Source organism: Lagopus leucura, unplaced genomic scaffold (genome assembly GCF_019238085.1).
Source record: "Lagopus leucura isolate 7727_CA_CO unplaced genomic scaffold, USGS_WTPT01 Super-Scaffold_100043, whole genome shotgun sequence".
NCBI classification, from domain to species: domain Eukaryota; kingdom Metazoa; phylum Chordata; class Aves; order Galliformes; family Phasianidae; genus Lagopus; species Lagopus leucura.
In genome coordinates, this window is record NW_024962290.1 from 1 (window position 1) to 70,523 (window position 70,523).

General features: G+C 48.2%; 4 protein-coding genes and 1 long non-coding RNA gene across 5 annotated transcripts; 3 read left to right on the forward strand and 2 right to left on the reverse strand.

The window, feature by feature from the left end:
* Window positions 1-4,994: 4,994 nt before the first annotated feature.
* On the forward strand, window positions 4,995-5,898 carry LOC122187085 (olfactory receptor 4M1-like; the record flags this gene model as incomplete). Its single annotated transcript, XM_042884327.1, is given in 3 exon segments — window positions 4,995-5,478; window positions 5,481-5,776; window positions 5,779-5,898. Coding segments are annotated over 3 exon segments (900 nt in total), but the record flags the coding sequence as incomplete, so codon positions are not given.
* A 7,548-nt stretch (window positions 5,899-13,446) lies between these two features.
* LOC122186962 (olfactory receptor 6-like) lies at window positions 13,447-14,385 on the reverse strand. Its single transcript, XM_042884037.1, has one exon. It carries the CDS (start codon window positions 14,383-14,385, stop codon window positions 13,447-13,449), a length of 939 nt encoding a protein of 312 aa, XP_042739971.1.
* Window positions 14,386-27,626: 13,241 nt separating this feature from the next.
* LOC122186963 lies at window positions 27,627-31,138 on the forward strand. Its single transcript, XM_042884038.1, has 6 exons — window positions 27,627-27,880; window positions 28,769-28,889; window positions 29,443-29,580; window positions 29,860-30,002; window positions 30,213-30,338; window positions 30,450-31,138. The coding sequence occupies exons 1-6, from the start codon at window positions 27,627-27,629 to the stop codon at window positions 30,568-30,570; spliced, it is 903 nt and encodes a 300-aa protein (XP_042739972.1). The 3' UTR covers window positions 30,571-31,138.
* A 3,366-nt stretch (window positions 31,139-34,504) lies between these two features.
* On the reverse strand, window positions 34,505-37,241 carry LOC122187176. The gene is made up of 4 exons (XR_006181252.1): window positions 36,997-37,241; window positions 35,688-35,800; window positions 34,675-34,713; window positions 34,505-34,587 (listed from the first exon to the last, which is right to left on the reverse strand). It is a non-coding gene; the product is annotated as an uncharacterized LOC122187176 (long non-coding RNA).
* Window positions 37,242-50,653: 13,412 nt separating this feature from the next.
* Window positions 50,654-54,500, forward strand: LOC122186964. The gene is made up of 8 exons (XM_042884039.1): window positions 50,654-50,774; window positions 50,931-50,992; window positions 51,416-51,569; window positions 51,770-52,026; window positions 52,210-52,295; window positions 52,803-52,927; window positions 53,445-53,556; window positions 53,870-54,500. Exons 1-8 carry the CDS (start codon window positions 50,654-50,656, stop codon window positions 54,498-54,500), a joined length of 1,548 nt encoding a protein of 515 aa, XP_042739973.1.
* Window positions 54,501-70,523: the final 16,023 nt, after the last annotated feature.

Below are 70,523 nucleotides of genomic sequence, written 5' to 3' on the forward strand. Positions count from 1 at the left end.
TTTCTTGGTAGATGAAGAAATAGAAGCTAGTAAAATCATGGCAAACATAGAATCATAGAACCATAGAATGGTTTGGGTTGGAAGGGATCTTAAAAACCTTGTAGTTCCAATGCACTGCTGTGGGCAGGGACTCTTCCCAGCAGACCAGGTTGCTCACAGCCCATCCAGTCTGGCCCTGAATGCCTCTGGGGATGGGGCATCCACAGCTTCACTGGGCAGCCTGTTCCAGTGCATCACCACCCTCACAGTAAAGAATTTCATCCTAAAATTGTGTTTAAATCTACCCTCTTCCAGTTTCAAGTCGTTTCCCCTCATCATGTCATTATGTGCTGTAACTTCTAAATGAAGGAGGTTTGCAGCATAAATGAATGACATTCAGCAGATTCTGGAGTCAATCTTCCTCCCTCCCTGTCTTCAGCAAAGATGCTGAAAAGAGCATCTTTGAGTAGCAGAGATTTGTACAAATTGGTCCTAAAAGTTCTGTGAGCTCACCACTTAACTTTTTCATAGCCACTCTCCTCATGCTTTGATGTTAGATGCTGCTATTATCCAGTGATCCATCTTCTGTTGTGTCTTCTAATAAATGCCCAAAAATTGCTGATAGTTTTGGGGGTTTTTTTGTATGTGTGTGTGTGTTTATGTGTGTGTGACAGCATTTAAAGCCACTGCCTTGTAACTTGGAGTTATTTTCCCTTCCTTTGGCCAATCACTGTAAACATCTCCTTCTCCCCCTTATATTGTTGAATTTGACATGATATGGTATGGAATATTTCCCTGGTTAGTTTGAGTCGTCTTACTGTGTGCCTCCCAGACCCTTGCACAGCCCACAGTTTATTCACTTTGAGGACAGTGACAAGCAGATGCTGTGCTTATCTCTTTAAATGAGGATGTTACAGGTATACACACACCTATTTTTGATGTCAGCATACAGCAGCAGGGTAATCAAAACCTGAAAAATCTAACTGCTCTGGCATAGTTAGAACATTAGCATGATATCAGCATTATTTTGGTCGCCAATCACAGCTGTTATGAAGAAAAACAACTCTAACCCAGCCAGACTGAGTACAACTGTGTACATAATAAATTAAGTAAAGGATCTCAATGATCTTTTTCCTCTGTTGATGATCATTTGGGAGAGAATGGCCTACAATGAAGAACTATCAACTAGACATGCAAATTATGGCTTGCACATATGCTGAAGGGGGTCTAAAAGTTATATCTTCATGTTTTCATCACTGTCTTACTCACAGCATGTGAGGCAAGTACACTGTAATCTAATTCCTGTGTGATGTGCAGAGCTCCCTCAAAATTTTTACATTTACAGGCAAAGGTTGAAGTAAATAATCTCCTAACTACATGTCACAGCAAAACTTTCTCCTCAGGCACCACGGAGTTTACTATGTATTCTGGTTCTGCAGTGGGTGTATGTAACCATGATTTTCACCCACGATGAAAAATAAAGAAATTGCAGTTCTTAAATCCCAGTGTTTGGTGAAAGCTATTTAGTTACGTGGGAAGAAAGAAAATAAAAATACTGAGTCAGTGAAATGTATGTTCAGCCTTTCTACCTCGAGTTCTTTACAGCGTGTTAGGTATTTTCATTCAAAAGCAATGAAGAAGTCACCCATAGCCTTTGCCAGCCTAACTGTAGCCATGTAGGTGTTGGATCATTAAGTCTGAGCCAGGCACTCAGATTATGAAGAGAAGTACGAATCTCCCAGTCCTGATTCATCCGACTACTGATACGCCACCGGTGCAAATTAAAAGAAGTTTTTTTCTAGGAAAGAGAGGAAACAAAACAACAATACAACCAATAACAACACATTGAGTTTATCTCTTTTACACTTTCTTGAAGCATGTCAGTGGACTATGAGAGCTCCCATTTAAAAATTAAGCTTGTAAAATATAGGAAATTAATGATACAAAGAATTCTAGAAAACAGCTTTCCATCCTGTGCATTTCCAGATCAGAATGCACAGAATATGAAAGTCAGAGATTGGTGGTTCATTTGCACATCAGAAGCATAATTTATCAGTCATTTAAGCAAAATTAAACATAGAATCTTAAAGAAGTTGTAGGGGACCTCTACACAGCGCCTGGTACAGAGTAATTATCGAAGGTGACTTATTGAGATGTGCCCCTCTGAAGAGAAGATGCAGCACGAAGGGTGGAGCAAGGTTGGAACATCGCAGTGAGATGCTGTGATAACACTGCAGAGATGGGAACTTAGTGCTGTGGAACGTTCGTGGTACTCACACATGCTCTGCAGACAGTGCATTATTAGCAGCAATCCAAAAGAATCTACAATTCACTGCTTCATTAATTAGTGCTAGTCATTAACTTTGCGGTGAATGTTCTCATTGAATATGACCAAATTTCTTAAGGAGGGGCTGTTCTGGTTCATTTGAGTGCAACTCGGTTGATGTGTTATTTGGATCTGTGATCAGTCTATATATTCCCTGTACTTATGGTGCCAGATTAGACATCACTGGGAATCCAAGCTCAGTTGCTCTCAGCCCCTCTGATATCTAAGGAGAAGCTGGAATGCAAGGGGGTTTATTTTCTAACAAACTTTTTTACCTATTAATGAAACACCTGGCCCAGGAATAATATATGTTCAAATAAATAATTAAGAAATAGTAATAAATAACTGTAAACAGTCACACACATTACGACTTTAATTGGGACCCATGGGTATCTGAGTTAGCACAGCTGTTTGCCATAATTATATGACCTTCAGCTTTGGAACCAAAAAACACCCGCAGTCCCAGCTGTCTCTTAAAGAGACAAAGAATATATAGAGTACAACAGAATCTCTGTCCTCTGGCACACAGTGCTCCTCTCCTGTCAGCAGGTGGCACGGACCGCGGCACAGACACCAGCTGCAGGCTTGGTGTTAGCGCTGACGTGCAGACAGGGCAACAAACAGCCGCGTGGTGGGTCCAGAACGGGGGGGACCTTTGGTCTGCGCACAGCAGTATTAAACACGGGTGTGTGGAATAGGAGGAAGACTTCAGAACACGATGATGGACCACCAGCAAAGGTCCTGAAATGGAGGTGTACATTTAAGCTGATGGCATGTTTTTGTAGGAGGTTAAAGCTGGGGTTGGTTTCAGAGATAAAGTTATGGTATGGAGTAAAGTGGGGAGTTTGAACAGCTGGGAGCTGTTGATACTTGGGGGGCACTGAGGAAGACAGTCAGTAAGCAGTGCAAGGACTGGGAGAGTTCAGGCCTCAGTTCTATTGTATTCACACATGAATGTTGATATCTATGAGCATGAGTGAACTCTGAATAACTAAGGAGAAAAAGTGCCTCAGGCCATGCTGTTCTCCTCCCTCCACCGGACATGAAGATGTGGATGGCTCACCTTGCCTGCGGAGGAGGAATACTGCTTTGAACAGATGACAAGAAGGGTGATAATTAAGAAAAGAGACACATACTTATTTCTTCTTAAACAGAAGATAAGTGAGGGTTAGTATTATTGAGATTGGACAAGAAATGAGTGATCATTAAATTCTGGTTAGACTACCAACACATTAATGAGACTGATAATGAATTTTCTTTGGTCAAAGCATGTACTTTGCAATTCTGTGACTCTGTGTAATAAGTCATTCTTCCTTTTGTTTAACAGTTCCCATTAAATACTGGAAGGAAATTAGGTATTGGACAACATGAACTAATTTATACACACATTAATTACAATGAGCCCTTCAACTGTCCGTGTAAGAAAGGATGAGATATGGGGACCTGGTTTAGTGGGCATGGAGGTGATGGGCTGATGGTAGGATTAGATGATCTAAGTGGTCTTTCCCAACCTTAACGATTCTATGATTAAATAAAAAATAGTAAGATTTTTTTCTTATTTCAAAGCATAATATAAAATTTATAGTTTCCAGTGTCAAAACCAGTTTCATTTCTCACTGGTCTCAGTAAGGGAAGTAAACTGAACCTGTTTTAAATCAGTGGCATTTATATGTCTGAGTATCTACTCCTATCACATTTTCAGTATGTTTTCTTCTCTAGCTCAACACTGCCAGCCATGCTACTAATGCAGTAGAAGTCATTCATATAAACACACCATCTTTGCAGCAAGACGTAAGATGTAAAGAAAGATGTAAAAGAAGGGATGCAAAAATCAACGTAACTTTCTCGTGACTCAAAAGCAGAAAAAGAATTGAGATGAATGAGTGGATAAATAGACTTCTAAACCAATTTTGACTTTTTTATGGTCAAATGAATCACTGTTTCATTCAAAATGTATGAAAATGAAATTATTTGATAAATTCCATGGAGAATACTGATTTATTTTCTATGTTTGTCTTATTGCCAACTCTTGGCATATTAGTTTCATAGAGATATTTGGATAACTGACTTTTCTCCATATTTCCAATATTCTGATGACTTCATTGGAAAATTGACATTGTTGTGGGGTCTCTTTGAGGAAAAGTGGAAGTCTGCATATGATCTGAGCACCCTTAGGTCCCTTGAAAGACAGCTGGGAATGTGATTCTAGGTTTGAGCAATTTTAGACTGCAATTCATCTATCTTTGACTGCATTAGAATGAAATGTACAGTACCTTGGAAAGGTCTGCTTTGCTCATTTGGAGAGGTTGTATCCATCGCTAGCTCAGATCAAGATAGCTACAGTGTAAACCACAAAGATCAGCCTACTATAGGAGACTGGACTGATGATTTAATCCGGGTATCAGTTCCTACTGCGTGGAGAAAACATGAAACATCTGATGATGTTTACTTTCAGTTCACAATTCCAATGCAATGCCCAAGATAGTGGGAATCTAGATGACTAGCTTTCAAGTACTTTTGAATAAGGAGTTCCGTAAAACTAGCCAATGGTCAGAGTATGCATTTTCAGTAGTCTCAGTATACCCCAAGGTGCTTAAATATTGCAATATATTTGTACTGGTGTATTCATTACTGCCTGTTTGTCACGGTTCGGCAAAGTCAAAATGGGTGTCAATTATACTGTAGTTAGTTTGTTTTGTTAGGATTGTCCCAGACTCACAAAGTCCAATCAGTTCTCTTCTTCTTCTTCCTGCTGTTCTACATGATAATTCTCCCAAGCAACATCCTTATCATTCTCACAATTCAGGGCAATTCCCAACTGGGATCACCCATGTATTTTTTCCTGGCCAATTTGGCGTTCTTGGACATCTGCTACTGTTCTGTGACCCCACCCAAAATGCTGGCTGACTTTTTCTCAAATCCCAAGACCATCTCCTACAATGCCTGCATGACCCAGCTTTTGTTTCTTGACTTCCTGGGAGCAGCAGAAGCTTTTCTGCTCTTGGCCATGGCCCATGACCGTTACATTGCTGTTTGCAAACCACTACACCAGGCTTTGAACAGGACTGCATGCTGTGCCCTGGTTGGAGCTTCATGGGGCAGTGGCTTTGTTCATGGCATCATTCTGTTTGCTCTCACCATCAAGCTCCCCTTTTGTGGCCCCAACATCCTGGACATCTTTGTGATGTGCGTCAGCTGGCTAACTTGGCCTGTGCTAACACTTACACAGTAGAACTGCTGGCATTCCTCAACAATGGAGTTATCATTGTCATGTGCTTTGCACTTCTCCTCATCTCCTACACAATCCTCTTGCTGAAGCTCCGGACACAGTCCACCAAGGCAAAGAACAGAATAACCTCCAGCTGTATTTCCCACATCATTGTGGTTTTTGTCATGTGTGGCCCAGCTATCTACATCTATGTCTTACCCTTTCAGACCGTCCCAATTGTTGTTGCTGATGTTGCTGATGACAAGGGGTCATCTTCCCCTTGACTAATTCCATGATCTACACCCTGTGTAACAAGGAGATCAGAAGTTTGATGTGGAAGTTGGTCTGCAAACACATACTTTGGTGTAGACTTAAAAAAAAATAATAATTAAAAATAATTGTTTCTTGATTTCTTAATGCAGTTTCGCATTTTTCTTAGGAAAAAATTTGGACTGTGCACTATGTAACAGCATAATGTACCTTCAGTAACCTTCAAGAAGTCCTCTTCTGTCAGTCATGTAGTTTAGCTGCATGGTTTAAGATCAATGCTTAGCATTAGAGGGTCGATATTTTATGCATAATTGCTTGACAATATTTTGGGATAATTATAGTATGTAGATTTTCATTTAAATTGATGATTGTTTATGGACCTCTGCAGATCATTTTTCCTTAACCTAACAAGGGATTTTCATGAATTTGGTCAACTCTTCTCTCCCCTTATAGGCAGGACGTGACAGTTGTTGCTATGAAGTTGTTGTTAAAAATCTTCTAATTTTATTAGAAATAATTTGGTAGATGTTGAGACTTCATAAAACCATTGGTGGACTACTGGCTCAGGTACAGGCATGTTAGTTCAAGATTTCAGCTCATAGTTGAATTTTCACTATTGATGCTGCCTTCTTGTTAGACTCTTTCATGATTCTGCCATTTAATGAGTTGATTACTTTTCCACAAAGGGAGAATGTGCGGGCTGCTGGATGATCTAGCTTGTAGGCAGGCTTTGTTTTTCATGGAGAAACATTGCAATCTGAAATCAGAACACAACTATTAAGTAAAAATCAAAGACAATATAGTCATAGACTTAGAGGAAATACTGATCATAAGCTTTATCTATACAGTTACAGACATCTGCAACACAGATGCAAATGTCTGAATTAGTCACTAAGGATTCCTGCAAAATTAGTAGGCATTTCTAGGGAGAAATTCAGCTAACTCTTTTTAAATTTCTACTTTGAGAAGTAGTAAAGCCGTGCCTTAGACATTTTTGTCTTGCCCCTTGTACTTGCCCTGTAATCCACTTCTTAGTCTTGCTTTGAGTTGGAGTCAACCAAATAATTTATTTTTGTTAGGAAACTATGATTTTCTTACGGCAGTGTAACTTCTTTAGGCAGTGTAGATGCTGAGTGAAATATGGCTTCATCCACTAAGTTCTCCAGTAATATTCCAGAAGGCATTGCACCCTACAGGTCATGGTATTTTCAGTTCTCATATAATACTGTTCATGGCATGCTGTAGATATCCAAATATATTTGCCTCTGAAGTATGGTTTTTTTGTTATTGTTGTTCCTTAACAGATCTTCTACACATCATTTGACAAAAGACAATGTCACAAAGTCAAGAGTGCTTTTCTCCTAATGTCAGATGCCACAAGCACCCATCCTTCCCATCCTGGGAGACTTCATCACCATTTGATCAAGTGTAACCTCTTAGCTATCACTCCTCCATTGCAGCATGAAACTAAGGCTGCTGCGTCTCCTCTTGCAGTCCTGTTCTGATTCCCTGAAAGTGCACAGACTGCTCACTTCATCCAATAGTTCCTTCACTTGTAAGACAGTGCCATGACATAGCATGTCTCCCACAGGTGAAGCCACAATCTCCTGTATTCCCAGGAGGAGGCTTCGACTTTATTTACTGTATTTATTATATTTATTTATACATTTATTATATTTATTTACTATATTTATTATGCAGCATCCTCCCTCTGGAATTGCATTCATGAACAGATCTCTGATATTCTGGAGGACTTTCTTCAGTAAGGACTGGCAACTGAATTTAATGGAACATGATCACAACAATTCCAAGCAGTCCCATATTTTTTGGAGCATGATTGCTGTCCCTTTGGATCAGTAGTTTTGCAAGGCTTCTCTCAGTTAGTTTTCAATGGTCTTTGGAATCTGGAGAAAGTCTCCATTGACTGGAAGCTGGCAAACATCCCATTTTTCAAGAAGGGCAAGAAAAAAGACAGTGTTAATTACAGGTCCATGAGTCTTGGTGCCTGATAAAATTATAGAGATTATTTTGGGAGTTATTGAAGAACAGTTGAAAGACAGAGCAGTCATTGGTCACAGCTAACATGGATTCACAAAGTAAAAGGCCTATTTAATGAGCTTCATCTCCTTTTAAGGCAAGGTTACCTACCTAGCTGATCAAATAGATGTAATCTTTTTGGCTTTCTACAAAGCTTTTGATAATGTTTTTCACTGTGTCCTTAAGGACAAAATGTCCAGCATACAGCTAGGCAAGTACCTAATAAAATGGATGAACAATTGGCTGATGGATTGGGCTCCAAGGATTATAATAAATGGGTTTAAATCAGGCTGGTGGCCAGTCACTAGTGGGTTCCAAAGAGCTCAGTTTTATGGACAGTTCTCTTTAATATTTATATAAATAATCTGGATGCAGAAGTCAAATGCACACCCGGTTTGTAGATGATACAGAAGGAATGATGATCTCAGCATTGAATGTGGTTTTCTCATGGAAATGTCAGATCTCATCTCTTCGGATCTGCTGTGTGGTTTCTGTATCCTTCCTGAGAGAGAAAGATTTTTCCCAGTGTTTTCCTGATGACATTTTTCATCTTAGTGTTTGAGTGCATCAATCAACAGATTAGCATTGGTGTGATCACAGTACAAATAACACGCAGTACCTGTCTATAGGGAATTTCTCATAAAGTCAAGCGTAGAAGACGATGAAGGGGGTGAATATTAGGCTCACAATGGTTATCTGAGTTCCTCAGGTAGACAAGGGTTTCCATTTTCCTTCTGTGATGCATGTCCTTAATTTCAAGATGACACTGTAGGAAATTGTCAAGATCACAGAAAGAACCATGAGAATCACTCCATTGTGAAACACCATCTGTAGTCCAGCCATGTGGGTGTCAGCACAAGCCAGTTTGATGACTTGAGGAACATCACAGCAAAACTGCCCAGTATGTTGGGCCCACAAAATGATAGATGGAGAAGAAAAACAATCTGTATAGCAGAGTGAAAAATTCCACTAAACCATGCTGTTATCACCAATCCTGTGCACTCCAGTTTGTAACAGACAAGTAACGTGGTGGCTCATGGACGGCCACATACCTATCAACTGACATTCATACAAGGAAAAAAAAAACATTGCAGCGGCAATGAAGTAGAAGAACATTTGGTGGAAATGTTCACTGAATTATGCTATGCAGAATAAAAAGATCTGACAGCAGTTTGGGAATGTTGACTGAAGAGAACTTGACACTGAGAAAAGCCAAGTTGCCCAATAGGAAGTAAGTGGGTTTATGGGGCTGGTGATCAACAACTACAATTGCAATGATGGTGAAGTTCCCCAGCCAGGTTACTATACAGATAACAAAGCTGATTACAAACAGACTGTACTGTAGTTTGCAACTCTTTGTCAGTCCAAGCAAGACAAATTCTGTCACAGTAGTGGTGATATTGTTCAACTCTGTTCCTGCACAGTGAATATAGCAACAAACATGTATAGAATCATAAAGTCACAGAATCACAAATAATTTAGTTTAGAAGTAACCTCTGACTGGAGTCAAGTCTGATGCTCTCTTCAATTCAGGGTCAGCTGGAGCACACCTAGGGAATTTTTGATCTCACAGCCTGTTGGCAACCTGTTCAATTATATGACCAGTCTCAAGGAAAATAAATAAATATCCATAAAATTTAGCACATTCCCACAAGTATCTGTTGCCTTTCATCCTGTTGGTATATAGCTCCAGAAGAGTTGGCCTCCATTTGCTCTGCATCATTCTCTCATCTGTTAGTTATAAATAGCAAGAAGGTCTCCTCTTAACCTTCTGTACTTAAGAGTGAACAAATCTTGTTTGGCTTGTTGTTCCTGGCCAATTTCTCGATGTTCTTCCAGGGAATTCACTGCCACTGTCCTTCTTGTCCTGGAGAGCCTCAGATTGGACACAGTATTGCAGATAGAATCTCTCAAGCACTAAATAGAGGGGTAGGATCATTTCCCAGATCAGCTGGCTAGACCCTTGCTAACAGAGCCCAGGATGTGTTTTGCTTTCTTTACTGCATAAATACTTCCCTGTCTCATGTTCAGCAAATTCCCTAAGAATAGCAGCCTTCCCATCCAGCATACTGACCACTTTCCTGAGCTTGATGTCCCCCGGAAACTCACTGTGATTGCATTGCATCTCAGCACTTATCTCATTAACAAAGACATTAAACAGTACTGGCCTGAATACTGATCCCTGAGGGACACCACTAGTTAGTTCTCATCTGCTTAAATTTTACACCTTCTTAAAATCAGCAGCCCAGGCAATTTTCCATTCGTGCTATCACTCCTTTACTAGGAGTGATACACTAGGACCCCAGCTCCACTAAGCAATGAGAACAGACTCTCCTTACTCTTCCTTTTGCTTCAAATGCACTGTAAGAAACCTTTATTTTTGCATTTCACCTCCTTTGCAAGTTTCAGCTCCAGATGATCGTGGGCTGCATGTAATGCAAGAGCACCAGGGCTTCTGGGCAAGGTTTAGTGATCCCAAAGAAAATATGTAGAGGCAAATTAACATTCATCAGTTTAACAGAGAAGTACTCAAGTTACCGGGGGTGGCTGGCTGGTAGAATTTCATCAAGTCCTCTGTACTGGAAGAGGCCAGCCGGTAGAGTGTCAGCACTGGGGCTTCCCAGCAGATACAGGTGTCAGCCAGTCAGCCAACCTGCAAGATGTCCACGCCACCCCTTAGTACTGTGGCCATATACTTAACAGCAGGAGACAAAGCATAAGCTATGAGACAAAGTGTTGCTGATCAACACAAACTGGTGGTGACCATCCCTGCTTTACGCCATTCTTGCTTCTTCCCTATCTTTTCTATCGCCCTCCTTCCCTTCCCCGTCTCCCTGATCAGGATTTATAATAAACTGGTCGGACCAACGTTTGAACCATTGTTTCTTAATCTCACACTGGGTATACAGATATTAAAAAACCTCCTCTCCCTCTTACAAATTGGAGCGAGACAGTGGTTTACTGCAAATTTGAATGAACTATTTTTCTACTCTAAAGAGGCTGCCCCTAAGATTAACAAGTTTTCCTGCGTCTCTTTATCCTCAAAGAGCAGTTTTCCATGGGGTCCTACCAAGCAGACACCTGAACAAGCCAAAACTTGCTCTTCAGAAGGCCGAGGATGTGATTATATTGTTTTGCTTCCTTACTCTTTTCAGGATTTTAAGCTTTGTTGTCTGTCGTTGCAGATACCAAGACCTTCACATCTTCATCTAGCTGTTTCCTTATTTCCCATCAAGATAGTAATAATAATGCAGTGGTAAATATTGCTGTAAATCACCCATTACCTTTCACCAGAGGGGGAATGCTCTCCTTGGCCTGTCTCCTCCTGCCTATGTACCTGTAGAACCCCTTCTTGTTATCTTTCACATCCCTCGCCAAGTTCAGCTCTATTTGCGCCTTGGCTTTCCTAATCCTATCTCTACACACATGCACAACAGCCCTGTATTCCTCCCAGGATACACAACCCTGCTTCCATTCTCTGTGCGTTTCCCTCTTTTCCCGCAGTTTCAGCTGCAGGTCCTTGCACAGCCACCACGGTCCCCTGCCTCCCCTGCTAGATTTCTTCTGCTGGGGAATGGAGAGCTGTTGCACTCTCAGAAGGGTGTCCTTAAAGAGCTGCCAGATCTGCTCTCTGCCCATGCCCTTAATAAGGACACATTTCCCAGGGGATCCCACTCAGCAGTTCCTTGAGCAGTCAGAATTTGCTCTCCTAAAGCATAGAGTCCTAACCCTGCTTTTTGCCAGGCCTGCATTCAATATCACAACCTCCACCAAGACATGGTCACTACAGCCCAGACTACTTCCAGTCTTAACCTCTCTGATGCTCTCCTCTGCATTAGTGAGCACCAGGTCCAGTAAGGCTTCACCTCAGGTTGGTCCATCCACTACCTGGACCAGGAAGTTGTCCTCAACAGATTCCAGGAATCTCCTGCATTGTCTGCCACCCGCTGTGCTGCTGTACCAGCAGGTATCCAGGTGGACACCAGTGATAAGTGGTATCCCTCAAAGGTCTGTATTGGCACTGATGCTATTTAACATGCTTGTCATTGACATGGATAGTGGCATTGAGTACACCCTCAGAAAGTGTGCTGACAACACCAAGCTGTGTGGTGCAACCAATATGCTGGAGGGAAGGTATCCATCTAGAGGGACTTTGACAGGCTTGAGAGGTTGAGCTGTACAAATGTCATGAAGTTCATTAAGGCCAACTGCAAGGTCCTGTGGCTGGACCATGGCAATCTCAAACGAGAATATAGAGTGGGCAACAAGTGGATAGAAAGCAGCTCTGTGAACTTGGGGGTTCTGGTGGATGTAAAGCTTGACATGAAGGCCCAGAAGGCCAACTGTATACTGAGCTTCATAAAAAGAAGCTTGGCTAGCAGGTTGAGGGAGATGATTATCCTCCTGAGGCTCCACCTGCAGATCTGGGACCCCAGATCTGTCTAGAGAAGAGAGAGCTCTGGGGAGAGTTGCTAGGGTTCTCCAAGACAGATGAGGAGGGATTCTTTATCACGGAGTGCAGTGATGGCATGAAGGATAATAGTTTTAAATAAAAGAGGGTAGATTTGGATTAGATACTAGGAAAAATTGTCACTGTGAGGGTGAAAAGGCACAGGAACAGGTTGCCCAGACAAGTTATAGGTGCTTCATCCCTGCAGACGTTGAAGGCAAGGTTGAATGGATCTTTGAGCAACTTGACTACCTTGACTTCAGCAAGGTTTTTGACACTGTGTCCCATGCTGTCCTCATAGAAAAAATCACGAACTGTGGATTACGTAAGCAAACAATTGAGTGAATAGAAAATAGGCTAAAGTGTCAGACTTAGAAGGATTGTCGGCAGGGGCACAAAATCCAGCTGGAGGCCAATCTCTAGTGGTGTGCCCCAGAGGTTCATGAAGACAATCAGAGGGCTGCAGTTTTTCTTCTACTAAGAAAGGCTGAGGTAGCTGGGCTTGTTCATCCTGGAGAAGAGAAGGCTTTGCTGTGGCACATCACAGCCTTCCAGTACTTAAAGGGAGCTTATTAACAGGAGGGAGACCGACATTTTACCTGTGCAATAGTGATTAGACAAGGAGGAACAATTTTAAATTAAAACAGGAGAGATTTATATTAGATTCTTTATTCAGAAAATGGTAAGGTACTGGAACAGGTTGCCCAGAAGATTTGAATACCTCAAACCTAGAGGTGTTCAAGGCTATTAGGTTATGTGATTCTATGATTCTATAAATAGCAGATCTTTAGGGGAAATGTAGAGAAAAAGTTATGGTCAGCTTAGAGATCTTAGCTCTGTATAATATTCTGAGACTAACAAACATTCATACAGGCCTAGGTAGCAAAGACACTGGGAGCAGATTTTGAGACCCATAGCTGAGCTCCCTTCTCAGTTTTGCTCAGTTGTTAGGTTCTGTTCCCCTTGCCACTTGCTTTCCTCATGTGAGATGATGGGCTTTCCTCCGTGTTCTCTCTGCTTTTTCTTCAGGATCTGTCACATTTTTTAGATTTCAGAGGTAAACATCAGTAAATTTATCACAACCTGTTACATATTACTGTTGCACAGTGGAATGAGCGCCATGGTGGAATTTTATAGTGAATGAAGAAAATTTTTGCAAATCTCCACCTGAAATTTCTAGGAGAAGATGTCCCTCCAGCATGTTGTTTTCCTAAGAGCAATCTTGAATTCCTGATTCCTCAGACAGTAGATGATCGGGTTGATGAGCGGTGTTAAGACTGTGTATATCACAGAAACCAGTTTGTTGGAGCTGAAGGAATCAATAGGCTGGGGCCTGGCGTAGATGAACAAGGAGGCTGTGTAGAACACCGTGACCACTAGAAGATGAGATGCACAGGTGGAAAAGGCCTTGTGGCGGCCCTGGGCCGTGGGAATGGCCAGGACAGCAGAGATGATGCACACGTATGAGGCCACAATCACAGTGAGCGGTGCCAGGAGGATGAGCAGGGCTAGTAAGAAATCCATGAGCTCAGCTAGTGATGCGTTGGTGCAGGCGAGCTTCAGCAAGGGGGACACATCACAGAAGAAGTGGTTGATGATATTGGGCCCGCAGTAGGTCTGATGTGAAATGAAGTAAACCTTCCCTGCAGAAATCAGGAAGCCGCTTACCCAGGAGCCAATAGACAGGTGGGCACAAAGAGTGCAGTTCATGATTATTGGGTAATGCAAGGGCTTGCAGACAGCCACGTAGCGATTATAGGCGATGGCAGCCAAGAGAGTGCACTCTGTGCAGGCCAGTGCCAGGAAGAAGAACAGCTGGGCCATGCAGCCTGTGAAGGAGATGCCTTGGCTCTTAACCACCAAGCTCACAAGCACCTTGGGCACTGTGACAGAGACATACCAGATCTCCAGAAAGGAAAGGTTGCCCAGAAAAACATACATTGGCTTGTGAAGCTGGATATTTGTCCAGACAAGCACAACAATCATTACATTTTCTGTTACCGTCAGCACATAAGCCAGGAAGAATACCAAAAAGATCAGAAGCTGGATCACTGGTCTACCTGGAAAACCAACCAAAATGAATCCAGTCACGTAGGTCTGGTTAGTTGAGGACATGCTGGTAATCCCACAGAAGTTGCTGTGAACTTTGCAGAAGAAGCAGATGTAGCAGCAATTTGAACATTCACTCAGGCTGGCTTATAAGCACAGACTGGGAGCAGAAAATCTTTGTTTATAGCAAGAGCTGACTGGATTAAAAAAAAATTGAAAAACCAAAGAATATGTTAGTTGCAATTAGATTTTCATAATGAAAACCAAACAAAAGTGAGACAAAAAATCCCAGCCACCAATGGTAACAGTACAGCAGCTTTGCAAACTAACACTGGGAATTACAAGAATCTTGACCGGTCGGTAATGCGTACTTACATAGAGGTACTAGAGGAATTTTCCAAAGTAGATAACAGGACCCTTTCTGGAAATACAATTAGGTTCATGGTCAAACGAGTGCCAGTTATATTACTGATCTAGGCCTCAAGTATCTCACGATATGAACACAGCACAGTGTCCTACATGCTACATGCAGGAACGAGTGCAGTGGTCAGGATGTATGTGTGTGTTTTGTGTTCTTTGGTTTTACATGAGTTTTTTGGCCAATCTCCTCATTTCTCCTCATCCAGAGCTCCACCAGCTATTGTTGTATCACTGTTCAGGACATTGAACTTCAGTGCGTCTGAGCTTTTAGGGACAAATTTAATTGAGCCATGTCATTAAATGTTAAGGTTAGTCACCCTCATGTGAATTATCAGGGCATCTTCACAGAGTGGTTCATGTAAATGGCTTTAATGTAATTTTTAAATGTACTTGCATATCTTCTATTGCTAGTCTTTAAGATCGAGACAGGACCTGTCTCTGCTTGAGTTAGGGCAGTTAGATCTCCTCATGAGTAACAATTAATACAATCCTTGGCCTCATCTGGCCCTGGCTACAGTTCTGGTTAGGAATGAATTAAATATTTCAGGATGATGATGTATATGTGGCTTACACTTACGCTGCTTTGTATGTAATTAAACAACTGTAATTGAAACATAGACACCTGGCATTACATAATAGTTATTGCACTGTGGGGACTCACGGCAACATTGAGGCATCTGTGCAGAGTGAGAGCAGTTTTACCTGACAAAGTTATCTTAGTCACTTGCTTGGAATTAACAGATACGACACAAATCCTGCAGAAGCTCTGTGGCTTTCCAGAGCAGAGCTGAAGGCCTTTCAGTGTACCTCAAGAGATCTAAAATAGCACTTGATGACTGTGTTTAAGGACTTGAATTCTTAGTCCGTTGTCATACACAATTAATAAGTAGGTGAGAAAACAGAGATTGCCTTAAACTATGCTGTTCTTTCTGCTTGGGGATCTGATGATTATGCCACCCAGCTTTCAGAGGGTGCAGATTTCTTAAAGGCGCTTGTTTAAATCTTGCATGCACACATTGCATTCAATTTGTAGTGAACTGTGAGGTGAATTTGTTTTACAAACATGCTATGAGATTATAGGCACATGTACTTATGTGTTTACCTATTCATTCATCTGTGCTTATACCAACATATTAACACAGTACAGCTGATGGTAATCTTCTGTTCTATTTGTGTATTAGATATGTGTTTCTTATGTCAGATTTGGCCAGATAGAAAGGGGCATGCTGTAACAGAAATGCAAAAAAGTATACCTACATTATTTCCCTGGTGGGAATTTTATTTTTTTCACATGATTTCTTAATCGCTAATTTTAATATTCTGCTGTTCCTCCATAGCTCTATCCCTCTATCTGTATCTTCACCTCTAAGGGGAAGAAAAAAATAGCAAAAAAGCTTTATAATAATTTATAGGTGAATATAGAAATATGTATGTGTAGGCGAATCTGTTTTATAATTAAATATCTCTGCACAAAATGTTTGTAACAGCGACATTGCTTTGCTTCTCCATTAAATACAGTGGCAGAGTTTGCCATGGCTAGCTGCCTAGTGCCCACCAAGATTGTCCTCACTCCTCTTCAGCAAGGTGGGATAAAATATGATGGAAAAGCTCATGTGTCAAGATGATGACCAGCAGATCTCTTAGTTACTGTCATCAGTTACTGGCAGAAGAGATTTGGTTTGGGTAGAATCATTTATTGCCAGTTAACAAAAAAAGAGGAGAATAATGAGGAACTGAAATAAAAACACCTTCTTGCCACATCTTACCTCTGTCCAGGCTCAACCTTACACATTTGTTTCCAACTCTTCTTGAGCTCAGAAGTTAGTATGTGGAATGGGGGTTTGCCACCAGTTGATAACACATTCTCTCTGCTATTCCTTGCTCACACTCCTCCCCTGCTCTGATGTGGAGTTCCTCCCATGGGATGCCGTCTTTCACAAACTGCTCCAGCATGGGACTTTTCCAAAGCTTTCAGTCCTTCAGGAGCTGACTGCTCCAACTCGAGTCACCCACGGTGCCACAGTTCTGCTGGATGTTCCTCCCTCCGGTGGGGGACATCCACAGGCTGCAGTTTCCTTCAAGGTTTATCCACTATCCACCCACTCCAGTGGAGCCCTCCGTGGGCTGCAGCGAAAACATCTGCTTTGACATGCTCCTCCAGATGCTGCGGAGGCACTTCTCCTCCAGCACCTGCAGCAGCTCCTCCCCTCCTCTTTCACTATCTTTGGTGTCTGCAGAGTTGTTCTTCCTCACATTTTTCTTTCTCTGCTTTCTCACAGCTTCAACACAGAGGATTTTTTGCCCTTTATAAAGTATAGTGACACAGAGATGCTGCCTGCATCACTGATGGGCTCGTATTTGTCCAGGAATGTGCCCATTTTGGATTTAGGTAGAACTGGCAGTTTCCAACATGGGAGAAGCTCCTAGTCTCTTTGCACAGGGGCCACTCTGGGAGTCCTCCGCTTTCAAAACCTTGTCACATAAAGCCAATACAAAATCACTTAGAAAAACGAGATTATCAGAAAATGACAAGCAATTATCTTCAAATTAGTTCAATTTGGGATATGAAGATCGAATTCCATCCATTAATTGGACCAAATATTTTCACAGAATCACCTATTGTCCCTTTTTAGTGCTGAACATGACACTATATAGAAAGTGGTATTTCTTTGGCTAGATTAAGCTATCTGCCTTGGTGCTGTGCAAACACTGTTTAGCAGTAGCAGGAGGCCAGTTGTGATGCTCAGGGGCACCTGAAATATCAATATACAGTGACATACAAGTACATGAGCCTTATCCTTACCTTGTGTAGAATATATAGGACAAATTACACTGTATGAGATCTTGTAAGATCCGAAGTATAATCTCTCACTGAAAGCATATTCAGTCTAACGAATGCTAAGTTGATAGCAACGAACATTTCCCTTGATTTACTGTCTGTGTTGTCTTTTATACAGTGCAGGATGCTGTTGATAATGTTGAGATGCTCTGTCACCTGGGCACTCTAATGGCTCTTGTTTACCCCAGGGGTCTTCTCCTCAGACAGTTAGTCCCAATTAGAGTTGTTGCCAGGGATTATGCCTTGCCAGGTGCAGGAATTGGCATTTATCCTTGCTGAATTTCATGCAGTCCCTATTGGCAAATTCTTTCAGTCTGTCTATGCCCTTAAGTGCTTAAGTGCTTAATCCCTTAATTAGGTGTCATCTTTAAACCAGGTAGGTAAGCAGTCCATCAGCTCTTCCAGGTCCTTGAAAAATATGTTGAACAGGACAGGTGCTCAAATAGACCCCTGCTGTATTTCCCACATTACCAGCACCCAGCAGAGTGTTAACCCATTAACCACAGCCCTCTGGCACTGATAATCCACTCAGTCTTTTTGTACATCCAGTAGTCCATGCATCCAGAATGCAAAGTCCTAACGCAGATACAGTATGCTGAAAGTTGAGTTACTAAAGATCAGCTAAATAAGTTCTGCTATTCCTTCCCCCATACATTCAGTGAATTTATCACCAAAATAGTTTGGTCCTTTGATGGAATGACCTTTGATAAAATTGTGCTGACTTCTTGCAGTCACCTTCTTTTTTACGTGACCACATGTGTTCTAAGGAAAACTGCTCCATGATATTCCCAGGAACTGGAGAGAACAGGGTTGAATGGTCTGCAGTTTGTCAGTTATTTTTTTGAGGATGTTTACATTGCACCCAAGATACGCTGCAGCAAGTGAAGAAGTTCTATTTTCCTTTGTCTGATTGTTTGCTTTTCACCTCATCTGGTTGTCACAGTTGCACACGCCTGCTATAGAACCAGAAATTTTATACTGCAATAAGTCTATGTATTTGAAGTACTGTGGTATTTCCTGCCGGGCAGCTGCTACAAAGCCATTCATCCACTCCCTCCATGGTGAGATGGGAGAGGAAAATTTAAAAAAAAAAAAAAAAGAAGTAAAACTCATGGATTCAAATAGGTACAATTCAATAGAACAGAAAAGAAAGGGAAAATAATAATATTAATAATAATAAAAGAATGTACAAAATGATTGATCCACAGTGCAATTGCTCACCACCTGCTGACTGATGCCCAGCCAGTCTCTGAGCAGCAGCAGCCTCACAGCCAACTCCCCCTGGTTTTATTGTTTCCCATCACATCATACAGCATACAATCTCCCTGTGGTCACTTTGGGTCAGCTGTGCTGCTTCTATCCTTTCCCAGCCTCCTTGCTGACAGGGCAGTCTGAGAAGATCAGAAGCCCTTGACTTAGTGTAAGCACTCTAGAACATTCGTGTGTTATCAGTGTTACTACTAAATCACACAGCAACATACCAGCTCCTAGGAAGAAAACTATTTATCCTAGCTGAAATCAGGACACATAATCAGAAGTAATCTTGATAGAAAAACTAATACATCTTGAGAATCACAGAATCACAGAATCGTAGGGGTTGGAAGGGACCTCCAGAGATCATCGAGTCCAACCCCCTGCCAAAGCAGTTCCCTACAGCAGGTCGCACAGGTCGGCATCCAGGCAGGTCTTGAACATCTCCAGAGAAGGAGACTCCACCACCTCCCTGGGCAGCCTGTTCCAGCGCTCCGTCACCTCACTGTACAGAAGTTCCTTCGCACATTGGTGCAGAACTTCCTATGCTGCAGTTTCCGGCCGTTTCCCCTTGTCCTGTCTCCACTCACCACTGAAAAGAGTCCAGCCTCGCCATTCTGCCCCCCACACCTTAGATATTTATAGACCTGGATCAGGTCCCCTCTCAGTCTCCTTTTCTCAAGGCTGAACAGACCCAGTTCACTCAGCCTTTCCTCATAGGGGAGATGCTCCAGGCCCCTCACCATCTTTGTGGCCCTCCGCTGGACTCTTTCCAAGAGATCCCTGTCTGTTTTGTACTGGGGAGCCCAGAACTGGACGCAGTGCTCCAGATGAGGCCTCAGCAGGGCAGAGCAGAGGGGGAGGATCACCTCCCTCAACCTGCTGGCCACGCTCTTTTTAATGCACCCCAGGAAGTACTTGATCTGACCACAGACAATACATCTGGGCTCAGATACAGTTCTGCTCCAAGGTAACAGAATTCAAACATGTAAATGTGAATGTTTACATATGCAACAAATGTCTGCACTCTTGTTACACTTAGTGGAAATCTGTCTGGTTGTAATTGTTCCATAAGAAAGTACATGAGAGATGGCATGCTAGACAGTCGTATGAAGCTAATAGAGGGGTGGAGAACGGTAAAGGGAGGGGCATTCAGAGCGATGAAAATTGTCTTTCCAAGAAATCATGACACATGACAAGTCCTGCTTTCCTGGACTCGGCAGAACTTGTGCCTGCTGACATGAAGTAGCCAATGAATGCCTTGATTTGCTTCACTAGTAAACTGCCTTTACCTCAGTCCACGATCTCTTGCGCTTTTACCTTTCTGATTCTCTCCTCTCTCCACCTGGGGACAGTGAGTGAGTGACTGTGTGGTACTTAACTGCCTGCCAGGATTAAACCACAACTCTTTCACACTTCATCATTGGTCATGAAAGGTTAAAGATGATGACAGATTATACTGAGAGTGAAGTGTTTTAGACTTTGCAGTTGCTATTGCTGTTTAGCTGCTAATTGGCAGGGCACCATGCGTGCCAAGAGGCATGCTTGTCTTACAGAATATCAGAATCTGGTGCCTGTTAGTGGGTACACTATTACTTATCATCTTGCTCTGCTGTGCTTGAGATGTTCTGATAACAGCTGTAGCTGTAAACCTGGGTTGGCAGATGCCCAGGGCATCACAGCTGTCCTTGTGCTATTGTACTGTACAGGCTGGAACTTCAAGTAGCAGCAGGAACGTGGCCTGTGGATGAGTCCATGTGGGAACACTTATATTGCAAATCACGGTGGCCACAGGAAACTCTTCTCTAGAAAAAGCACACTTTAAAGCATCTGTAGCCGTGGATAAGTCCATGCTGAAGGACATATGCCTTGCGGTGTCCATGTATGTGGAGAAAATCATGCCAGCATATCCTGAAGTATTTGTGGCCATGGATGAGAACACAGCGCAGCAGTAGTCTATAGGGAACACTGAAAGGACTGTGGAAAATGGGCAAGTCACAGCAGACACACCTCACAGCAACTGTAGCTATGGATTACCTCAAGCTGCATCAGATACTCCTCTGAAGTGATTGTGGCCCATTAATATCACATTATGATCGGGAACACACATGTATAACTTTACGTTATCAGTTTCTGCATTCAGCCTTAGCAGTCGTTAGGTCTGTGGTGGTCCAACCGGCCTTGAGAGCGGGCTGTGGACTGCATCTCCTGTCTGCCCTGAGTGGTCAGTGAACAAATACAGTGAAGTTAGGAATGACTCCTTTTGGAGCGAGGATGCACAGCTTTGGACCATTCAATACCTGACCCGAGGTCACCGTTGCCTAAGTCACTCAATCGTAGGAGGAGATCAGGTTGCTCAGCAGGACCTGCCTCTTGGGAACCCATTGCATCTGGGCCTGATCCCCCTGTTGTCCACACATGCCGTGTGATCTCACTCAACACACTTCTTTTCTGCAAAGTTTTTAATTGCATGCTGCCTTGCTACTTGGGCATAATTAACGAGAGTACTTTACGCATACATCCATATATCAAATGCATCTTAAAATATGCATTCCATTCTTTCTCCCTATATAGAGATAGACATAGAGGTCACTAGCGAGGTCACGCAAAAGGAATATATCTAATCTTTTCAGGTCAGAGTGTTCAGCTTTTCTTTCCTTTACCTATCACCTAAGTCCTGTGCCTTTGTGTTTTCTGAGGTCTTTTACTGCAGTTCAGAGGTGTCGCTGTTTTCATTTTTGGCATTTGTGGTTATTTTTGTGATGACCTAATAGTAGCTCAAGTAGCTTTCACAGAATTAACAGCCTAAAAAAGGATGTAGGAGAAAAGCAACAACCCAGAAAACCCAACAGCAGTAACTTGAGGCAAGGCAAAGTTCTAGCAGAACGTGTTACTGTTGTGTTACTGGATCCCACAAAACAGAGCAATCCCTTCCTGCGTTTTTTCTTACAAAATGTTCACTTTTCTTGCTGCAGCTTAGCATACCTGCAAACATTTGTGTACTGTGCCAAATTGTTTCTTTCATCAGTAGTGTTTGGACGAGTATTTGTGAAAAATGCATCACAGCTTCTTTGTATTCATTACAAACCTCACACTTAAAAGACACCAGAAGCTGCTTGTGTGGGCTGTTGCTTCTCTGCTCCTCCTCTCCTGGGGGTTTCATGCTCCAGCATGGACTGTGCAGGGACACACAGCAGCAGCACTGCAGCCAGGTGCGGGCAGCAGCAGCCACAGGGGCAATCCAAAGCCCTAGTACTGCTAGTTGCAGGTGGCCAGTGGACTCAGCACAGCTGATGACAGACAGCTAAGCTTGCTGAAGACAAGGTTCACAACATCCACTGCTCTCCGCCCAGCTACCCAGCCAGTAATGACATCAGAGAAAGCTACCAGGTTGGCTCAGCATGATTTCCCCTGGGAGAATCCAAGTGCAAAACTAGATCCAAAATCTCTGATGAGCACCAAGAGAACTCATTTAGAATTGAAATCACTTCCATCAAACCAGACATTGCTGCAGTAGTTTCAAGGAAAAAAGGACAAATATCCTGAAAGTTTGATGGGATTGTTGCCCACAGATATTAATATTTTAAAGTATTTTATTAAATACATGGATATACAAAAAGAAAGTCTGTTACTTCCATACATTAAATCAAGGTATGTATATGTGGCCTGAGACAATTCCTCTTCTCTCAGCCAAGCCAACAGCTTCATCAGCCATGGCCTTGGGAGTGCAGAGGGATGTGCTGTGCTGTCCTGCAGCCAGGAGCAGAGACCAGGAATGGCTGCACCTGCTGAGGATGCGCAGGGTTGTCCCAACGTGAAGGGCAGCAGGGCACTGGGTTTGCTGTGCTCCTCTGAGGGACAGACCTGTCAGAGGAGTGCTGCAGCTCAACAGAGCAGACAACACAGCGCTCGCAGGCTCCGTCGTGATGTCGCTGTCATCATGGATGGCCCAAGGATCAATGTGGTCTGAGCTGCCAGGCATTGGACCAAGCTCTCTGCATCGTTGACCAAAGGCACTGAGGGCTGCCACAGGAAGAAACAGAGCAGGGATGAAGCAAGATGCTGAGATCCCAGGCAAACTCCACAGCATGCCAGTGCCACACATCTCTGGCTCAGGCCAAGGAGGACAAACAGATCGGGAAGGCCCCAAATGCATTAGAATCACCAAATCACCTCAATTGGAAACACCTTTGAGATCATTAGCATCACATAACCCACATGTCCTTCCCCCTTTCCACGTTCCACATTCTCTCCTTCACTCCCTCACATCCTGCAAAGGAGGGTCTCCTTTACACACTCCAGGAATCTCCCCAACTCTTTCGTCTCCAGGTATTCTACTTCCAGCAGACAAAGGGAATGTCAACTTTCTCAGTGAAACTTCTCCTAGCTGCTTGTAGGAGATATCACAGAATCACAGAATCACAAGGTTGGAAATGACGTGCAAGATCATCTAGTCCAACCACCCTCACATTCCTATTAGTGCCACAAGTTACTAAACCATATCTCGTAGCTCCTCATCCAGGTGCCTCTTGAGCACTGCCAGGGACGGCGTCTCCACCACCTCCCTGGGCAGCCATTCCACTGCCTGACCACTCTCTGAGAGAAAAAGTTTCTCCTAATATCCAACATAAACCTCCTCTGGTACAACTTCTGGCTGTTTCCTCGGATCCTACTATTTGCCTGGGAGAAGAGGCCAGACCCTTTTGCACCAAAACCTCCCTTCAGGAAGTTGTACAGTGCAGTGAGGTCTGCCCTGAGCCTCCTCTTCTCCACACTGAACAATCCCAGCTCCCTCAGCTGCTCCTCATAAGACTTGTGCTCCAGACCCCTCACCAGTTTCACTGCCCTTCTCTGGACACGTTCCAGGGCCTCAACGTCTTTCTTGTAGTGAGGGGCCCAAAACTGAACACAAGACTCAAGGTGCGGCCAATACCATCTCCCTCTTAATCATGCTTGGGCTCCCACCACAATATCAGCCTTGCTGCTTTTTCCTCTGACTCTGCCTTAGGAGGAAGTTCTTCCCTCAGAGGGCAGGGGACCCTGGCACAGGCAGCTAACAAAACATGTGGGTTCCCCATCTCCGGAGCTGCTCAAGGCCAGGTTGGATGGGGCCCTGGGCAATCTGATCCACCAGGGGCCATCCTGGACACAGCAGGGGCTTGGAACTGGGTGGCCTTTAACATCCATTCCAACATAACCATTCGACCGCCCTGGGATTTCGTGGCTGCACGATCTTTCAGGTCCCTTCCAACCCAATCACTAGGATTTCATGGTTCTGTGATTCATAAGGTTGCTTGAAAGCCAACCTTCCTAGGATTCTATGGTTCTGTATTGTTCCTCAGCCCCAAGAATTCCCTTGGAGGGGAGCAAAGCATGGGGGGGGTCTCTGCCCCTGGCTTCAGTACACACACCACAGCCCTCACTTACCCCTGATGATATCCTGTAGCTTCTCCTGGCTCAGGTCCATTGAGTAGCACGCAGCAAGCCCTAGGCACAGAGCACCCATCAGATCCTGCTCCCAGCAGCAGAACTGCATTGCTCCCCAGCAGTGAGATTAGCCGAGGAGGGCCTGAGCAAGGCACCGGAGCACTGGGACCCACTCATGGGGCTCCTAGTGCCAGAGGGCAGTGGCTGGCACTGCCAAACACTGCCAAGAGAGGGACAAAGGGGCTGTGGCACACCAATGAACCTCACAGCCTCCTCTCGCAAGGCTGCCTGAGGGTCCTACAGGAAGGGCTGGCTCTGCTGCAGGTATTCCTCTGCCATGCTCTGGTCCCACTGCAGCTGGAGAGAGCACAAAAACATGGGGACTGCAAATGCTCCCCAGCTCCCTGCACTGTCCCTGTTGGTCTGGAGCTTTGGGGTTCTCCTTACCAAGCACTCCGCAATCCTCCACGTCTCCTGTTTTCCAGCCAGCTCCCGGAGGTCATTTCAGTGCAGGAGATTGGCTGTTTGTACAATGGCTCTCCCGGCAGCCTGCAGGGAAGCAGAAGCTGGGAGATGGCACCATGGCCCAAGGAAGGAGACCTAGCATTGCAATCCTCTTGGCAGGGCCAGGAGCCTTTTCCGACTAGGTTGCCCAGAGAAGCTGTAGGTACCCCATCCCTGGAGGTGCTCCAGGCCAGGATGGATGGGGCCATGGGCAACCTGATCGGGTAGGAGACAACTAGCCCATGGTAAAAGCTGGGCTTTAGCTGCTCCTCCCATTGCTGCCCAAGAAGCCCAATGCTGCTTGTTGACAACGCCCCACTCACCTTCTCCCATGTCTCAGAGAGTATGACAAGACCTCCGAGCACCACCCTGTGCATCTCCGCGCTTGGATGCTTCAGAAAAGTCTTGATGTGGCATAGGTCACCAAAAGAGCCTTCATTATCTTTGCTCTTTGCCATTAGGTGAAACAAAGACATCAGCAAGAGCCTGCAGGGGCACGCGCAGCCCTGAAGGGCAGCAAAGTGTTATCCATTAACTCACTGCCAAGAAGAGGATGCACGTGTCTTCTGTGACTCCTTCTACCAGCCTGCTCAGCTGTGAACCCTTGGTCACCTCCTTCAAAACCTTCTCCAAGGTCTGTGGCATGCAGAGCATCAGCTCCCACACGTCCAGGGTGTTGCTACAAACCCAAATTGTAGGCAGAGCTGCCTTAGCCAAAGCTAGAACCCTTCAAGCCCATACCCTTCAAGCCCACATTGCTTGGTGAGCCCTGCATGAGCAGGAGGGCACCTGGAAGAAGCCCTCCAGGCTGTTGAGGACAGTACCTGTCGCTTGGTGGAGAGGACTTCACCAGGTTCCTGACTTCTTCCATGCGCATCTGGCTGGTCAGAAGGAGGAGCAGGGAGTCCAGGCAGTGCCGTGCTGCCTTTGTGGCAATGCTCCTCAAATTCTTGCGGATGGAGGTTGTGATCTGGGTTTTCTAAAGGGGACACAGGTGAGGACAGACCACAACCATTTCCACAGGTGCTGCTGAAACCACTGCACTTCCCACCGCTAAGAATGGCTTCAGGAGCCCAAGAGACCTCGGCTGGGAAGGAAAGAACAGCACCTGAAAGGACTCAAGGATGGGGCAGTGGACAAAACGTGGTTACATCTGGTATCCAGAAGGCGTAGTCTTCCATGGCCACAGCTATCACACTGCAGGCCGCCTCCCTGTCATAGATGCTGGAGTCAACCATCACTTCAAGAGCTGTGAGGACGACGTCCATCCTCTCAGTAGGCCTGAGGTATCCTCCAAACACCTGTGGGTGGAAGCAGGGGAGAGAAGATGTGTCACACTGACCATTCCAGTGGTGCTTCCTGGTCCAGCAGGGAGATCAGCTCTGCAGAGAGATGCTGGGCAGCAGTCTGTAGGAAAGCTGGAAGCATCAGCTTCTGTCACTGCGTGGTGCAGGATAGCAAGAGAGGGCTCTGGGAGAAGGACTGTGGGTGGGGGCATGGGCAGTTGGTAAGAAGGGTTTGCTGACAGCCAGGAGGGCTGGATCTGCTGCCATAACACTCCCCTTGCTCACAAACATTTCCTGCTGATGCTGTGAGCAAGATCCTCAGCAAGGCAGGACATCGCCTTGGCACAATCACTGGGACTGGACAAGTTACCACATACAAAATTTGTATCCTGCAGCACCTCATGGAGATGCACATACTTTTCCATCACTTCTGTCAGGGCTGTCTCTAGAAGGGAGGAAACACAGAAGAGTCAGAAGGAAAGTCAGCTTTGTCATCAAACTCAGCAACTGGGGAAAAGCTGCTTTAAACTGAAAATGGCACCTTATGGTGTAGGAGACCCGTGGCGTAGGAGACCTAGGTTGATGGGACCCACGGTTGATGGGCTGAAGAGAGTGAAAGAAAGGAGTGAAAGAATACAGCTAAAGGCAGTGGGTGCTGGGAACAAGAGGGAGCTTAGGAAATATGAAGCTGCTCTGAAGAGTAAAGGAGCTCAGGAAACTCACAGACTCCATGGTCAGGCTTCACGAAGCACAAGAAGCATAAGAACAAGAGACATGAGCAGACAGAGGAGCAGAGAGATGCTGCCTGACCAATCTTCTCCTACCTCTTTTGTGTTTGACAAATGCACAGAGATGATAAAGCGCATCTATAGCTGGAACTCTGGTGATATCAAGGCCACAACTGAAAAGGCAGAGGTGACCCAGCAGCTCTCCCAGGATTGGGAAGTAGATCTTGATGACTGACTCATATATAAACTCGCAATTTCCAGTGTGTTGCCAATCCTGGGTGACAGAAAAAGAGAGGAAGGCAGAGTAGAGTGGACACAGAGCAGGGCCTGGAGAGGGAAGAGTGGGGATGAAGACGGGGCAAAGACCCTTGTTCAGGACAGAGCCCTGCTGAGAGCTCCCAGCTGCAGGCACCCCTGAGCTGCTCTGGGATGTGGAGAATGGGAGACAGCCTGGCTGATGGGTGCCTGGCTCCTTACTTTTTCCATAAAATCCACGATCATCCATAGAATCCCATGCAGGGCTCTTGTACGAACGTGTATGTGCTGGGAGTGGAAGAAGTGGGGCAGAGCCTGCAAAGAGAGAATCTGCTGGTACTTGTCCTGGGAGCTTCTGCTGCTCCAGCAGGAGCTCTAGGATCTTCTCCACAGGGAAGGAAGAACAAAGCAGCAGGGGCGGGATCCTTTGCAGACTGTCACGTACAAGGAGGGTCTGTGCCACTGCAGTAGGGACACTCGCATCCCTCGGGCTGTGGAACCCTCCTAGTGACCCACTCTTTGTAGCTGCCAGACCTGAAAGATACTGCACAGCTCCTCCCTCATTCTGGAGTTGAGTTCTGCACCAAGGCTCACAGCATGACGTTCATGGCAATAGTGGTCAGCAAGAGGATAGAGAGTTGTAGAAGGGCACCTGCGGCACCTCACAGGGCACTTCATCCTAACCCTATCCCCAAAGAAGAGATGAGGGTGGAAAAGCAAAGCTGGTTTGCTACCCTGCCCGAGTCTCCTATGGTCACAGCACAAGGAGCCAGGGAGCAGCCCAAAAGGACCTGGGGCTCTGCTGGCTTACCCAGCACACACCTCAGCATAGAGATCTTCCTCCTCTTTTAGTATGCCCAGTTCCAGAGGCAAAAAGACGACACTGTTCAAGCAGGAATTCAGGATGCTCTCTGTTTTGCCTTCCACTGCTGTCTTCACAGTGCTGGAAGGGGGTAGAGGAGCCTGTTGGACACTGTGCCTCACACTGGCCAGTGCCACATTGAGTTAAGTATGACTGCTATCCCCAGTGCTTCCCACCAATTACTCACGTGGACTTACGAACTCCACCTTGCTCTTCTCCTCCTCACACCTGCCAACCCAACCTTGGCCTCCTGGCGGGGGGCCTCACCTCTGTCTCATTGGACTGAGAATCAAAGTTGGCAAAAGGGGAAAGAAGAGAGGAAGATTTGCTGGCTACTCTGGGCACGCTAGAGAGACATGGCGAGAAGTGGGCTGTGCTCAGGAATGCCTTGAAGGTCCCTGTGTTCCAAACATGTCCTGTCGCTGGCCCTCCTGGCAACAGTTCTGGCTTTCCCTTTCAAATGTGCAGAAAGATAAGCCTCCCTTCACCAGGAAGAATTGATTTATGATACAAAAGCCAAGATAAGAGCAATACTATATAATAATAGTAATACTATAATAAATACAATCCCCTTCGGAGCTGCCAGCTCTCAGCACCCAGAAAGGCTCCTGACACACGTGTCCCAGGGGGGCTGTTCTCTCCAGGGACGGCAAGCGCACAGCACGATTTCCCGAGGCAGACACACCAGCTTCATGTTCTACCCTGGTCCCCGGTCCCTGGGGGAGCTGAGTGCTGATCCCTATTGATGGCAGAAGCTCTTCTCCTTTCAGGCATCTCTCCAGGCGTCTTGCGCCAGAGCCCATCTTTACGGTTGTGGGAGCACGGGGAGACCAAGGTGCCCCGGGCTCCTGCAGACTCCTCTTGTGTCTGTTTGCAGCGTGCTCCCACCGTGTGCAGGCAGCTTCCGCAGGACAAAGACAGGAGAACAGAAGGAGGCGTCTACTGCACAGACCAGCACTGCACTCCCTGCCACCGAGGAATCTAAGAGAGTGCTGCAGGTACTGGCTCTGCCTTGCTGCAGGGACTGTGCTGCTTGAGATTGCACCAATGACAGAATGGTAGAATCATAGAAAAGTTTGGCTTGGAAAGGACCGTTCTGATCACCTGGTTCCAATCCCCTGCTGCAGGCAGAGACACCTGTCTCTAGACCAGGTTGCTCTAAGCCCAACCCAGCCTGGCCTTGAGTGCTTCCACAGGGAGGGAAGCAAAAGCCTCTGTGTGTGCAGTGATCTGGAGCACAGCCCTTCGGGTGCCATCATTTCACATTTCTGTCCGCTCCTTCAGCTCCTCTTCGGTAGATGGGGGGTGCTGCACACCTTCCCTGTCTCTTCTCACCTCCTGGCCTGCCACCTGCCACAGCACACACAGGGGCTGTGAGAGAGGAATACGGCCTCTGTTTGCCACGAGTTGTGGATCACTGGCTTTGGGGCTCCTGGTCCTTCAGGGGCAAAGCAGTGCTGACAGGCCGGCAGAGGAGAGGAGCGGGAGCAGGGAGCTGAAGGAAGGCCCCAGGGACTGAGGCTGATCCTGTATGCTGCTGTGTCTCTGCAGGAGCTCCGGGAAGTGTCTGCACTGTGGAAAGAAGCAGACCACACATGGCCTGTGCACCAGCAGCAAATAGAGCAAACACAGGCAGAAATGGCAGCATGGGAAGGCTGGAGCGTAGGGAAGGACCAGCGTCCGCCCCAGGTACCGTCAGGGATCGACCCTGCTGGCAACAGGCTCAGCAGGGCGCAGGGGGTGGGAGCGGGACAGGCGCCGCGCAGCATGGCAGGGGCTGGCCCGCTCCTCCCCGGGAGGAGAGCTTGGCACGGCCCCGCAGGGAGAAGGGAAGGGCGGTGGGAGCCGTGGGCCGGAGGGCTGAGTCTCCTGCTTGCCGGGGCCTGCTGCAGGGCCCTTGGCAGAGGGCCTCGGGGGAACAGCCCCGTGCTCCCAGCCGCTTTGCTGACAGCGTCTCCTCTTTGGCAGCTGTTGGCCAGGGAGAGCGTGCGTGTTCCGCATCCTCCAGCCCAGCCCAGGAGACAGCAAGTGGGAAGGAGATGGAGGAAGGACGTGGATCCTGTGCCAGGAAGTAAAATGGGGACGGCGACCAAGCTGGCACTGCATGCTGAGTGAGTGTGTGCGGGCTCTGCCAGCTGCCCGAGGCTCTTGGGCAGCTGTGACTCTGCAGCTCGGGGACAGGCACGGCCCGGGACAAAAACTGCTGGTGGGGTGCACGGCTGGGGACACACAGGGGGCAGCACGGGGTGCGGGGCCGGGTGAGGGCAGAGGCAGGGGCGGCTCGGTGGATCCCGAGGGATGACTTTCTCCTCCTGTTGCAGCCTCCTTTCCCACCGAGCGGCTCAGGTGCTCCAGAAGTTGGAGCTGCACCTCCATCAGCAAGAGGCTTTTGCCAGCACTGTGGAAAGAAACCGGCAGAAGCTGGAGCTGAAGCGGCAGCTTCCCAGGTGAGCTCCATAGGCAGCAGATCCCGAGAGCCGGGCTGGAGCCCAGCCTTGCCTTGCCTTGCCTGCGCTCAGCCCGTAACGCTCCGCGCTCTGCTCTTCTCACCTCCCTAGGGCTCGATGCTCGCACCGCTCCAGAGAGGAAGGTGCAGCCAACCGTGGTGACCGCGGTGGAGCTGTCGGCAAGGGGGCTGGGAAGCCGTCCAGATTTCCACCTGTGAATGGAAGATCATAGAATCAAAGACTGGTGGGATGGCCTGGGTTGAAAAGGACCTTGAAGATCGTCTGGTTTCAACCCCCCTGCTGTGTGTGGGGTCACCGACCAGCAGACTGGGCTGCCCAGAACCACATCCAGCCTGGCCTTGAATGCCTCCAAGGGCATCCACCACCTCTCGGCCAGCTGTTCCAGCACGTCACCACCCTCCTTGTGAAGAACTCCTGCTAACATCGAACCAGATTATCCCCCCTTTCACAGTTAAAACCACTCCCCCTTATCCTACCACTATCCAGCCTCGTCAACGGCTGTTTCCCCTCCAGTTTATATCCTCCTTTCAAGAATTGGAAGGCCACAATGAGGTCTGCCCGGAGCCTTCTCCTCACCAAGCTAAACAAGCCTGGTTCTCTCCACCTTTCTTCACACGAGAGGTGCTCCAGCCCTCTGATCATCTTAGTGGCCCTCCTCTTGATCCAAGAGCTCTGCGCCTTTCTTTTACCGGGGGTTCCAGCTCTGTATGCAGTACTTCCAATAAAAATTAATTGGCTTTATTTCCACTCAGTCTGCTGGTCAGTTTGCAGATTCAGAGAGCCACACCTGAAGAGTTAAATAAAAAAATAACCCAGTTAAATGAAAAAATAAACCCACTAAATTAGCCCATTAAATAATTAACCCATTAAATAAAAAAAATAACCCAACACAGCCACATAATTTAAACTGACCTTGAAAGCTATCAGTGTCTAACTACTGTTATTTTAGAGTGGTGGATCTCATTAGCAGCCACTAATTTACTCGGCCAGCCGTTATAAACCTGAATTTTTCGTAATTGCACGTGGGCTGATCCAAAAGTAATGCCTCCTATTTTATAAAGCTGGCCCACAACATCACAGGTGGACGCTGGTGGGATGACAGCAGAGGCTGAACCTTCCTGCCAGCATTCAGTTACATTTTGCAGCCATGCCACAGACGGCAGCAGAGGGCCAGAATGACAGCACAGCACCTGGCTCGGAAGCGCTCATGGAGCACAGGATGTCCCTGAACTCCTCCACACTGAAAAAATCGCACCACTGACATCCATCAATGCCTGCAGAACATTTATGAAGCCCGACACGTGGAGGTGAGCGCAGTGAAGCAGTGGTGGTGCATTTCAGCAGTGGCAACAGCAATGCAAAAGACAAGCCACTCAAACAGCCCTAGTTGATTTTTTTTTTTTTGCTTTTTAAACAAGCACAGCATGTAGGCTTTCGTTCAACGCTGGAAAAAAAGCAGAGCTAATGGTGGTGACCATGTTGAGAAACAGCTTTGTAGCTGAGAACTCGCCCTATGTATCCGTTGTCATGTCTATGGAAATAAATAGGAGGCATTCCTTTCAGAGCAATCTACGCACCTCAATGAGCCATCATCCTAATAATGCAGTAATACTAATAACAGGAACAGAAAAACACAGACTCTCAGAATATCTTTTGTGGGGATGGAAGTTATTCCCTGGGAAGGAAGTGATGCCATCAGAAAGGTCACGACCACTTCCGACACTCAAACCATAGCAGCACGTCAGAGCACGCAGCCTTGGAATAAACCCCAAGGATAAACCAAACTGCGTCTCTGTTCCAGCCATTTTTTCTTCAGTATACACGCATAGACTGGGAGGCACTAACCCCACAGATTCATTGTACCACTGTGTCATATGGTAAGAAGAAAAGCAGGATGTTTGAGACTTTGTCAGGCACAGCACCTGCAGCACTGGGGGCGAGCAGTTCTGAGTTCTCAGTATCTGGTCGTAATTTGCGTGCATGCACAAGAAGCAGTGCAACTCACTTCACCAAATGTAATTCAATGCAACCAAACGTATTGAAGGTGTACTTACAAGACTCTGAGGTAGAAAGCTGCTCGCTGAGGGGAAGGCTGGAAACGAGGCAGGGGAGGCCTGACGGATTGAGCGATTGTCTGGAAAAGGAAAGGAACAGAAGAACTGTTCAGATGACATGACAGCCATTTTTTTGAACGCTGTTACATATGCAGTAACGAGCAAAGAATGAAAATCAAGGCATTTGCCTTCGCCATCACCATATGTGCCACCTCTCTGCAGAGCTGCGGCACAGGCAGCACAAGACTGCTGGCACAGTAATTGCCAAGCCGCGTTTTCAGAAGCCAGCATGACAAAGTACTTCCCTTTTGCCATGCACAAAGAAATGCTGGCTTACACAGACGAGAGTCTCAAGTGGGATAAGAACACAGAGGCACTTCACTCTATTTTCTCAAACCAAAAGGAATCAAATGTCTACTTAAGGATAAAACAAAGCAAAACAACAAACACCCATGGAAAGCACACTAACCTTTGCAGGCCCTTCAGATCAAAGTGCTCCAATAGCAGTAGCTATAGAAGCCGTTATGCTCTACAGTTCCTCTGGTAGCTTTGTGGTTGGAGGTGGTGATCTTTCCGTGGGCTTTGGAGTGTTTGTTTTTAAGCACCAGTAAGAAACATCACCAGTCTTTTATCTGCACATCAATAAAGCAGAGAATACAGCTCTGAGCAGCCATCTGCCAGGACTTGTTTTAAGAAGCAGTCAAGGGAGTTGACAAGGCCCCATTTTCCAGGTCTTCTGACTTGGTCCTCAATGCAATCTGTTGCCAGGACCTTGAACTTCACAGCCGCAGCATGCAAATACAGTTTAATAACGGAGTCTTACAGAAAACAGTGGCTGGCCTGAAATCGTGCATCTGTACACAGATGAGCCAAAAGGGCTCAAGCCAGGGCTTAAGATTTATCACATCATATAAATGCACAATACATGCACTACAGGAGAGATCCTGAATTCTCCTATAAATACGCTCATTTAAAAAAAAAAAGTTAAACTCAGTAGCTTCCTCAAATTAAAATTCTGCCCAAGTCCAATGAAAGACAACGGTAACACAGAGAACTCAGGCTCAGAGAAAATGAGTCCAGCAGAAAGATAAGCCTCCCTTCACCAGGAAGAATTGATTTATGATACAAAAGCCAAGATAAGAGCAATACTGCATTTACAGATTTGGACCTGTTCTACAATAATTTCTGCATGCAGATCGGGCTGCTGGAATGCTAAACCAACGGGGCTGGTGTTATCACAAAGGGCTTGTAAAAGGAAGAAAAGAGGAGTAGCACCAACCTCCAAATAAGCATACGAGACCCAGGAAGTCACGTGGCAAGCCTGTTAAACCTTTAAATGTGCAGGAGACAAGACAGCCAACTCAAATTTCCTTTGACAAGCATGCGGATGCTTTCTGCTGAGCTCTGTTTCAGTTATTTCAGACCACGCACTTCTCTTTATTTATCCAAAACGGAGTCACATCAAAGCTATAAGCTTTGAAATGATTGTGCTTAAGATAGTGGTGCCTTCTCTTTCTTTAATAAGGCTTTTCTTAGATTAGTAATTGTTTCACTGGAAACAAAGTCTGTTTCCTAGTCTGTTTTAAGATCATCTCTATGACTTCTCAGCAACTTTCTTCCAGATCACAGTTTGGCAAGAAAATGTACAGAAGACAGTAAACATATCAAAAGACTGCAGCACATTTCAGACTGGATTCTCAGAAAGAAGTCGTACAGATAGCCCAGATAACAAAATCCTTACACCTATTCTTCATAACTGAACACAAACAACCTGAGAGAGACCTTAGCAAACGTACAGACAGATTAACTTGATGATGTTAAAACACAGAGCTCTTACTTTGTGCAAAAGGCAGATCCGAACATGTAACAAAAACCTGGAGCTGTGTGCCAGTAATGTAAGGGCATCGCATCCGTCGGAACGTCACTGGAGAATCTGAAGGAATTCCAGATCTCTGACTTATAAAATCAGCTGTTTGCCAGCCAGTCAGAAGATGAATTTGTGCAGTTCAACTGCAGCTTCCTATGTAGCATACACTTACTTACCAGCTTCAGATAACAACAAACCCCAAACACCCCAGGAGTGTGCTGCACCCTGTGCTCCTCTTAGTGCTTCGTGCCTGCAGCTACCACAACAGGTCAGGAAGCCAAGCAGGCACAGGATGAAGGCCTCCGCTCTGGAGAAAAGCAGACAAGCAAAGCACGTGTGATAACAAGGGAACTTCAGCAGCACATTTCACTTTTCAGAAGGAAAACAGACACACCTTGATCCATTTGCAATCAAATGCCCTTTCGTTCCATATCTGTAAAGCAAAAGGTAAAAAGCCATGTTGAGAAGTGAGGATGTGCCGACATGTCAAATCGCATACACAGAAACAAATCTTCCACAGCCATTACTGAACTCCACAGCTTTGGTTGGCCAAAGGAAATCGCTCCGATTGGTTCTGGCAGCCCTCCAGGGAAAAAGTCTGTATGAAAATTCAAGGCAGGTGCTTATTTCTCTCAGCCTTCGGCCCGCAGCCTGCAGCCTCACTGAAAAGAACAGTCGTGCTGGGAGAGCTCTCTACAACCCTTAGCCTTGTTACACATTATATGCTATGAGCAATAGCATATAACAGGCTCTTCAGCTTGGGAGATGATGCCTTTTTCCACGGTTTCTCATCAAGCCGTGGCCATACAGAATGTCAGTAACAACAGAAACAAGATATTACTGAAATACTTCACATGCAGAACTTATATTCTACTGTAAAAGCACAGCAGGGCAAAAACTCGTGTCGGACACACACCTCCCAGCCCACCCCCTCCAAGGTCCATTTCTCAAGCTTCAGTGCCGTACCAGAGAGCAAGAGTGACACTGACTGAAACAGCCAGCAGCAGGAAGGGGAATGCTCCAGAAGAGACGTACCTTCCCACACTGCAACACAAAGGGCAGACTTTCTCAGTGGGATGGGAACCACAGCTTGAGAAGCTTCACTGAGGACAGTGAAAATTCAGAAGTGCAGCCTCATGATAAATCATTTATATTCACCCCAGTGAGCAGGTCTAAGCATTAAGGCCATTGGACTCAAGAAGATTATTGGCAAGTCCCTGCCTAGGATGTTATGCTACTGCAGAAAGGCAAAAACAGGCTGAGAGAAGCACCAAAGCAAGCATACCGAGTCCTAGAGCTTCCCTGCCTTGTCTGGTGCCACATGAAAACATCGGTCCCTTACAGTAATTAAGGGTCAGACGTGTTTGTTAGAACAAAGAGCATATAAACCCTAAGGCTTGGATTTACCAGTCAGTTCAATTCGGAGGCTCCTCTCTTCAGCTTCTCTCATCAGCCACCGCTCACAGCCTCAGAAGTCGCTCTCACCATTTCCATAGGCACATGGCAGGTCGCGGGGCCATCTGGGAAGGAAACAGACATTAAAAAGACATTATAAAGTTCTCTTTGCTCACTTTGCATTGCTCACTATATTAGCTCAGCATAAATGTTTGAGGATTTGTCCCTTTTTTGGGGGGGGGGAGGGGGAGGGGTGGAAGGGGGAGAAGCACTTTGTTTTTTGCTTTATTAAAAAGGAACTATGCTTTCTTTTTTGCATCAGAACGCAATCAGCTATCGGGCGTTTTCTATTCCTAGATGCGATAATGCAAAAACCTGTATTTATGATCACCTTTGTCTCAGCAACCACTGGGAAATTCACAGCGTTAGGATCATAAGGGAAAGAAAATCACCGTTGAAAGCACAATTAGCACATAATGTCCACGTGGTGACGTATGGGGTGAGAGCGAGCGAGGGGGGCAAAAAGTGGCACAAATTGAAAAGCAGTTCCTTCTTCACAGACTTTGCTCACAGTGATCATAGTCCAGTGAAATGCAGCAGCTCATCAAACTAAAGTAACACAACTCCTTCTGGTCTTCGCACTCCACTCTCTCTGTAAAGAACTTCCCCCTGACTGCCAACCTCAATCAGCCCTCCCTCAACTCAAAGCCATTTCCCCTTGTCCTGCTGTTATCTACCCTTTCAGAGTTGACTCCCCTCTTGTTTGTAGGCTCCCTTTAGGTCCTGAAAGGCTGCAATGAGCTCACACCGCAGCCGCCTTTTCTCCAGGCTGAACAAGCCCAGCACCCTCAGCCTGTCTTCATAGGGGAGCTGCTCCAGCCCCCTGATCATCTTTGTGGCTCTCCTCCAGACCCTCTCCAGCAGCTCTTTCTTGTGCTGGGGCCTCCAGACCTGGAGGCAGTGCAGCAGATGGGGACTCACAAGAGCAGAGCGGAGCAGAGGGGGACAATCACTTCCCTGTCCCTGCTGCCACCCCTCTGCTGATGGAGCCCAGGATCCCATTTGCTTTCCCAGCTGTAAGAGCACACTGCTGGCTCACGTTAAGCTTTTCTTCCATCAAGACCCCCAGGTCCTTCTTGCCGGGCTGTTCCCAAGGACTGCTCCTGCCAGGCTGTTCCCTCCTCTAAATCGTGGCCCCGTGCACCACATCCAGACGGTTTTTAAACACATCCAGGGATGGTGACTCAACCACCACCCTGGGCAGCCCATTCCAGTGCTTAACAACCCTTTCTGTATAGAAGTTTGTCCAACCTCAACTTACCCCACGCAGGACGCTCCCCTCCCTCCCATCGCCCCTCAGCTCCTGCATCCTGCTGTTATCTGCCTAAGGATACGAAGACCCTGCAGAGCGGTCCGCACAGGCTGATCGACGGCCGACGCCAACGGCACGAGGCTCAACACCGCCACTCGCCGGTCCCGCACTTCGCTCACAACAACCCCAGGCATCGCTGCAGGCTGGGGGCAGAGCGGCAGGAACGCCGCGCGGAGCAAAACGAGCCGGAGGCGCGGGCCCCGGAAGCGGAGCGGGCAGCCGGGCCGGGGCCAGCCAAGACGCGCGGTGATGACGCAACGACGGAAAGCACCCCGCGCGGAGCGCCCGCCTCGTCCCGCGGACCGACCAATGGCAGCGCGGCGAAGGCGGGGCCGAGCGTCGGGCTCTCCGCCGATGGCGGCCGCGGGGCTCCGTGCGGAGAAAGCGGCGCTCCGCCGCCCCGCGTCTCCGCCGCCGCCGCCCGCCCCGTGCCTCGGGGCCCCGTCCGTAAGAACCGAGCCGTCCTCTGGAGTCGTCGTTGTGGCGGGGCGCCACCGAGCTGTGAGAACCGGCCGCTGACCGCGAGCGGCGGGATTCGCCCGGTGTCCGAGAGCGGCTTCTGGCTGAGCCGGGCAGCCCCGAAAGTGAGGGAGCGACCCCGCCGATCGAGACGCGATCGAGCCCGGCACGCAGTCAGGCGGGCGCCTTCGGTTCTCGCTCGGCTCGAATGGTCGTCAGCGCTGTGCTGAGCTGCTGCCCCGCAGGTGGAGGACCCGGCTGCCATTTTCCCGCGAAAAGAGCCGGCGGCGCTGGCGCTGACCAATGAGAGGGAGGCTGGGGGCGGGTGGGCGCGGGTGGTGACCAATGAGAGGGGAGCCGGGGGGCGGGTGGGCGCGGGTGGTGACCAATGAGAGGGAGGCCGGGCCGAGCCGTCGCTCCGGGGCGATGGCAGCCAGCACAGCTTGCCTGCCGCCTTTCCCCGCGGCTGAAGCGGCCGCTTCTGAAGGCGGGGCGCCCGCGTACGCTGCGGCAGCCCAAAGTGGAGTCGGAGGTGGCCGCGGGCCGGCAGGCCGCAGCGCGGCCGAGCGAGGCTCCGAGCTGGCGGGCCTCTGCCCGGAGGGACCGCATGCAGCACGGCAGGCGTCGGCTGGTTAGCGTGCGAGGGCGGGACAGCTCGCAGGCTGCGGGTCCGGGGCGGGCAGAGCAAGTCCCAGTGCCGGTGACATCAGCCGGGCTGCTGGAACCTGCGTGCTGTCGCACTGTGTTTCCATGCCAACGGCGATCCCCCCCCCCCCCGGAGTAGCCGGGGGCAGCTTTGCTGCCGTGTTTGTTACCCGATGAAGCCCGTTGCGGGGGGGCTGGGCACGGGAACCTGCACAGCCCCCAGCCACCGGCTGACCGTCAGCTCCAACCCCCCCCCGGAGGACGTGTATCGGGGCACAGAAATTCGGCCAGGGAAAGGAGAGAGAAATCAGGCTGAGGACAAGAACTGCCGAACAGAACGCCGCTCGGAGGAAGCTCGCTCTCCCCTCCCCGCCCCCAGCTCTCCCCCCTCGCACCTCCCACAGCTCTACCCTGCACTGAGAGGCTTCAGAGATACTAGCAGCTGGCACTGTGAGCTACTTTGGTAGAAGTGTAAAAGTTTGTGTCCAAAAACAAGCACAGGCTGAAAGCAGGCCGAGAGCAAGGCACAGCCAGATTCAGTTCTCTGTGTCCACCTGCACGCTGGGTTGCAGCTGCTGCAGTTGTGTGTACCCTTTATCTGTTGCTGGATGCTGAGAGCAAACCCAGACCTCATAAAAAGAAAACTGTCACTACCATTACGATACTGTGCATGCAGATGAAGCTTGATTCAAGTATGGCATTGAAGTCTTCTGACTGACCTGTCCCCACTAGTTAGGAGTTGCGTTTGCTTGCTTAAATACAGTAAGCTGTTCTCACTTATGGTATGTCCTTTGCCATAAATATCCCTCTGACAAAATGGTTGTTTTGACATCATCCTCCAGTGGCTAGGATGACCAAGCCTTGGAAAAATACAGCACCTCCCTCAGAGCTGTGATGGCCGTGCTACTGCTTGCTGATCCTCCCTCTGATCTGTGCTTTTCCTTTACAGGACGCAGTTCTTAATTGTGGCCCAAGTCCCTGTGGAACGTTTGCTCACCTGCACTGCATTTTGCTTTGCATAGTTTAGAGGAAATTAACCAGCAAGACTTCAGGGCTGAGCTTTAAGAATGGAAACATACTCAGCTGCTTGAAAGAGACCAACTTTCTAAGGTCTGTGTCAGCCTGGGAAATCCACCCTCTGTGGCCAAATGCAAATTGCAGCACAATCCCAGGAGCCCCCAGGAATGGAAATCATAGCCCTGGCAGGTCAGGATGCAAAGCCAGCTTTCAGAAAACTGTTTTTCAGCAGCAGAGAGTTCATGCTGAATTCTGTGCTTGGTTGATCTGAACAGATTTTTATACTATGATGACCAAACCACGCTGTCTACCAAATGATGTCCAAATCTTCTTTCTCACCCTTTGCTTCCCTTTCCTGCATGTGAAGAAGCAGCCCGCTGATCATCAGGGGCTCAGCTTGCCATCAGGGAGCATCAGTGGTCATCTGAAAGCTTCGTTGGCTGTCAGAGGTCTCCACTGATCATCAGAGATCTTCACTGAGGTCAGAGGGCTTTGCTAATCAACAGAGGGTGTCATCAGAGAGGAGATTTGAGGTGCCTGAGGGAGGGGATCTGGGGACTCCATGTTGGGTAATGATGGAGGGGAACTGGGACTGAAGGAAGAGGGCTAAAGCAGATGCCAGTGAGGGGCAACTGTCTGAGAAAGGGAGGGGGTAAAAGGAGAGTGACGTGGGGACATCGTGGCCATGGAGAAGGTGGACCAAAGGCTGAAGGGTTTGGGAGGAACTGGAAGGAGGAATTGGGAGAGAGCAGAGGGAGGGTACTGGGGCTGCTTGGCGGCATGGGGAGCTCTGTCCTTTATGATTTTGGAGCAGAGGGGAGGGAGAGGCCCATGGGTGCAGGATGTGGGGTGCGGGGCACGGAGCTGGGGACCCTCCCAGCACTTAGGGGTGGCCTCTGCCAGGCAGGGACAGACACAAGTGGTCCCTGCTGAGCATGGGGAATGAGGACACAAACACACAGAGCGTGGCTTTGCTGAGGGCTTTATTGGTCATTGGCAGATGTCAGAGATCATCAGGGTCCTTCATTGGTCTTCAGAGGACTCCACTGGTCAGCAGAGAATGTCAAAAGCTGTCACAGAGCAAGGAAAAGCTTTGTCCCTGCAGGGTTTGTGCCTCAAGACTTTGGGCAGGAGGAGGGCTAGCAGCAGCCCAGGGCAGGACATTGGTCGCTGGGGGCAGCAGCCACAGCCCGTCCCATCTGCACAGTGGCCCTGGGCCATCCCTAGGACACCTCAAGACCCTCCTCCTCTGCACAGCTGTCCAAAGCATGAGGGAGGGTCTGGGGGTGGCAATGGTCCCCCCCTGGAACGAAGCAGGGATGGTGCCCTCCATCCCATCCATCCACAGGCCCAGACACTTAGGGCTCCAGAGAGCCCCGGGGTCCCTCAGTGTCCCTGTTCCAGTGCTACCCTTATTGCAACAGACTTCTTCCTTAAGTCCACTCTGAAGACTCTTTCCCTTTCTTTCTTGCAGGCCCCCTCAAGATACCAAAGGCCCCAGTCTCTTCTCCAGGCTGCCAAATTCAATGCACATCAAGAAATGCTTCATAAAAACAAGACAGTGGAACTATAAAGACTAGAATGTCTTTAACCTCAACAAAATAATTTCAGAAGTCAGATAGACTCTGTTATAGAAGCTTGTTACGTGAGAGCAAATCTGACTGCGGGAAAACCAAAACCCTTTTGTGCTGGTGACTTTGGTAAGTAACGTGCAGAAAACACAACAAACATAATGTGTCCTGATTAAAAAACAAACAAACAAAAAAAAACAGAAAAGGACAGGTGCCTGTATGAGATGTCGGTGGCTGCAGAGGATCTTCCAGAAGAAGGCAGCAGAACCTTATGCTCACACTGCATTACAGGAGCAGAAAACTACCGGGAAGCTCTAGGCTCATCCTGGGAAGGCAAAACTGCACAGAGATGCCCCAGCTGTGTTTGGCAGCGCCCTCCCACACTCAGATTTCCTACACGCAGCCCCCCCACCACCAGCGCCCGCAGCCCCCCCACCACCTGCTTCCCATTTTCCCTTCCCCTTTTCCCCCAGTGTCCAGCACTCATAATAAACTGGACTGTCTGACATCTACTATTTGTGTATGAATCTCACCATCAGGTGTACATAGACTAGAACCTCCTCTCGCTCTCATCATGCGAGCGTTCTGATGCCATCTCCTTGAAGAGGGGTGATAAGGATTCTCCCAAGACTCCTTGTCTCTGACAGACAGGGTCAGGCCACATTCCTCTAAGATCCTTATTTTCCAATGCTGTGCTCTCTTCCAATGACACACAGGGCAGAGCAAAGCCCACGATTTTGCAGCATGTGAAAGGTGTAGCTAAGTGTGAGGCCATAGAGAGACTTTTTCCTTTCAACTCACCCTCCTTTAGATCCCTAGTGGAAATAGAAGAATATTAAAATACTATAATTATGAAATAAACAAGAGAGTTTGACAAAGCAGACTATGATAACAAAGAGAACAAATAGAAGGCTTACCCCTATCCAGAGCTCACTCACAAAACTCCACCAGGACCAATCTCCAGAAGAGCTCCTTCCCCACTGGCAGCCAGCTCTGAAATAGGTCTAGGAGGGGTGGAGCCAGGCAGCACAGCTGAATTGCCTTCACTGTGCTCCTCTGGCTGACTCATGGCTCGCCTCAGGTGATCAATCAGAGGTTCAGGCCGTGACTTAGCAGTTCCCATACACACACCTAAACATTTCCTGAACGCCTCCAGGGAATCTGACTGGAGTCCCTCCCTGGGCAGTCTGTCCAGGGCCCAACCGCTCTTTTGGAGGTGTTTTTCCTAATGTCCAGCCTGAAAGAACTCTTGTTGCTCTCAAGGTTCTTTTATTTCTTCACAAAGCTGTTTCAAAATCTTCATCTGGGAGGGAGTACGTGAACCTAATGAGATTCAGCAAGGTCAAGTGTAGGATGTTGCACCTGGGTCAGGGCAACCCCAGATATCTGTGCAGGCTGGGAGAAGAACTCATTGAGGGCATCCCTGCTGAGAAGGACTTCAGCATCCTGGCGGATGAAAAACTTCACCTGAGCCAGCAGTGAGAGCTGGGCTTGCTCAGTCTGGAGAAGAGAATACTCTGGGGAAACCTGATGTGGCCTTCCAGTAATTAAGGAACTTATAAGCAGGAGGGAAGTCAGCTTTTAACATAGGAAGAGAGCAACAGAGCAAAGGGGAACAGTTTTAAACAAAAAGAGTGGAATTTAGTTTAGATATCAGAGAGAAATTTATCAGTGAGGGGGTGATGTGGTGCTGGAACAGCTGCCCAGAGAGGCTGTGGATGCCCCGTCCATACCTTGAGGTGTTCAAAGCCAGGCTGGATGGGGCCCTGGGCAGCCTGGGCTGGTATGAAAAGAGGTTGGTGGCCCTGCATGAGGCAGGGTGTTGGAGATTCATGTTCTTTGAGGTGCCTTCCAACCCTGGCCATTCTTTGATCCCATGATTCTGATTCTAAGGTTCTGTATCTTCTGGCATTGGGATGCTAACAAACAGAATCGATAGGTCCAGAGCACAAACTGGGAAGTTTTCCAGAGCATGGCACACAGCAGGCACCCAGTGAGATGCACGACCCTCTCCTGTCTTTCCTGCTGGTACAGGTCATGGTCTTCAGGGTGTCAACTGGCAGGAAGTTTTCTAGAACAATAATCATAGGAAAACAAGTTGGAAAAGGAAGTGATGAAGAGACTCACAGATGTTCACAGGACTTTTTCTGTATAGGAAGGTTCCTCTTCGGAGGAAGTAAGGCCTCCTACTTATTCCCGTGGAAACTACAACAGATGCAAAGAGCCCAATAACAATGTTTGATAAAGCAAATTCTCAGCTACCAAACCTGTTTCTCAACACAGTCAGCTTTGCATTTCAGCTTTGCATTTTCACCAGCTCGTAACAATCTGCACCGGGGGGGTGACCTGCTGTCACTGTCACCAAAGATGAAATGCAACGCTCACAGCCCTGCTGTGCTCACATCCACTACTGTGTCTCGAGAAACGTTCAACAAGGGTCAGTGAATGTCGGCAGGTGCCATTTTTTCATTTCCCTTCTGCAGTGTGAGGAGGTTTGATTGGGCAGGACCAGCACGGTGGGCAGATCCCCGAGCATTGACTGCCCAGGCGGCTTTTCCTACACGTGGGTCCCAACATTTGAATGTCTCAGCACACATTGCTCTCTGTGTAGCTGTTCACAGTCCACTGTACTGTTTGGTTTTCCCAGAGGCTGTGCATGATAGGGAATGCGGGGCACTGCCAGGCTGTGAGAAGCGGCAGCTGACCGTGACTATTAGGGAGGAATAATTGCATGCACCGGTACAGGCTGGGGGATGAGCTGCTGGAGAGGAGCTCTGCGGAGAGGGACCTGGGCGTCATTGGTTCTTGCTTTGCTCAAATCATCAGCAGCTGAACCCGAAGTCATTCCTGGCGGCACGGATGCAGCCCGTGCTCGCCACTCTCCTGGAAGGCCCGCACGGAGTGTCCCCGTCCCCACGTCCCCACCCTCCTCCTCCCGTAGCCCCAGCCGGGGCGCGCCCGCCCCGGGGCCATGGAGGTGGAGTGGGCGCGCGGCGACAGGCATCGCAGCGGGCAGCCGGACTGGGGCCATCTGGGACGCGCGGTGATGACGCAACGACGGCGCGACACGGACCCAAAGGACCCCGCGCATGGTGCCCACCCCGTTCCGCGGGCCGACCAATGGCGGCGCGGCAGAGGCGGGGCCGAGCGCGGGCTCTCAGCCAATGGCCGCCGCGGCCGCGGAGCCGCCCCGATGGTGCCGGCCAGGCGGCGGGAGAGCCGCGGTACTCCGTGAGAGGAAAGTGGTGCTCCGCTGCCCCGCGTCCCCCGCCTCGGGGACATCGGGAGCTCAGGGGAAGGCGGCGCGGGGGCCCGTCCGTCCCCCGTCGGCACCGAGCCGTCTTCCGCTGTCGCCGTTAGGATGGGAGCCAGCTGGGAACGCGGTCCCTGCACTTCTGGCTCTTGCCGGGCATCTGCCTGGCCACCCTCCTGGGCAACGGCCTCATCAGCACAGCCGCAGCCTGCGACCACCGCCTGCACACCCCATGCACTTCTTCCTCCTCAGCCTCGCCCAGGGCTGCATCTCCACCACTCTGCCCAAAGCCGTGGCAGGGTGCCCCGCTGTGCCAGAGCTGGCCTCCCTGGTGGAACTGTTGTAATGAAAGGGGAAATGGTGTCCGAGTAAGAGAGGGGAGATTTAGATTGCATTAAAGGAAAAAGTCTTTCATGATAAGGGTGGTGAGGCAGTGGCACATGTTGCCCAGGGAGGTGGTGGAAGCTCCATCCTTGGAGGCATTCAGGGAGAGGCTGGAGCAGGCTCTGAGCATCTGATCAAGTCTACGTAGGGGTCCCAGTTCGCTGCAGGGAGGTTGGACTAGATGACCTGTAAGGTAAACCATTCTATCATTCTGTCATTCTATGACTTACTGCATTGCTCAGTTGCCTATCGAGCCCTTAGAGGCACCCCTTGGTCCTGCCCAGCACCATCCTTGGCTGCTGATTTATCAGGGCAGATGGAGAGGGACTCAGCAGCAGAGATCCCCAGCCGGCTGAGTCTGCTTCTCCCTGGAGCAGCACAGCCAGGGAAGGTCATCCTGGGGTCCAGGGCAGTGCAGCCCCCAGCTCTGCTGAGCAGCTCTGGCAACTTGTGGCCCTGCAAGGAGCACAGGAAGAAAACCAGGAGCAGCCAGCCAGGCCAGCACCAACACACTGCCCTGGGCAAGGCTCTCTGGGAACAGGGGTGGCCCTGGAGAAGGGCGTGGGAGCCTGCAGGGAGGCTCAGATGAGAAAGGGAAAGTCATTTTTGCGGGCAGCTGCTGGGGGCAGGCTACTCTGTTGCTGGCACAGTGATGTTAGGACATTAAGAAGTATTACTGTTCAGAAAGGGTGGTCAGGCACTGGCATGGACTGCCCAGGGAGGTGCAGGAGTCACCGATCCTGCGGGTGTTCAAGGAAAGACTGGATGTTGTGTTGAGGGACATGGTTTAGTGGGAGCTGTTGGTAATAGGTGAACGGTTGGACTGGATGAGCTTTTAGGTCTATTCCAACCTTGGTGATTCTATGATTCTATGATTCTATGACGTGGGAGGCATGTAGGAGGTGCGCACACCACTGCTTAAGGGGCAATTTTTGGATCCCAACCCTGTGGAAGCTCCCTGCAGCAGGGTAGCTCTGTGTGCATTCGCCTCTGCAGGGACAGCCTGAGGAAGACTGTTAAGCAAAACAGACCTGGCTGGCCTGAAAGGGTCAAACAGGGAACATGCGGCCCCTCCTGAAAGGGAAGGACTGTCATGTAAGACTGGCAAGCATAAGCTACAGCTTCTTTGTTCCGTGACCAAGAGCAGAACATGTTCTGTGGAGAGAACGCCTTTTGATCACTGTACTGACCATAATCCACAAAGAGCTAATTAAGTAATGATGTATTGCTGTCAGCCACATGAATGTTATCTGATTTAAGTATTGTATACTCCTGTAGCTAAAAGATATAAAAACCCTGTAACAACAATAAACTTTGCTTTTGCGCCACCAGAGCCTTAAGCCTGTCTGTCCCAGGCGTCTTGAGCTGGTCTCCGTCAACAGCCCAGCCCCACTGCTGGGAACCACTGGCACCAGTTCTGGGACAAGCAGCAATTTCCTTGGGAACTGTCTTTTTTTTGTTTAGGCAGCAGGAAGCTGGCTGGATCTGTGCCCTGAGGCACTCACTCCAGGTATGAGAAAGAACACGTTGTTGTTAGGTGTCGTGCTTTAGTTGGTTCTATCACAAGCAACAGGGCTCACTCCCCCCATTTTCTCCCTCTTCCAGGGGGGGAAGAAGTACAAAGGATGCAACCAAGATAAGGAGGGATAGCTAATTTACTACAGTTGGTAATAGAATGTATTGAACTCCACTTGGGGGAGAGTGATGTCGCAGTGGAGAGCTTGTGGGTGAGAATCGAGGGGCAGGCTGGTAAGGGTGACACTGTTGTGGGTGTGTACTACAGACCCCCTGATCAGGAGGAGGAGGTTGATGAGGCCTTCCATAAGAAACTGGATGTAGTGTCACGTTCCCAGGTGCTGGTGTTTATGGGGGACTTCAATTATCCAGATGTTTGCTGGACGACCAACATGGCCAGGCACGCACGGTCCAGACGGTTCCTGCAGTGCGTTGAAGACAACTTTCTGATGCAGGTGGTGGAGAAACCGATGCAAGGAGGGGTGTTACTGGACCTTATTCTCACCAACAAGGAAGGACTTGTTAAGGAAGTAAAGGCTGGGGGCAGCTTGGGTTGTAGTGATCATGAGATGGTGGAGTTCAAGATCCTGAGTGGAAGAAGCAAAGCAAAAAGTAGGATTGCTACCCTGGACTTTAGGAGAGCCAACTTTGATCTCTTCCGGGACCTACTTGGACTATGGGAGCTATCCCATGGGCTAGGGTGTTAGAAGGTAAGGGGGCCTGTGAGAGCTGGTCAGCATTTAAACAGCTCTTCTTCCAAGCTCAGGATTGGTGCGTCCCTGTGAGGAAGAAATCGGGAAAGGGTGGCAGGAGACCTGTGTGGATGAGCAAGGAGCTCATGCGCAAACTCAAAGGAAAGAAGAAGGCCCATGAAATGTGGAAAAAGGGTCTGACTACTTGGGAAGAATACAGGAATGTTGTCAGGGCCTGCAGGGATGCAATGAGGAAGGCTAAAGCCCGGCTGGAATTAAATCTGGCGAAGGGGATAAAGGATAATAAAAAAGGCTTCTTCAAGTATGTTAACAGCAAAAGGAAAACTAGAGAGAATGTGGGCCCCTTACTAAGTGAAGGGGGTGTTCTGGTAACGGGGGATGCTGAGAAGGCAGAGATACTGAATGCCTTCTTTACTTCCGTCTTCAGTGAAAAGGCTCTCCCTTAGGTTTCCCACACCCTGGAGGTTAGTGAGAGGGTCTGGGGAATGGGAGACATCCCTTTAGTCAGGGAAGAGGTGGTGCGTGAGCGCCTAGGCAGCACTAAGATCCACAAGTCCATGGGACCTGATGGGGTGCATCCACGTGTGCTGAGGGAGCAGGCGGAGGTCATTGCTGAACCTCTCTCCATCATCTTTGAGAGGTCTCGGATAATGGGGGAGGACCCTGAAGACTGGAGGATAGCCAATGTCACTCCGGTCTTCAAAAAGGGCAAGAAGGAAGACCTGAGTAGCTGACCTCTGTCCCTGGAAAGGTGATGGAACAGCTTGTGCTGGACGCCATCTCCAGACAACTGGGAGAAAAGGTTATCAGGAGTAGTCAGCACGGGTTCACCAAGGCGAGGTCATGCTTGACCAACCTGGTGGCCCACATGCTGGGTGGATGGGGGAAGAGCGGTAGATGTAGTCTACCTTGATTTTAGAAAGGCATTTGATACTGTCTCCCATGACATCCTTATAACAAAGCTGAGGAGCTGTGGGATAGATGAGTGGACAGTGAGGTGGGTTGAGAACTGGCTGACTGGCAGAGCGCAGAGGGTCGTCGTTGGCAGTGCAGAGTCTGGCTGGAGGCCTGTAACCAGTGGTGTCCCCCAGGGGTCGGTGCTGGGTCCGGTCTTGTTCAACATCTTCATCAATGACCTTGATGAGGGGATGGTGGCCACCCTCAGCAAGTTTGCTGATGATACAAAGTTGGGAGGATTGGCTGACAGCCTGAAGGCCGTGCTGCCATTCAGCGAGACCTGGACAGGCTGGAGAGCTGGGAGTAAGAAACCGGATGAGGTTTAACAGAAGCAAGTGTAGAGTCTTGCATCTGGGGAGGAATAATTGCATGCACCAGTACAGGTTGGGGGATGAGCTGCTGGAGGGGAGCTCTGCGGAGAGGGACCTGGGTGTCCTGGTGGACAACAGGTCGGCCATGAGCCAGCAGTGTGCCCTTGTGGCCAAGAGGGCCAATGGCATCCTGGGGTGCATTAAAAAGAGCGTGGCCAGCAGGTCGAGGGAGGTGATCCTCCCCCTCTGCTCTGCCCTGGTAAGACCTCATCTGGAGCACAGCATCCAGTTCTGGGCACCCAAGTACAAAACAGACAGGGATCTCTTGGAAAGAGTCCAGCAGAGGGCCACAAAGATGGTGAGGGGCCTGGAGCATCTCTGCTATGAGGAAAGGCTGAGTAAACTGGGTCTGTTCAGCCTCGAGAAAAGGAGACTGAGAGGGGACCTGATCCAGGTCTATAAATATCTAAGGTGTGGGGGGCAGAATGGCGAGGCCGGACTCTTTTCAGTGGTGCGTGGAGACAGGACAAGGGGAAACAGCCGGAAACTGCAGCATAGGAAGTTCTGCACCAATGTGCGAAGGAACTTCTGTACAGTGAGGTGACGGAGCACTGGAACAGGCTGCCCAGGGAGGTGGTGGAGTCTCCTGCTCTGGAGATGTTCAAGACCTGCCTGGATGCCTACCTGTGCTACCTGCTGTAGGGAACTGCTTTGGCAGGGGGGTTGGACTCGATGATCTCTGGAGGTCCCTTCCAACCCCTACGATTCTGTGATTCTGTGATAATGTAAGACAATACGATATGCAAAGGAGTCACAAATGATAAATCAAGCAAAAGGGAAAAAGAGCAGTTCCGACTGTGTTGCTTGCTGCACTGCTGGAAACAGAAGAGTGCCTTCTCCCCTCTTGCTGGGTATTTGGATAATTAATGTTCCCTGAAGAGGAACACGGCATGTCAGCAGGACTGCGACTAACCCAGAATATTCCCCCTTTGGCTCTCAGAACTGGGAAAAAATAGTGCACAATGGGAACAACAGTGTCCTTACATGACTCTTGACCAAAGAAGGCTAAAATGAGAGAGGGGAGCACGCCCCAAATGACCACTGAGGGTCATGTGAGATTAGCACGCAACCCACGCCAGCAGAAATGGCTGGGAAAGCAACTAAAAGGGGACAGAGTATTGTGCTTGCTCCCTGTGAGTCTGTAGGCAGAAGATGTTTCTTCTGTATTTACTGGCTGAGCGTGTATGTAGTGCTGCATGTATATAAAATAGAGAAACCTGCTTGAGCAGGTGTGCTTGATTTCTGGGAATGTTCCACGTGGCACCTTGCACGGAAAAATAATTGTAAAAATGTGTCTGTAGACATAAATATGTATTGTAAACATAAAAAACATGAACTATGCCAGCTATGGGACTTGAAATCCATCCAGTTCCAACCCCACTCAGTACATCAGGATGCTCAGTGCCCCATCTGAGCTTGTCTTGAGCATTTCCAGGGATGGGACGCGTGCAGATGCTCTGGGCTACCTGTTCCCGTGCCTCACCGTAAGTATTAGTGCCAGTCCTTGCTCCTTGCTCCTAGGATGGGGTGTTTGAATACTGATGCACGTGCTGTGATCAAATCTCTCTTGCAGAAATAAAGTGCTGAGCAAAAAGAATGTTTGGGCAGGTGACCTCAGAAGTCTGGCTGTTGTGGATGATGGCAGCTGGCACACTGCCAGGTACCCCCCCCCCACGCTGTCCCTGTACAGATCAGCCATGATGTCCCTCAGTCTCTGCACTGAATGATCCATACTAGGTTATGATAACTCTCTGTTTTTTAAAATCTCTTCTCTGATGGTGATCACCACAGGATTTTCCAGGCCCCCTAAACGTCTGCTCTCTTCCCATCAGCAATAGACCGTGAGGTCAAACACGGGACAAACAGAGATCTCTGCTGGCTAAGCGTAAACTTCCAATTAATTAATGAACTTCTGACCCTCACTCCACACTTGGTCCTTGTTTCTGGATATCTGCCTGGCCTCCCTTGCATAGAGATAAGCTCGGAAGGAGGACAGAGGGGAGCATCTCGATGCCTGCCTGTCACACCCCAACCTTCTCACGGAGTCACACAGTCCGGCCTTGTGTAGAGGCCCTGGCTTCTTTGATGCTTGTTCAATCTGTTTTCTTTTGCAGGCAGTTGCTTATCCTAACAGAACAACCCTACAAGATGTTTGCTATGTTTGTGGTATTGGGAATGGGACGGTGGTTGGACTAGATGATCTTGCAGGTCGTTTCCAACCTTGTGATTCTATGATTCTATGATTCCAATCCCTAACTATTCCCACATTGCTTGGAACATTTAACAGCTCTTGCAGGTTCACAGGAAAGACTTAGTCCCATAATTCAGCAATTATGTTTCTACAACATGCAAAACTGAGCAACTTCCTGACAACAGGTCATCAACGTTCCGGCCAGAGCACTTTGGAACAGTGCTCGTTTCCATATCGCCTGCTTGAAGATCAACGCAGTCAACGGCCGCTGAAGGAGAGCGAGTCCTAGCACACTGAGAGCAAAGGAGAGAAGAGAGAAAGCAGAGAGGGGTCAGCACTCCCAGCCGGGCCGGGCAGCTGCTGCCGGTGCCAGCATCACAATGGGCAGCGGCCAGCAGCGGCCACGCTGTCATCGCGTCGCCGTGGCGACGTTTGTGACACGGGCACCCGGAGGGGTATAAAAGGCGGAGCGCGGCAGTGCGTCCCGCATCCTGAAGGAGCATCTGGCAGAGAGCAGACGCATCTGAAGGATGAGCTCCGGCATGGCTGGCGCCAACAAGGAGCGACCCGCCAGCACCAGGCAGAACGGGAGGAGCGAGGTCGGCCCTGTAGCGGGGCGCGCCTCCAGTCCGACATGCAGCGACACCAAAGGTACGCGGGGCCACGGCCAGCACAGGAGCGGTGCTGCAGCCACCCCTAGCACGGAGGCGACCCTTTCCATCTGCCGCCTCGCTCCCGCCTGGCAGCGGTGGCGGTGCCGGGAAGCGGCAGATGCAGAGTGTGACCTGCTTTTCCTTTGCCCTCCAGAGCGAGTTGCTGTCTGGGAAGCGGTGGCCGCCTACGTACGGGAGCAGCTCCTGGTGCAGAAGGTGTGTTGGCCGTCGGGTTTCTCCTCTCCCTGTGCGGCTCAGCCTGGACTTCCTCTGAGCCTTCCCCTCCGCAGAAAGCAGGAGACTCCCCCCACGTTTCTCTCCTGGGCATCCCACGGGCTTCCTGCAAATGCATGATCACTTGTGCTGGGCCCTGCCGGATCTCAGGGCTGATCCCGCTCTCTGGAAGCCTCTGGATCCCATGGGGCTGCTTATGCCCTGCAGCCTGCTGGGCTGCATCTGGGAGGGTGAGGGGAAGGAGAGGACCATGCAGCCCCTTCCCAAAGCCATGCCCGATGCCCTGGCTCATGCCTCTGAACAGCGGGAGAGGGCTCCGAGCTCTGTCCCTACATCGGACCCTCTCCGGCTCTTCCTCCGGCTGTCCCATAACCCTTCCGCCCTTCCTTTCTCTTCCACTTGCAGGGGGTCTGGATTCCCACCTTCGGCACCTTTGACACCGTCCCCAAAGAGGTCCGGACTGAGGATGGGACCGTGACTCTGCAGTGGCCCGTGTTTAACCTGGCTTCAAACCTCATTGCCACGCACCACCTCAAGCCCCACAAGGAGTCCCTGCCAGGTAGGAGGGGGGATTAAACTTTTGCTGGCTTCGTGGACAGAGCAAACGGCCACTGCCTCCATTCTCAAAAGCAAACCTCCCCTTCTGAGGAGCCCGTCCAAACATGGGGCCATTCTGGCTGATGTCCACCAGAAGCACTTCTAGGGAAGCACCTGTGGAAAACCAACCTTATCATCAATTCTGTCCCTTGCATTTTTCAGTCCTCAGGAAGGTGGAGCCCATGAAATACAGCAAGGCGGCCGCAGCTGCCTCTCTGAGCTGGGAGACACTCAGGACGGGCATCCAAAGCACCATGTCCCTGGTCGCCGGCTGCCTGCAGAATGGGGAGAACGTTGCCATTGTCCTAAAGGACATCGGCGTGCTCCTCATTGACGGACTGACCTTCCAAATGAAATACTTCTTTGACTTCCTGGAGAAGCTGTCAGGGAAAGAGAAATTCGGAAGAGCTGCTTTCAAGGTGAGCTACAGTTTCTCCGTGGCCCCGGCACTGCCATGACCCTTGCTGTGCCCGCTGTGGCCCACCAGGAGCTGCCGGCTGCGAGTGCTGAGCTGCTGCCAGCTCTCCCTGCCGTGGGCTCCTCGTGCCCCCTGTGCCTCAGCCGTGACGATGTCCCACATCCTCCCCATTTCTCCCCTGCAGGCCCCCTGGCTGCTGGATGTGGTGGTGTCCCGGGTGGCACCGGTGGCCTCCCTGGCGCTCTCTGGCTGCATTGTCGTCTTTCCCATGTGAGTATGTTGGCGGCTGTAGCTGCTGCTTGATGCAGCTGCTCAGCTCTTGTTCCGTAGCGCTTGTTCCTTGTGCCCGTGACTGTCCTGCCCGTGAGCGTGTGTCATGGAATCACAGAATGATTTGAGCTGGAAGGAACCCCGAAAGGGCACCTCGTCCCACTCCCCCGCAGGGAACAGGGACACCTACCCCCAGAGGAGGTTGCTCTGAGCCTGGTCCAGCCCCACCTTGAAAGCCTGTCCGGGCACCCACCACCTCTCTGGGCAAGATACTCTGGTGCCTCGCCACCCTTCTGTCAAAAACCTCTTCCTTATATCCAATCTAAAGCTTCCCTCCTGCCGTTTGAAACTGTTTCCCCTTCACCTATCCCGACTGACCCTGCAAAAGGCTTTAGAAAGTAGTGTGCTTAATGCAGCATGAAAATGTGCCTGTGAGCAGACAGAGAGAGCAGCAAGGATTGCTGGAGCGCTGCGTCACACCGCTCGCTGTCTTCTCCTGTTGTGCAGGTTTCAAATGGAGTTTGTACCCAAACCACCACCCGCAATACACCGCAAGTCCTCAGGAAGCCTCTCTGGTCAGGAGACACCAAAGAAAGAAGGCACTTTGCCACCTCTGGACCAGGGCAAGAAAGGTAAAGCAGCTGCCAGTTCCTTCCCGTGGCACGGGCAACATACTTGAGATGGGAAATCCCCTGCTGATCATCAGCCACGGTCTCTGACTTGTGTCAGAGCTTCACACCAGCTCAGCACGGCCTCTTCCCATGAGGAATTGTTGGCCTCTCCCTAACTAAGGTGCTGGGTGTGACGTGCCCTCATCCCTGGCTTTGTCGGGAGGATGTGCAGATCTTAGGCCCTGCCCTCCCCCAATGGAAGGATACAGTCCCCAAAAGTCACCCTGCCACCTCATCATCACCACCCAGCTCCTCTTTCCCAAAGCCGATGCCACTAATGCAGTCCCAAAACAGAGCTGAATTGCAGAGAGGAGGAGTGGGGCCAGGGTTGCTGTCAGGGAGGGTCCGAGGGCGGTGCAGATGGCAGCAGCGGGGGGAGCAGAGCGGCCCTCTCGGCTGTTCTGGGAACAGGCCTGAGCGCCCCTGGTGAGTGCGCCAAAGGGTTGACGGTGAATCTCCTCTGCCTTCCCCACTGCAGTGAGATTTGCTGGCCGTCCAACCTTCATCAAACGGTTGAGCTCAGACAGCGTTGATGGAGGAGAATTCAGACGGATCAGGAGCTTACTGCGGCAGGAGAGCTCCAGGTTCAGGTGAGGCTGAGGGCCCCGGGCTGCCATGTGCACGGGGGTGACCCAACGAGAGCCCATTCCCTAGCCCCAAAGGGTCCCTGTTTGTGGCCGCCCAACAGTGCTGAACGCAGCACCCGCTGTGCTGGGATGGGGACGCCAGGAGCCCCCCAGCTCACAGGGCTGCCCCTCTGCGCATCTCAGGAGCCACGGGGCAGCCGGTGAGCAGTCTGTGGGCAGGGCTGCGTTGCAGCCAAGGCTCCTGGCTCAGGCTTGCAGCATGCAGCCCCGAAGCCATCAGCCACTCCCGCGGACCCCTCCCGCTCTGTCCTTTCAGTCTGCTGCCAGCGATCCGGACAGTGCCTGAAGCCCAAGAGCAGCTGGTGACCTGCCAGCTGCAGGGGGAGGCAGGGACATCAAGCCAACAAGACCTGCGCCGAGCACCGGGAACCAAACATGTCAGGTTCCTTGATGAGCAACAGGGGGCTGAAAAAGACCAGCATGAGGGTGCGGCGCGATTACTGCAGGCAGCCAAGGCCTCACCCCATCACATGTCCTTGAGGCCAAGACCGCCTTCCAGAAGAGGTTCCCAAGCTTCCTCAAGGGCTGAGTCTGTGGAGCCTCAAGGCAGACCATCCAGGCTCCCTCTGGCATGCGACTCCGTGAAACACTTCAGGAAGAGGGCAAGGAAGATCATGCGAGTGCAGAAAGCACTGAAGCAGATGGCACCATCACCACTGCGTGGTGAGTCCAGCCTGCCTGAGGAGTCTGCCGTCAAGCGACCTGGATCGCTGCCACCCATCAAAGAAGAAACGGGGTCTCCCGAGGGTCAGCCTCCGAGGACCAAAACCCCACCCCGCAGGAAGGACACACCCTACCCACACTGGTTCAGGCCTGGGGTGCACACGACAGACAGACTGGAGGCTGCAAGACAGAGGCATGAATCCCATCGGCATCACCGCTCATAGTAAACCAGGCTGCCCAGGGCCCCATCCAACCTGGCCTTGAACACCTCCAGGGACGGGGCATCCACAGCCTCTCTGGGCATCCGGTTCCACCATCTCACCACTCTCTGTAAAGAACAATCCAACCTGACATCCCATCTTCAACTCAACACCACTTCCCCTTGGCCTGACCTTAGCTACACCATCAAAGAGTTGTCTCCCCTCCTGTTTGGAGGCTCCCTTCGTGGACTGGAAGGCTGCAATGAAGTCACCGCGCAGCCTTCCCTTCTTCAGGCCAAACAAGGAGATCTAGAGTGAAGTGTAGAGGCACAAAACCATCAATAAAGCCTCATCCTTTAAACATCTCCAGAATGCCTGTGACAGTGTCATTGCGTCTTTTTATGCCAGCACTTTTTATGCCGGTGGAGGGAGAAAGCTCCAATTCCCCCATTCTGATCTGTAGAATCTCCTACCATCCCCCACTCCTCTCAGTTTGCCCCCCAAGTCCCCTGTCTTCCCTTACTTTCCCCCCTCCTGACCCCCTTTTCTGACCCCTAGAGTCCCTTTGTACCCTCCATGCCCTCCTTCCTTTTACGTCTGGCTCAAGTTACTGCTGAGCCTTTTTACTCATTAGCAAGATAACGACTTTCTTTACCCCACATCTCCCCCTTCTGGGGGATCAAAACCAATCCTAAAAGGAGCTAAACTAAAAGTAATACACTGGACAAAGGATGGGTTCTTTAGAGTACAAACAATAGTCCATATTAACTAACCCCAACGATTCGGATTCTTATGATTCCTCGGTGACACAGTTGACAAAGTGTGAGAGTCCAAACCACTGATGAGAGTGCTGTGATCATGTTACAGCATATGGTGAGAGGGGTGGCCAGACCCCCAGACTCACATGAGCACCCCGTGAACACCCCAAGACCCCTCTGGGACATCCGCAGATCCTTCTGGATGACTCCAGGACCACTCAGACCCACATGAGGACTCCCTGGACCCTACCAGGCCCTACTGGGACATCTCCACATCAGCCCGGGGCCTCCTCAGAGCTCCTGGGCCCACAGTGGGAACTTCCAGATCCTTCCAGGGTGCCACGGGACCAACCTGGGGGCTCCCTGGACACCCCAAGACCCCTCTGGGACATCTCCACGCTCTTCATGAGTCCAGAACCCCCTGGATGCCTCTGAGCGTCTGTAGGATGTCTCACTCAGATCGTTCTGCATGATTCCAAGGGGGGATGAGGGGAGTTGTGGGGGGGGGAGAAAGGGTTCAGTAGGTCTTCTGTGGGCTGGAAAGGGGGTTGAGTGGAATCTAGGGGGGAAGGTGTGAGGGGGGCTTCTGTGGGGTGGAAAGTGGGTCTGGTGATGGCAGAAGGGGTGGAAGGGGAAAATGAGGAGTTGTGGAGAGAATCACAGAATCACAGAATCACAAGGTTGGAAACGATCATCTAGTCCAACCACCCTCTCATTCCTATCAGTACCACAAGCTACTAAACTATATCTCGTAGCTCCTCATCCAGGCGCCTCTTGAGCACTGCCAGGGACGGCGTCTCCACCACCTCCCTGGGCAGCCATTCCACTGCCTGACCACTCTCTGAGAGAAAAAGTTTCTCCTAATGTCCAACCTAAACCTCCTCTGGTACAACTTCTGGCTGTTTCCTCGGATCCTACTATTTGCCTGGGAGAAGAGGCCAGACCCTTTTGCACCACAACCTCCCTTCAGGAAGTTGTACAGTGCAGTGAGGTCTCCCCTGAGCTCCTCTTCTCCAGACTGAACAATCCCAGCTCCCTCAGCTGCTCCTCATAAGACTTGTGCTCCAGAACCCTCACCAGTTTTGTTGCCCTTCTCTGGACACGCTCCAGGGCCTCAACGTCTTTCTTGTAGTGAGGGGCGCAAAACTGAACACAGTACTCGAGGTGCGGCCTCATCAGTGCTGAGTACAGGGGCACAATCACCTCTCTGCTCCTGCTGGCCACACTATTTCTAATGCAGGCCAGGATGCCGTTGGCCCTCTTGGCCACTTGGGCACACTGTCGGCTCATGTTCAGCCGAGCATCAACCAACACCCCCAGGTCCCTTTCCTCTTCACAGTCATCCAACCACTCATCCCCAAGCCTGTAACGCTGCCTGGGGTTGTTGTGGCCAAAGTGCAGAACCCGACACTTGGCCTTGTTAAACCTCATCCCATTCACCTCAGCCCAGCGATCCAGCTTATCTAGATCCCTCTGCAGGGCCTCCCTGCCCTCAGGCAGATCGACACAACCTCCCAACTTGGGTGTCATCTGCAAACTTACTCAGGGTACACTCAATCCCTTCATCTAAGTCGTCAATGAAGATACTAAACAGTATGGGCCCCAGCACCGACCCCTGGGGGACACCACTTGAAACAGGTCTCCAGCTAGACTTCACTCTATTGACCACCACCCGTTGAGCACGGCCCTCCAGCCAGTTCCTTATCCAACGGAGGGTAAAACTGTCCAAGCCACGGGCAGCCAGTTTCTGCAGAAGGATACTGTGAGAGACCATGTCAAAGGCGGTGCTGAAGTCTAGGTAGACGACATCAACAGCCTTTCCCTCATCTACCAGTCTGGTCACCCAGTCGTAGAAGGAGATGAGGTTGGTCAAACACGACCTGCCTTTCATGAACCCATGCTGGCTGGGCCTGATCCCGTGGACGTCGTGCACGAGCCGTGTGATCTCTCCCAGGAGGATTTGCTCCATGACCTTCCCTGGCATTGATGTCAGGCTGACAGGCCTGTAGTTCCCCGGATCTTCCTTATGGCCCTTCTTGTAGATTGGAGTCACATCAGCAAGCCTCCAATCCTCTGGAACCTCTCCAGTCAACCAGGAGCGCTGGTAGATAGCTGAGAGCGGCTCAGCAATCACCCCCGCCAACTCCCTCAGCACCCTAGGATGAAGCCCATCCGGTCCCATGGACTTGTGATTGTCCAGATGGAGAAGGAGCTCCCTAACGGCCTCCACCTCAATCTCCGGGGAGACATTCTGCGTGTCAGCCCAGATATCCAGATCAGGGCACAAAGTGCCCTGAAGATAGCTGGTCTGACTATTAAAGGCAGATGTAAAGAAGGCGTTGAGGACCTCAGCCTTCTCCTTGTCATCTGTGGTCACATTCCCCGCCGCATCAATTAAAGGATAGAGATTATTCTTGATTTTTCTCTTGCCATTGATATATTTGTAAAAGGATTTCTTATTCTCCTTCACTGCAGTGGCCAATCTAAGTTCAAGATGGGCTTTCGCCTTCCGGACTTCCTCCCTGCATACCTTAGCAACTTCCTTGTAATCTCCCCTAGTAGCCTGTCCCTTCTTCCAGAGGACATAGACTTTCTTTTTCTTCCTGAGTCTTGACAGTAATTCCCGGTTCATCCACACCGGTCTTCTCCCCCTTACGGCTCGCCTTACGGTATTCAGGGACAGCCTGTTTTTGCGCCTTTAAGATTTCCACCTTGAGGAGCGTCCAGGCTTCCTGGACCCCTTTACCCTTAAGGAGCGACTCCCAAGGCACCCGTGCTACAAGCGTCAAAAGCAGGTCAAAGTCCGCCGTCTTGAAGTTCAAGACAGCAGTTTTGGTAGTCACCCTTCTGACATCTCCAAGAATAGAGAACTCCACAATTTCATGGTCGCTCTGTCCTAGACAGTCTCCAACCTTCACATCACCTACCAGACCTTCTTTGTTAGCAAAGAGCAGGTCAAGCGGGGCACCACCCCTGGTAGGCTCTTGTACCAGCTGTGTAAGGAAGCTATCTTCCACACACTCCAGAAACCTCTTGGACTGCTTCCTTTGAGCCGTGTTATATTTCCAACATATATCAGGGAAGTTGAAATCCCCCACAAGAATGAGTGCTGGCGAACGCACGACTTCTGCAAGCTGCTCGAAAAACGCTCCGTCCATTTCCTCATCCTGATTTGGTGGTCTATAACAGACTCCAACTACGATGTCTCCCCTACAGGCCTTCCCCCTGATCCTCACCCATAGACACTCCACTTTATCATTTGCAATCTCAAGCTCTTCAACATCAAAACAGTCTATAATATAAAGGGCCACACCACTGCCCTTCCTTCCTTGTCTATCCCTTCTGAAGAGCTTATAGCCATCAATCTCAACACTCCAGTCATGGGAGCAGTCCCACCATGTTTCAGTAACAGCAGCTAGATCATAGTTAGCCTGGTGCACAATGGCTTCCAGTTCCTCCTGCTTGTTGCTCATGCTGCGTGCATTGGTACAGATGCACTTGAGCCGAGTCATTTGCCTCACTCCCAGCTCTAAAATCGTTCCCCTAGGCTCTTCTCTTGTGAGGCATGTACTGTCCCCTTCCCCCGTCATAATTAGTTTAAAGCTCTATCGATGAGCCCCGCTAGCTCCTGAGCTAAGATTCGTTGCCCCCTTTGAGATAGGTGGGCTCCATGCTTGGACAGCAAGCCAGGGGCCGAGTAAACTACCCCATGGTCGAAGAATCCAAAGTTTCTGGCTCGGCACCAGCCTCTGAGCCAGTTATTCATTGCTTGAACCTTCCGTGCAAGCTCTGAATCCCAGACCGCCCCTGATAGTACAGAACAAAAGACTACTTGTACTCCTGCATCTTGAACTAAGTGCCCTAAACCCTTGAAATCTCTTTTCATTGCCCGTAGGCTTGTCTGAGCAATTTCTTCACTGCCCACCTGAACTATGAGCAATGGAAAGTAATCAGTGGGCCCCACCAGCTTTGGTATTTTCCTGCTTATGTCCCTGACCCGGGCCCCAGGAAGGCAGCACACTTCTCAGTGGCTTGGGTCTGGTCTGCATATGGGGTCCTCTGTTCCCCTGAAAAGGGAGTCTCAGGGAAAGACACAAGAGCTTCTGTGTGGCTCTGTAGAACACTGCTTATCAGCCACCATAAACATCCTTGTGTTATCAACATTGTTTATCTCCTTGAATCAAAAGGACGGCATCATTCCAGAAACTCTGGAAACAACAGTTCTGTCCCAGCTGAAACTAAGACATCTGCCAATACAAAGAGTGATGAAAGGCATCAAAAAGCAGAAGGAGCGAGGTTTTTTTTTGCATCCTTCAGCAAAGTGGATCACACTGCTCCCTGTGAGCAGCAATCTATCTTGCAGTTTGGAAATACTTGGTAACCTTTCTGGAGACTGCAGCTCTCTGTAGATTTTTGTTCTGAAATTTCTCTTTCTCAGTCAAAGTCCTCATCCGTAGGGCCTGTTCAGTCAGGAGTGAGCAAAAGGCTGAACACCACAATCAAGCAAGCTCCTCCTGTTTCTCACCTGTGAATTCAGCATCACTGCAACTTGAGCTGTGCGTTGGACAGAAACCTTCCAGTGCTGCCGGGATAAAAAGGGTGCAGAATTAGCTTCAGGATATTTCACAGGCAAAAGAATTCACAGAGTCTGATTCAAAATCCCTAAGTATCAAATAAGCAGGACAAAAAATGGCTTCTAAACAAATGATTAAAATGAGATCTTAATGGACGGGTAAAAAGGAGGCAAATAATCTCATGTTCACTGTCAGCATCTGTTTAAAGTGACTAATTGTTGCTGTTAGCAATGCTCTGGTGTTTTTCTTGTTTTTGTGAAATGAAGCCATATATTGCATGTATATAAACAAAATCCACTAATACCTTATTAACTATATTAACTGACGTGAAGAAGTATTTTGGTATGATATTAAAGCTTATTTATATAGCTTTTCTTTGATTGCCAAATGTTTTGTTTTGGTTTTTAAAACAAAAATTGAATCTGTCATTAAAAAAATCAATTCTTAATCACGTGCCTTATGTCAAGGGTCATTTGTTACATTCCCATCCCTCTCGCTCAACCAAAGGAGTAAAACTCTTCTTTTTGATAAATTGGGAAAAAGGGAATCTGAATGGTTTTAGTGTAAATGCAAATGAACTTTTCAGAGTGGGATGAATATGGGAACTCATATGTCATAAATTACAGTGACAGACCGGAAGAAAGGTGTATATTTCACATATAATTTTGTCCAGATCATGTTATACTCTGTTCAGCTTGTAAAGAGATGTATTAAGGGGATTGGTGTTACTCGTGTCTGGAGTGTGGACAACAGTGGCGGAACAAGTTTTGGGGATTGTTTTGGGGAAACTTCAGGGTAAAAGGAGTAATTTGTGGAAACGTTAATAAATGAATAAAACAACAAAATAGTGCTATGGGAGGGTCGCAAGGGAAAGAAATACCAACAAAACAAACAAACAAACAAACATCTCTCAGGTGTGTGTTGACAGATTGGAAGGATGTTGCAGGAGGGCCAGGGATCCACTGAGAGATGGGGGGGCTGGAAGAGCCCAGAGAGGGCTCTGCCCCATTGGAATGAAAGGAATGTGTAAATTACTGAGAAAGGGGGAACAATTTCTGGTTGCATAGATGAAGGATGGGAATTTGGGAAGTCTACCCTAGCAGATCCATTGCTTAAATTACAGCTGGGGGAGCAGGATAAAGAGGTTTATCTCTCAGTGGATACAGGTGCCTCTTCCTGCCCATGGATGATTTTGTAACAACAGAAGGAACCAGTGCCCAATAAATGAATGAATGAATGAATGAATGAATGAATGGCTTACTTTTGGGAATTAATTGAATATAGACTGAGAAAACAAGTAGGAATACATAAATTGTTGTACATGCCAGGTTACTTTGGCAAGAAATTAAATAAAACTGAAGCTAAGGATCAAACGGTATTAACTGATTGAGAATTGTAAGTCTGCCCTTAACACAAACAGGGGAAAACAAGGTTATAGCCCCAGGAGTTACAGAATCTTGAATAAGATACGCTTAGGAGTGTGGGTATCAGGGATACCTGGCAGAGCCAAAAATGCAGCCCTAAACAGAAGTGAAGTTAAAAGCAGGGGTGAGCCCAGGCAGGGTAAAGCAGAGCACTTTGAGGATATGTGACTGTAGAAGGATCAAAGATAATTTTTTAAGTTTGGATTACTAATTGAATATGAATGCAAATACAGTACTGCAAAGCTGCCAAACTAACTAACTAACTAACTAACTAAAAATGTAATGCAAGTGCTATAGTTTGGAACAAGATTTGAGGGTAAGCAATAGAACAGTTGAATGTATTCACTAAGTGGTGAACAATCCAAACACTTTATTAACCATGTTAAGGAATTAGTAAGTGGAGTTTACCTTCTGGACTTGAAGGATGTCTTTTCCTTTGCACTCAGGGCTCCTTACTATTCTCCTGCCTGTTCTGCAAAACCATCTAACAAAACAAGTTATAAAGACAGAGGTGGGGAGAAGAAAAATAGAATGACATTTTCTATGACAAATAATATTTTATATGCTATAATTTTTAAGCAGTGCATTTAAGAAATGTCTTTACGTCAAGCTTTGAATGGAAAAAATATAATCCAAGTTTAGTTATCTGCTCAGAGAAATGGTAGCATAGAGAGCTAAGATTGAAGCCAAGCAGCAGAACACACTGCTGTACAGTGACCATCAATTAAATTTGGGGTGTAACAGAGGATCCTAGCGAAGGGAAAGGAGTAAGAACAGCCTCCTAGGCACAGCACAGCAACCCATTTAGTCTTACTCACATGTATGACTGTGTGCAACCTGTCTGCCTGCAAAATGAGAGATTAGAGCTCAGTGAAGCAGAACACACATTCTGACCCTGTGTGTGGGTACTTCCATAAGCTTGGCACACAATGCACTTCTTCATCCCCACAGTTTCTTCTGCCTCCCAGTTCTACCTGTGATAAGCTGACACAAGAGAATTCCAGAATTCTCAGTATAAAAACAACAAAATAATCTATCACCATGGGTGTAGTTGAGCTTCAAAACAACCCACAAGTGAATCTTGCTTCTCACCCATTCTGCTGGTTCCTACCGCCAGTGGTCATTCATTCACAGCAAGAAATATTAGCCAAAAAACAAATACACTAAAAATGTAAGGTTATTTTTGTATTAAATTCTTAAATTAAAACTCAGGGAATGTCGAAACAAGCAAAAATTTCAATTATTCCACCACTTGGGACTAGTGCTCTAAGATACACGTGGCATTGCCCTGTTAGGCATTAACGAGGCTGTTTTCAACATGCCACATGCAGCCAGCTCTCCCATTTTCTAGGCTTAGAGCAACTCAGATCAAGTCTCAGGGAGAATCCGAACTCTTGGGAGAGGTTTGTGTTCATGCCAGAAAGCAGAGCAAGCAAGCAGAAATCAGAGCTTGCACAGCAGCCCAGCTATGGGCCAGTTACAGCCCTCAGCTGCAGTGCTGGCATCGCCAGCTGATTTCTGATATTTAGGAGGCTTAAATTTCAACATCTAAAAACCAGAGGCCTAATACTGCAGCAGGAGGGGTCGTGCACAGAAGTTGTTTAAGCACTGACACGAAACTTGAGTTTGTTGGAACTGTATGTTATGTACACTTTGTCAACAATTATCAAACTCAATTTATTATCCTTTTTTAAAATGTAATCAGTTATTATCAAGCTCAACCCTTGTGCTGGTCGTACCACCTGTAAAATCTCACTCTGTGGCAATCACTGTTTGCATTAAAGTTTAAGGGACTTAAATCTCATTGCTGCTGTGTTTTTTTAGGCCCATCTCAATGCATGGGTCTGTGGGCCCCCACCCCATCAGTCATGGAACCAGGTGAACCAGGCCTGGACCATGGGCACACATTCTATACACACCTGTCAGTGAAAGCCATTGACCAGGCTGGGCTCACACTGCAGCCTTTCCTTGCATTTGTTGGTCAGGTTTGTGTCGCTGTATGTTCCTTCGTATGTTTCCTGACCAGAAACAGAAAAAATTTAGTAACATTTTTAACCCTTGAAATTCATTGAAAACATTCCCAATTCTTTCCCTGCCTGAGGAGTAACTAAGTAACTTCTGCAACTTCCATGTGTAAAAAGAGACAGGGCAAACCAATCATCATGTCTCAAACACACAAATACTGTAACTGCCATAAAGACAGATCAGAGAAGGCAGGAAGGTAAAACAGCTTGAGAAATGAACGTAGGTTGCGGATGAAAAAGGCAGAGAGAGAAAAAAAAGAAAAAGAAAGTTCTTCAATTCCCTGTTCAACCCAGAACACTCAGGACTCCTGTCTGTAACATCTGCAGCAAAAATTACATAAGGTTTCATATTCCACTATTGTAATCTAGTGCCCATAGAAGTGCATCAGTGATCTTGCGTAATGCTGTGGGCAAGGGAAACTGATGCAGAATGACAAAAGCTTTTAGAGGTAAAAAATCTCACTTAGGTTTGTTTCCAATTACTCGACATCCTGAATTATTGGTGCAGTCTGGACGCTTGTCAAATTAGCTGAGTAGGTTTGTAGTCCCAAGTGTCTTGAACTTGTAACAGTGCCACCTTGTATTTAACAAAGCGCCAGTTGGATAAGCTTCCAGATCAGAATACAGAAGCTAAACTGCATTTAACCAAACTGCAGAACACAAAGTAATCCTCATATTATAGACACACTTGCATGCATCGACCATGAGACAGCTGATAACAGGATCTTGCATGGAAGAAACACAGCAATAATTAGGACAGCGGTCCTAGACTTCAGGAGATCCAACTTTGACCACTTCAAGGGCCTAACACCCCATGAGCTAGAGCACTGGAATGTAAGGGAGTCCAACAGAGCTGGTAGACATACAAGCACCACTTCTTCCAAGCTCACAATTAGGGAATCCTTATGGGTAAGAAATCAAGCGCAGGTGGCAGGAAACCTACAAGGATGAGCTCAAGAGAAATCTCAAATGGAAAAAGGAAGGTCTATGAAATGTGAAAAAGGGTCTGTCCACTTCGTAGAAATATAGAAATGTTGTCAGGATGCGGGGTTACAACAAGGAAGGCTAGGACACTTTTGGAATTATATCTGGTGAGGGAGGTCAAGGACAACAAGAAAGGCATCTAAAGATCAAAAATCAATAGCAAGAGGAAGTAAATCAAATAGCAAAAGGAAGGTGAGGGAAAGTGAGGTCCCACTGCCGAATGCACTGGGTGTCCTGGCAACAAAGGACAGTGAGAAGGTGGAGTTTCTGAATGCTGCTTTTGCTTTAGTCTTTACTGATAAGACTGCCCTGCAGAAACCCAGACTCTGAAGGTAAGAAAATGAGTCTGGAGAAAGGAAGATTTCCTGATGGTCGAGAAGGATCTGATTAGAGATAGGCTAGGCAAACTCAGTGCACACAGATCCATGGCCTCTGATGGCACACACCCACAAGCAGGGAGGGAGCTAGAAGAAGTGACTGCTGAACAACTCTTTTTCATTTTTAAAAGGCCAGAGAGAACAGGATAGGTGCCTGAGGACTGGAGGATAGTCATGTCAGGTCACTCTTCAAAAAGGGCAAGAAGAAGCCAAGAAACCATGGGCCAGGAAGCCTCACCTCTGTCACTGGGAAGATGATGGAGCAGTTTATTCTAGATGTCATCTCCAAGCAGTGGAAGAAAAGAGGGTTATCAGGACTGGTCAACATGGGCTCACCGATGGGAAATCATGTTTGACTGATCTGGTACCATTTTATTTTATACATCCACATTTATTTATCCACCCTGTTTATTTTACACAGCCACATGTCTAATGAGATGCATCCCAGTCCTAATGGAATTGGCTGATATAATCTTCAAGCCACTCTTGATGATATAAGTTGTGGCAATCAGGTAAAGCCCCTGGAGACTGGAAAAAAGGTGACATCATTTAAAAAGGATGACCTGGAGAACTACCGACCTGTCAGTCTCACCTCTGTGCCAGGAAAAATCACGCAACAGATCCTCCTGGAAGCTACATCTAGACAGGCTGCAGAGTTGGGCAGGGAGGAATTTAATGCGACGTAACGTGGGCGAGTGTAGAGTCCTGCATCTGGACAAAAACAACCCCAGGTACCAGGGTAGGTTGGGACAGACCTGTTGGAGAGGAGAGCAGGGGAAAGGGACCTGGAGTCCTGGTGGACAGCAGGATGACCATGGGCCAGCACTGTGCCCTTGTGGGCAAGAAGGCAAAAGGCATCCTGGGGTGTAATAGAAGGGCTGTGGTCAGTAGGAGGGAGAGGTTCTCCTCTCCCAACACCCTGCCCTGGTGAGACTGCATCTGGAATATTATGTCCAGCTCTGGGCCCCTTCATTCAAGAAGGACAGGGAACTGCTTGAGAGAGTGCAGGACAGAGCCACAAAGATGATGGAAGGAGCGCAACATTTCCCTCACAAGGAAAGAATGAGGGCTCAAAGAGGGTAGGTTTAGATAAGGAAAAACTCTTCTACGGTGAGGGTGGCGAGGCACTGGAACAGGCTGTCTCATCATGTGGTGGATGTCCCATCCCTGAAGACTCTCAAGGAGAGGTTGGATCAGGCCCTGGCCAACCTGATCTAGCTGTGCATGTCGCTGCTCCTTGCACGGGACTTGGACTAGATGGCATTCAGAGGTCCGTTTCCACCTCTAAGGATTTTATGATGTCATGACCAGCTGGGTAGATGAGGAAAGAGCAGCGGATGCTGTGTACCTTGAATTCAGCAGGACACTAATTGACATTGTCTCCCACAGCATCCTCATAGGTAAGCTTAGAAGTGTGGGATAAACACTGGATAGTGAGGTGGATTGAGAACTGGCTGACAAGCAGAGCTCAGAGGGCTGCGATCAGTGGCACAGCCTAGCTGTGCCTCCCTTATGAGGAAAGGCTGAGAGACCTGGGGCTGTTCAGCTGGGAAAGAGAAGGTTGAGAAGGAATCAGTGTTTGCAAATATCTGAGTCATAGGTGTCCAGTGGATGGGGTCAGATGATTTTCAAAGGTGATCAGCATCAGGACAAGAGGCAATGAGTACAAACTGGAACACAGGAAGTTCCATGCAAGCACCTTGAGGGTGTCAGAGCCCTGGAGCAAGCTACCCAAAAAGGACTGTGAAGTCTCCTTCTCTGGAGATATTCAAAATGCCCCTGGATGTTTTCCAGCACTAGTTAATGTAGAGAACTTGTTTTAGCATAGGCTGGACTCGATGATCTCCAGAGGTCTCCCTTCCAGACTCCTTGATCCTGTGACTGTCCTGGAGATGTCCCTGATAGCTACAGCTCCAGCAGACAGCTAGCTGGAGAGATGCATCAATTTCTTTTATGGAACTGTTTATGCCTTCATAACAGCCTTGTTTTCACAGGAATCACAATTTTTTTGAACATGTCATCTACCGATTCAAATTTAAATTCCTCTCAAGTGATTTATACGATTCTGTTCACTTCATGGAAAAGCCAATGTATGTAGATTCTAAAAGTCTAAAACTGATGTTATATATCGACTTTGCCTGGTGTAAGTTTCATGTAGAAGTGTTCTATGCAGTGCACTAAGTAATTATTTTTTCTAAGGCTATTTAAAGAATTAGTAATAACAAAAATATGGCTTGGCTGCAGAGACATCAAAACTTTGAAAATCAAAAGTCACACTGACCACATCAGAAATTCCTTCACCAGCTGAATTTATTAATCTTTGGATCTTTAATCTGGATTCTATTGAATTCCAGAAAAGATGCTAGAACTCCTTTCCAAGTGCATCACTCCTGAACTAAGGAAAACAGCCAGCAAGGAATGTTATCAAAGCTCCCTCAAACCAGAGGGAAAGCTGGCAGTACCTCTACAGAAATAACATCATTCAGTATTTTCAGCTAGGACTCCTTTAAACCCATCCTGCATCCTCCTCCAGTTTGGAGAGATGGCATGCAAAAAGCAATGGTCAGCCCTCTCCCATGACGTGCTGGTGACTCACCTGAGCTGAAGCCAGCACTAAATCCCTGGGCAATAACAGGGCCATTATATCAGTAGAAAAACAGGACGAGCAAGTGCAATTTTCTACAGAGCGCAGGCAACTCAGATCACAGAATTTTTCACAAGGCCATTCCTAATAGTATGAAATGTCTTCAGGAGCTATCACTCCCATAAAATATTTCTCTAGCAAACATACCTTAAGCTTTCTTGGCCCGTCAGCTGAATCACTTCTTTGTGCCTGCTGTAAGCACTGTAATCACTTTATCCAGGCCTCTTTCAAGACTTCCAAGTAGTTTGGCCTTTCTCTTCTTTTGGCTGCTCTCCACATGAGCTAGGTTGAGATCTAAATCCACAGAACGACACCTGTTACAAAACCAAATTAATTAGTTACTTTTCCTCAGCAATCAGACTGTAATTATTTCATATGCACTATTAGAATATGATCAGATCAGAATGAAGAAAACTAAAGGAAGTGTCGTGTATTATGAGAGTTTCTGCTTACATGTCAGTTGAGCTTGAAGCTCAGAGATGCTTTTTAAAACTGCAGCACTCAGGGAAAATGGGACAAGATGGGATTTATGTTATGGAAAACAGGAATGCATTCTGAAGATGAGTGACTTCTAGTTTTAATTTTTTTTTCTGCTTTCAGTGTTTCTCAGGGAATACAGCAAGAGGTTTTAGGAAAATTTTAACCAAGAGAAAGGAAATACAGCTTGCTGTTGTGAACGATGCTTCCTAGGCTGTTCACTGATTAAGGTAGCACTGCTCTAAACCAAAAACATATACGGATAACTGTACACCTACCTCATCTCAGGAAGAATCTCAGTTGCTGTCAGTTCATACGTATTTGTTGGTGTTTTGGGCTTCTTAACTGCGATGACTGTTGTGCACTGGCTCTCTGAAAGAAAGTATCCAAACCAAAGCAGGTACGTTTCTGCAGTAGAGGATTTACTTTTCTTCATCAGGATTTCTCACGATTAGCAATTACTTTTTTAAAGCCAGCCTCCTATCAATCTCTAGTCCACATCTTCAGCGTGATAAAATAGGTTTTAACTAGAACAACAAGACTAAACAGAAAACTGAGACTGATCGCCCCAGAGCTCTGTAATTCAAGTCTTTGAGGGGTCGGCGCAGTGCAGTACTGCAGGTTTGGAAGGGATGAGGACCAGAACTGGTTTCTTGTCTGCCACTGGTCTCAGGACAAACACTGAGGAATTTACTATGTCAAAAGGTTGCATTCCACATCAAGCATTTTCCTTCATGTGAAAGGTGTGAATTGCATCACCACAGTTAATACTACATGTTGAGTAACGGCCTAAAAAGTTCTATTGCCCACGTGTTGGAAAAGAGCTCTGTGGAGCAGCTTTGAATTTGTGGAGACAACTCAGTACAGCTCGAAGATTCAGCTTTCCATAGCAGCAGTTGGCCCCAGACAGCCATGTTCTCAACACTTCCAAGAGATACTCCCACCATTTATTGTTATATCTCTAAGTACTGCTTTAACTATCCTGAATGTAAGAACTTCCAATAGAACAACAACAGTATTTTAATTGCTTAACTCTCAGGAATATCTAACAAAAATGAGCTGAAATCACACTTCTGCACTTCTCATGTAAGAAATACCTACTTTTACTTTTTAAACTGACCAACATCACAAGTTACCACATGCAGTCTTAAGACAAAAATAAAGCCTGTGTGAACAACCAGCCTTCGTAATGCGCTTCGTTGAACACTTAGCAAAGGAAAGTGATATGTTCAGTAACTCTTAGTAACATATTAGCCTGCAGAGATGGAGCATTTCTGAACAATATTCCCTAGCATTTGGAACAGAAGAATTTTCAACTGTAAGAAGTGCTTAATACTTTAAAGGGCAGAGTGAACACGTGCAGTATCAACACTAAGGATGAGGACAAACATCTTTGTAACCCAGAGGAGCTGATACAGCATGGACACGTTTCTGGTCCATCACGTAAATGCAGGTGTTAACATTGCTAGCCTCAGAATTTTCAATGCCACACCAAGCAGATATGTGAAAGTACAGGTTACATTTCATTTAGAAGCAAGATGCAATAAGAGCACAGTTAAGTAAAAACATTTACCCTTTTCTTTCACTCAACACAGCAGCCCAGAAGAAAACAAAAAACATAATGAACGCTGAAGAAATTTTCTCCTAGATCTCCACGAGAAGTGGAACCACGTACTAGTTTTAGGAACAGCAATTGTCTCATTATCTGGATGCATCTAAAGGCACGCTCCTTGTGAAACCGTGAGAACTTCTGTAATTAACAGACGAGTAACCTGCCCTGACATATGGCTAAACCACTTGCAGTGCACGAATGTAGTTATTAGCTACAGATAGATATGGAGTTCAGCAGGGGTACCTTAGCTCTGAAAGGTGTGAAAGATTTCAAGTTTGAGAAGAAGCAAGCATTAGAGTCTGTTCATACAGAAAGGTTATTTACTGCAGTAGTGAGCTTAAATACAATGAGGTACATACATTCATTACCTCTGATATTAATGCTGATATACTCTCTCTGCTCTGGTCGTGAAACACAGCAAGTTCTGTTACACAGTCTTCATCAAGGTGCCCCAGCTGCAAGAACAAGACCTGTACTGAAGAAACAGCTTCCAAGTCATCTCACAGAGCCAATATCACCACGATAGTCTTCTGATATGCAGCAATCAAGTCAATAGTTAGCCACTATTTCAGATTTTCTATTTTAAATAGTTTGCATCAGGGCTAAATACTGCAAGGAGTAAACAGAGTCACCACACTTCAGCAACTGGTCCCTCTGTGGCAACAGGTTCTGCATTCAAGTACAAAAGCCTGTCAGCAGATGAGATTTTCACTAGAGCAGAAGTTGCACCTCTATCCCCTCTTAATTATTCAGTTGCACGGCATGCACAGCGCACGGTGGTGTACGATCAGCACAGCTGTTCTTCAGAGAAACAGTGGCACCCAGAGGCCAGCAGCAGCCATTGGCTGCAAATACACAGCAACTTCTCAGTATCTGCAGCAAGAATCTCCCTCGCACACCCAATTCCCACCCCAGACCCGCTACCCCAACCTCTCACACAGGTCAGACAATTGAGAGATAAGGAGCACGAGCACAGTTCCAGAGAATCATATGATGGCTTGAGTTGGAAGGGACCTTAAAGACCATCAAGCTCCAAGTTGCAAAGATGCAACTCACCAGATCAAACTGTCCGGGGCCTCATTCAACCCGGCCTTGATTACCACCAGGATGAGACATCCCTACCTCCTGTTTTATCCACCGCACCTCTCAGCACGGGGCTGCCTGCAAACTTTC

Bases quoted from the DNA above. Each gene is read 5' to 3' on its own strand.
- LOC122186962 (XM_042884037.1), bottom strand. From the start codon at position 14,385: ATGTCCTCAACTAACCAGACCTACGTGACTGGATTCATTTTGGTTGGT.
- LOC122186963 (XM_042884038.1), top strand. From the start codon at position 27,627: ATGACGTTCATGGCAATAGTGGTCAGCAAGAGGATAGAGAGTTGTAGA. The intron at 27,881-28,768 runs GTATGCCCAGTT...GTCTGTTTGCAG, and splicing joins GAGATCTTCCTCCTCTTTTA to CGTGCTCCCACCGTGTGCAG. The intron at 30,339-30,449 runs GTGAGCTCCATA...TCACCTCCCTAG, and splicing joins CTGAAGCGGCAGCTTCCCAG to GGCTCGATGCTCGCACCGCT.
- LOC122186964 (XM_042884039.1), top strand. From the start codon at position 50,654: ATGAGCTCCGGCATGGCTGGCGCCAACAAGGAGCGACCCGCCAGCACC. The intron at 51,570-51,769 runs GTAGGAGGGGGG...TGCATTTTTCAG, and splicing joins CCACAAGGAGTCCCTGCCAG to TCCTCAGGAAGGTGGAGCCC. The intron at 52,928-53,444 runs GTAAAGCAGCTG...TCCCCACTGCAG, and splicing joins TCTGGACCAGGGCAAGAAAG to TGAGATTTGCTGGCCGTCCA.